The sequence below is a fragment of the Pyrus communis genome, chromosome 13 (assembly GCF_963583255.1).
Source record: "Pyrus communis chromosome 13, drPyrComm1.1, whole genome shotgun sequence".
In the NCBI taxonomy this organism is placed as follows: Eukaryota; Viridiplantae; Streptophyta; class Magnoliopsida; order Rosales; family Rosaceae; genus Pyrus; species Pyrus communis.
In genome coordinates, this window is record NC_084815.1 from 735110 (window position 1) to 806463 (window position 71354).

A 71354-nucleotide genomic window follows, 5' to 3' on the forward strand; every position below is an offset into this window, starting at 1 on the left:
TTATTTTTTATAAAATATACTCCAATTTTGATCTTCAGCTCAAAATGACAGTATTTAATTTATTTTCGACAGTAAAGTAAAAGTACAAAATATAGAAGGAAAATAGATCTATCACATACCCTATATTCTTGCCTTCTTTACACCACTTTTCACATTTGATTTGTCCAAATAAGAACATCCATAAACTATTCCTACCAAAAGGGTATAATTTCGTTGGGAAATCCCAAAACACAAGTAGAGATCTTATTTCCTAAATTTCAAACGCTAGCCATTTCTTAAAATATGGCTGGTTTAATATATTGAATTAGATCACTTTTATATTCAAAGACTATTGAATTGGATAACTTTCGGGCTTTGCCCACCTCTGTACCCCAAAAAAAAAAAAAAAAAAAAAGGATCACTTTCACCTCTTTTATTTTTTTTCATGTCTATATACACTCATAAACATATTTATGGTGTGTCGTTCTTTTTAATTGTTTTTCGAAATTTAAACTCATTTATCATTTTTGTGTCTAGTTAACAAGTTAGGTAAGAAATTAACATGCATAATGCCTAGACATAGTAAAAATGTCGTCTTACCTTAACGGATTCTTAATGTCTAGACATGACCCGACGATCCAATAACCACCCACTCGTTGAGATGTCCCCAAATCTTTCATTTTCTCATGTTGTTTTGTATCAATTTCATGCAAGAAATTGTCAAACCTACCTTAATGTATTTGAAATTGGAAAGAAATATCCATTCCAAAATAATCAAACACGACCCGTTTCAAACGAGTGTGGTTTGGATCCTCTACTTATTGGGTCGAGCTTGACCCAAAGAGCAACTCTTCTTGAACCGAAGCATGTAAACGTCACCCATCTACCACCTCAAGCCCAAAGAAAACCATTCGACGACACCAACAAACCAACAACTAATCTGAAGAGAGTTTCACAACCCAGTTCGTCGTCGTCGATTACACCGAAGTTTCTTCTTCTCACTCATTTAATTGTTACAAATTATTTTATTCTCTTCAGTCTTTCCCTCCCTGTAATTTCTATATGTGAAAGTTGATATCAAAGATTTCAAATTTGATCAAATGGGGTCTGCTTCTGCTGCTGCAAATACGGCGTCTTTGATTCCTGTCGTCCCTGTTTCTTCGACAAAGTTGGATATCCATGACAATTTTCATATGGGTTTCATCTCAGACGTGGTGGGTCGATCGCCAAATTTACTGCCGCCATCTCTCCCAACGGCTCTGTTTCTCCTTCTTCTTCACATGGGGTAGGCCTCTGTTTCTTCACCTCTCTCTCTTTTCCTGCGTATTATTTTATTTTTTTCCTGGAATTTATATCTTGAGCTGTTTATTTTTGTTTAATTTTCTTTTACCTTTTAGTTTGATACGCTGATTCTGTATCAATTTTTGTATTTGTATTTTGTGAGTTGGGAATTTTTTTAGTAAATAACCTCTGATGTTGGTTGAATTTTACTATTGATAAATGTGGTTCCACCAAATGACACTTACAAATTGTTGTTGATGGGAATGATGCTTCTTCAATTGTTACTTATCTTTTTTGCCTATTTGCTGCTAATGATTTGTAGCAAGAGTTGATTTTTAACTGTTTCTAATTGGTAATGGATTAAAGGAAGTTCATTTACTAATAGAGGTGCATGTTTTCATAAGTTTGATTCATAACCTCGTCGAGCATTTGGAGCTCGCTTTGGCTGAGGTTTTTCGATTCGATTTGATTTGATGGCGTATAAGCTTTTCTCAGTGTTTCGGTCATTTTTAGAGTGTGACCAAGATTATCTCTGTAAGGAATGTTGAGGTTAGGGATTGGAAGTAAATGAAAAGGGTTGTCTTTTTATCAAAAGCTGAGGCCAAGATTATCTTTTGAGAAAACTTCGAGGCCTTACCTAAATTGCAAGTCTCCGTTAAGTTCCAATTGATGAAGATGTTGTTTAAAACTGTTGAAATTATACTGCCTTAATTGAAAGGATAATATCTAGCTCATTCGGGGGTCTTTTTTTGTTCTTTAACTACATGAAATGTGCATTGAGATGAATTCTTATCCTGAATGAGTATATGTGAGAATGTCGTGTGCTTGACGGAAAATGATGAAATAAGATAATGAATTCCGAAGGGAAATAAAAATTTTCAATGAGTTAGATAGGTATGTATCTTATTCAGCGTTTATTTGATGTTGTAGGCTGGGTGCTCAGCTGGAGATGCGGATAAACAAAGAAGTAGTCTTGAATCTCTGTTTTGTTATGATAAGTCTGTACCGGAAGGGAGAATCGAGAAGCCTATTGGGATGTCTTTGACTGAGAAAATCATTGGAAACAATCCCCGATGCTTTGACTGTGAAGCTAAAGGCGCAGTCCTTTGCACCACTTGTTCTGGTTCAGGCCTGTACGGTGATTCAATACTGGAGAGCCAGGGTATTCTTGTCAGAGTTCGCTGCCTCGGTAATTAGCTCATCTTCTCATAACTGAGTACATTTGTTGATTTGAAAAAGAAAACTATATTTGCACTTGATTGTCAAATATTAAAGTTTTATAGTGTTCGTTTGAGTATATATGGCCAATGAGAATATGCTAACGCGATAGTTGCTCCATGTAGGTTGCGGGGGAAGTGGTAACATTATGTGTTCAGAATGTGGTGGCCGCGGGCATCTAGGATGACCATACCGGTTCGCTTATCTTCCTTGAATTTGCTGTATGTGCAAGTAACTTGTATTATAGCCATGACGCTTTCTCTAATTTTTTGTGGCTGATTGCACGATGAGTTTACATTAAGTGTAACAGTAATGCATCTGATTCATTTACTCTTTGAAATGGTGTTCTTCCTCAGATCTTATGGCCCTTTATCGTGTTGAATGTTCAGAACTACATATCATTTACTGAAAACTGTATGTTGTTACTAGTCGACTAGAAAACTGTATGTTCAGAAGTACATTTTTTTTTTTTTTTGAGAAGAAACTATAACAATTTACTAAAAATGAAAAGTGAAAGTGAAGGTACATACTTTTCCTTGTGGAAGATCTGGCTTATAAGGAAGAAGTGAAGTGGAGACAGAGAGGTAAAGTGGAATGGGCTAAAGAAGGGGACGGTAATACTAAATTTTTCCATAGAATAGCAAGTGGGAGAAGGAAGAGAAACTATATAGAAAGGTTGGAAGTGGATGACAGGGGAGTGGTAGAGGATGCAGAAGAGATAGAAAAACATATCGTTAACTTCTTCAAGTCCCTGTTTAGTAGCAACGAAGGGGCATGTTGGGGCTTGGAAGGCATCAATTGGGCCTCAATAAGTGAATCTGAGGCAGCTTGGCTTGAGAGGCCTTTTGAGGAATCGGAAGTACAAAGAGCAGTCTTTGATTGTGGAAGGGATAAATCGCCAGGACCAGATGGTTATTCCTTGCAAATGTTTCAACATTGTTGGGAATTCTTGAAAGTGGATATTTTGAAGGTCATGGAGGAGTTCTTTGAGACAGGGATAATAAATGCGGTGACAAATGAAACATTTATTTGTCTAATTCCAAAAAAGTCAGATTCTTTGAAAGTGACGTGCTCTTTTAACTTCCTCTTTTACTGTTGTACAAGCGAAAACAAGAGAGATTTAATGAGTGAGGGGATACTTTACTTCCTGAGATTGTTATAATCTAGGAAGGTTTCTTCTAAGGATCTTGGATTTCTTTATCAGTAAAGAAGTTGCGTTTTTGGTTGTTTAATTAATTTCTACCAGAATTGCAAGATAAAAAGGGATACAAGGGAGAAGACACACACATATATATATGTTTATTTTTTATTTTTAAGATGATAACATTTCCTGGGGAGAACTGAGAAGATATATAAACCGGCAAACAAGTTTATTTATCTTAGGAAAGTAATAGTATTTCCATATTCACTTTCAGGTTATTACAACTTTAACATCGAAAATTAGAAAATTTGAGGAAGGTGGTTTTCTTATCAATTAGGGTTCCTAAGTTTTTCTGTCAGATTAGTCACAAAGGCTCACTGTCAAATTAAATGAAAGGCATTGAAAGCAGAAAACAGAAAACAAAATATCGGAGTTGACTGCTGTTAGGATGAGTTTGCAGTTAAATTTCATTGGAAACATTAAACTTGACAAGGATTACCAGAACATACAATTACCACATAACAAGAACACAAAGGAAACGAAAAAACTTGAAACAAAAGTTGACAAACAAACACCAACGACATAAGAAAAAAGACTGCATACTTTTATTTAGACCATGTTTTAGTACCCTCAAAACTAGTTGGCAAGTTAGTTAATCCCCATAAGTGATAATGCTGTCCATTATCTTGGCCACTACCTCCTTAGAATCCCTCAGCTTTTTTATGCTTTTGTTAAGCTTCTCACGCTTCACTGCCACTGCCGGCGACTCCTCCAACATCCTCTCGATTCCCCCGCCGTAAGGTCCCATCAACTCATTCACAATCTCAGCTTCCATCTCTTTGTTCACAAGGTTAAAAACAGACAGCTGCAAGTGCAATGCCATGAAGTCCACAAACCTCCTCAAAACAACCTTCCAATAGGCAGTCATTCTCATTTTAAGGTCATAAGCTTGAGCTAAAACATGCGGATACTTCTTCAGAACACCGACTTCAACTTCCCCGATGCCTTCTATGGCTATGATAGAAGGTTTATTCTCATCAGTTAAGACTCCATGAACGAATGAATTTTGACTAGCCATCAACTTGTTCCATTCGGAAACATAATCAGCGTCGCATGTATAATCCGTCAGCTTTTCCATCTCTACAAGCTCCAGCATCCACTTGATTGACCTTTCCTTCATCTTGGCCATTAGATTATGGCCGGCACGCCTTGCTGACAGCTGCAGCTGATAATAGTTCTCCGAATTACGCATCAAGACAGAAATAACCGCCTCTTCAATGTAGCTCCACACTTGTTCCACAAATGCAATCGGAATACTTGAAATTCCATTCACTTTTCTCTGCAAGATAATGTGGAAAGCATTGCGCGGAAGAAAGTTCGGAAGTGAAATACCTTTGTTCTCCTCCAAGATCTTGATTTCCTCCATCAAGAAGTTGCTCTTTGCATCACTTTCAGGACATCTGTGAAGTTCATCCAAGTACTCGTTGAGCATCTCAACCAATCTAGCAGTGCAGTGCATGCGATTGTCTTCCGCGTACTCCTCAAATTCTCCTCTCAAAAGAATCTTCCTAAGCGATTCCTTAGCCAAGCCAATGATTTGCATAAAGGCCGTCATGGCCTCAGCAACAGACGAAAGACTCTTGGGCATTTTATTCAGTTCCATAATGCAAAAATTCAGCCTGTCATTGATCTTCTTCACTATATCGGGTAAATTTTTTGCTATGCTGTTTGCTTGAATATGGACTAGCTTGTGTGCTAAAACTGGAATACCGACAATGGATTTGTCAATTTTCGAAAGCAGCGGATGGGTTTGAAATAATTCATGAGCCATCGCCCCTGCCTCCTCATAAGTTTCGTCACCAATCCAGTTCCTTACACAGACATAACCAAGACCAATGTTAACGTCATCTCCAGTGACCTTCTCAATTAGTCCTTCTGGTGCCTTGTCCACTTTCGTAACCACAGCGAGCGTCCTCTCACCAGTTTTATCCACACTTTGTGACATCCGGATTGACTCACACGTCGTAAAATCCACCGTAGCAGACAATACATTCAGAATAATACTTTCTTCCGGCTTAATATACTCCATGATCATATCTTTGATCTGATCATAAATATTTTCAGGTTGACCATGGACCGGAACCCTAGTGATACCCGGAAGATCAACCATAGTCAGATCCGGAACCCCATTCTTCTTCACCAACAAAGTCAGTGGGGTGTTGGAAATTCCCTTACCCCCCCCTGCAATAGAACTTGTAGCTTTCACAATATCTTCGGCAATATTTTCTTCATCAGTACGATCAACTCTGCCACTGTACTCCAAGGAAAATTCAGGCTGAGGACTCGAGTGGTGTTGCAGCCTCATTATAAGAGGCACTCTCGTGCAGATGCCTTGGCCCCGAGGGAGGCTGATACCGGCCAAGGATTCAAGCACGCTTGACTTGCCGGATGACTGATCACCCACCACCACAATCGTTGGCAGCTGAATTCCTTCATCCATCACCATCAAGTTGCGTAACTTGTCTACTGCATCCAGAAGAGGACGGATCTTGTCATTGTAGGACGACACAATAGGTGCGGTGTTGAGAGGTATTACGTCTAGTTCTGCTTGAACCATTGCAAGGGAGCCTTCCCCAGTTTGAACTGTAGAACTCGATTTCTTGTGCCTTGCTCCTCTCATTTCTGAATTGTGGCAAGATGATTACTTGATAGAGAAGATATTAGTCAGGAAGAAGTAAGAAAGCTGGTTTTAGTAAGTGCCTTACGCAGAAGGGCTCCTAGTAGTATATATAATTGTTCAGCAAACCTATGGAATACTGCAACATTTAATTTGTGGAATTGGAATATGAATCGAAGTAAATGACAACCAACCGTTTCAAAACCGCATGCCGATAGAGTTGTGCTTTGGACTTCTAAACGTTCAGCAAACCACATCCCATGCGCTCCTTTGGAGTTTTAAACCCTAACGAGTATTAAATCAAATGATAATGGGTGCTATTGGGACTTCAAATAACCTTTACTATCCATTCAGATAACCGATGACAATAGCCAATATAATTTTTATGCTGAGATGAGCAGCGTGCCCCCACTGCCCTTAGGGTCTTTCAAAATTTACCAGACCAAAGGTGTTGCTTGATGAGTCATTATTATCCTATATATTACCCTATTTTTAGATTGTCAATGAACTGATGGGTCCTTGTGGTGGTGGGATTGAGAGGATGCTGGAGGAGTTACCGGCGATAGCCAGGAAGCGGGAGAAGCTGAATAAGCATAAAAATGCTCAAGGAATCTGAGGTTGTGGCCAAGATTATGTATAGCATAATTATTACTTATGGAGAATAACTAGCATATATATTTAATTACTTCTGATTCGGCTTAAAGCACGTTGTATGTATGTTTTTTATTTTTTTATTTTTTTTGAATGTTCTAAAAAACGTTAGGCGTTAGGCTGGCGGGTATGGGTCTAGCGCCTAGGCGAATTTATGTAAATTTATTATATATCTTGTAAATAAGTGCCTATTTACACTTAAATAAAAAAAATATAAATAAATAAATAAACTATACTTGTATGAATAATAAAAGAATGACAAAATGCAAAAATAGAAGTAGAAGAATATACAAAGTACATCATCCAACAAGTTCAATATTTAAAAAACAGTAAGCGTATAATCATAATGAGGAGTATTCTTTGATGCTAGACTAAATTCTTCTTGTTCATGATCCTTGCTTTGGATTGGACTTAGATTAAACTATTTAACGTTATTGTATCTAGTTTATTTCTTCTTCTTCTTTGTATGTATCCATTCAAAAGTTCTTCAATTCATTTCACAATTGGATGAACTTGTAGTCAATCCATCATTTGCAAATTAGGTACACTATTTCCATAAGTATACCACCATAAAACTAAAAAATAAAAAAGCATACAATTAATAAATAAATAAATAATCAAATCCGCCTAGGACCGCCCAGAAGCTGCACTGCTTAGGTGCCGCCTAGGACTGCCTAGCTCCAAGCCGATTTTTCAAAACAATTTTCCCTAAATTACAGCGGGTCTTCACTGCCTAACGCCTAAGCAGCCGTCTAGGCCGTTTTTAGAACACTACTTTTTGTTTGTTTCTTTTAATTTATTATTATCAGTTCATCTAATGGTTATTTTTAATGTTGATTTCATCCTTTTGGGCAAACCAGATCTCTTGCCTTACAGCTGATACTTAAAGAAACAAATAAAAAGAAAACAACATGTTACTGTCTCAATTTTATTTTTTGCGAGGGCAGGTCTTTAATAAAAAAAAACTAATTCAAAGCGTCATGCCTAATCACAATCACCACTTGAACTATTAGGGGTGTGCATGCACATATATCACACAAACTATAATTTTGTTAATTTACTAATCAGACTTTACTTTTTGTGTGTGAAGGTATCACGTGCTCCAAGACCTTCTATTACGATCTAGGATCAGAATTTCGTTGACTACAACTTGTTTTTTATGAAGCGGGGAGGACATGTTTTACAAGTTTTAATGAATTGAATTTTTACCATATCTCATCCAGAGTCAAGTGGGAAAATTATTCTTGTAAAAAAGCTCACATGTGTTGCTGTCATGTTTTGAGGTCAGAGTAATATTAGTAAGATCAAAATTTTAAACTAAATTTCACTATATTTTTAATGAGAAATAATTGTAGTATGTTCACTCTGTAACGTGATTTTGGACATGTTTCTTAATTTTAATGTTAGGGTAGTACTATCCACACACTCATTTTCTCACACACTTTTCTTAATTTTCGAAGATTTCAATGTTATTTGGGCACACCTTTAATAGTCCATATGTGATATCTGTGCAGTCCCATAAAATTACCAAATTTCTTTTCATTTTTTAAATCATCGCTTTAGAGACACAATTCGCCATGACTTTTAAAAACACTTTATAACCAAAATCAATAGTTAGCCTAAGATGTATACAAATATCATTTACATACAATTCAAAATTCTAGCAGAGACTGTTTCGCACTTATTTTTGGAGTGCCAATTTATTCAAGAAATTTGGAATTGGTTTGTCACTCATCGACCATATGTACAATGTGGTTCCTTGGATAATCTTTTTCAACCGCTTTCTTTGTTGCTTTGTCTTCCTCTTCTTGCCGTTTGTGGGTGCTTGTTGTTTGTAATGCTATTTGGAGCATATGGTCTCTACGAAACAAGATTCGTTTTGAGGGTGCTAAGTTATGTATGGTTCATGCCAAGGCTAGGATTCTTACGTGTTCTAAAGAATTTGCCTCTTTGGTTTTTTCTTCGGTTCCTTCTGCATCAAGTGCTCCTATTTTTCAGACTTTAGGCGTTTCTCCTTTGTTGTCTACTGCCATGTGTTTCATTCCTGTTGTATGGAAACCTCCTATGGTGGGGTGGATCAATGTAAATGCTGATAGGTCATTCAAGTCTACAGGCCGTACAGGTTATGGTGGTGTATTTCGGGATTCTCAAGGTATTGCTTTGGGTGCTTTTGCGTTGTCCACGAATTTTTGTAGTTCGATTGCAGCTGAGATTCTTGCTGTAATTAAGGCTATTCGAGTTGCCTGTGTGTGTGAATGGCATCACATTTGGTTGGAGACAGATTCAACTATGGTGATTCACTACTTAAACTCTCCTAGTTCTATTATTCCTTGGTATTTGCGTGTTGATTGGAGCAATTGCTTGTGGCAGATTAGGCATATGCATGTTTTTGTTTCCCATATTTTTCGCGAGGGCAACTGTATAGCCGATGCCTTAGCTAATTTTGGTGCAGATTACGAGTACCAGCTATCATTTCAGATGATTTTTATCATATCTTTTCATTGTAAGTGGGGTTCTCTTATCGTGTTGCTTGCTATGTTATTTTCATCAATGAGGTTTGGCTTTATGTCCTCCTCATTTGTATTTCTATTTTTGTCTTAATAAGATTATGGGGTTGACTAAAAAAAAAAAAAAATTACCGATGGATTTGAGAGCACCTAACAATTTAGGACTCATTCGGAATTAAAATGATTGAAAGCAGTTTAACAAAAATAAAAAAATAAAAAAAAGATTTTGAGCTCTAAAAATATTTGAAGTATTTCTACGAAAAACACATAATAAGTGCCTCATGCAAAAAGGCACGAATTATGTGCCTTTTTTTTTATGAAAACTTTAAGTACTTCTATGGAATTCACTAGTATTTTTTAGTAAGAAATTGATTTCAAAATTATTTTCATCAAAAATATTTTGCCCTTAATGTAATTAGACAAGGAAAGTTTATAGAGAGTCTTCGTAGCATTTCTTTTCCCCAAAAAAATTAGTCATGATTTTCTAGATCAAGTAATTATTAATGAATAAGGATACTCTCCGGATCCTCTTTGTGAGATCTCAGAGATCCTCTAATCACATCCATTTATCGTATATTGTGGGGTCAAAAATCATTGTAAATCTTTTTATTTAAAATTAAATATAAACAGTACCTGATGAAAACTGACTGCACGATGTACAATGAACGGATGTGATTAGAGGATTCCCGAAATCCTCACAAAGAGGATCTGGAGAGGATCCTCATTCATTATTAATCACAAGCTAGGCACGTGGCAAAGAAGAGTAAGGCCAAGTGTCTAAACTCGGAACCCTAGTCATATCAAACCATGCAAACAGATTCGCAAATCACCCCGTCCCAAATGATGAGAAATTTTTCATTGTGACGAGAATACGGTGGTACATCACGTGTTTTTATGTAAATGACGGGAAATTTTATTTTTTAAGTTATTAACTTTTTAACACACAAATCCCACCACTTGTATAATGATACGTGGTGTATCACCTAATGTACGGTCACACAAACAAAAACATGAGAAAAGTAGCCAAAAATACAAAACAAAAACAGAAAACTGCATTCTGCATTCTGCATAGGCAGTTTATTATATTTAATTAATCTTGTGTTAGTTCCATTTTCTATGCTAACATATTTATCTGTAAGCATCATCGTTTAATTTATTTTTTATAAAAAAATACTCCAATTTTGATATTCAGTTCAAAATGATAGTATTTAATTTATTTTGAACAGTAAAGTAAAAGTACAAAATATAGAAGGAAAATAGATCTATCACATACCCTATATTCTTGCCTTCTTTACACCACTTTTCACATTTGATTTGTCCAAATAAGAACATCCATAAACTATTCATACCAAAAGGGTATAATTTCGTTGGGAAATCCCAAAAACACAAGTAGAAATCTTATTTTGATCTTCAACTCAAAATGACAGTATTTAATTTATATTGAAGGAAAATACATCAATCACATACCCTATATTCTTGCCTTCTTTACACCACTTTTCACATTTGATTTGTCCAAATAAGAACATCCATAAACTATTCATACCAAAAGGGTTTAATTTCGTTGGGAAATCCCAAAAACACAAGTAGAGATCTTATTTCCTAAATTTGAAACGCTAGCCATTTCTTAACATATGGCTGGTTTAATATATTGAATTAGATAACTTTTATATTCAAAGACTATTGAATTGGATAACTTTCGGGTTTTGCCCTCCTCTGTACCAAAAAAAAGAATTGGATAACTTTCACCTCTTTTATTTTTTTTCATGTCTATATACACTCATAAACATATTTATGGTGTGTCGTTCTTATTAATTGTTTTTCGAAATTTAAACTCATTTATCATTTTCGTGTCTAGTTAACAGGTTATGTAAGAAATTAACATGCATAATACCTAGACATGGCAAAAATGTTGTCTTACCTTAACAGATTTTTAATGTCTAGACATGACCTGACAACCCAATAACCACCCACTCGTTGAGATGTCCCCAAATTTTTCATTTTCTCATGTTGTTTTGTATCGATTTCATGCAAAAAATTGTCAAGCCTACCTTAATATATTTGAAATTGGGAAGAAATATCCATTCCAAAATAATCAAACACGACCCGTTTCAAACGAGTGTGGTTTGGATCCTCTACTTATTGGGTCGAGCTTGACCCAAAGAGCAACTCTTCTTGAACCGAAGCATGTAAACCTCACCCATCTACCACCTCAAGCCCAAAGAAAACTATTCGACGACACTAACAAACCAACAACCTGAAGAGAGTTTCACAACACAGTTCGTCGTCGTCGTCGATTACACCGAAGTTTCTTCTTCTCACTCATTTAATTGTTACAAATTATTTTATTCTCTTCAGTCTTTCTCTCCCTGTAATTTCTATATGTGAAAGTTGATATCAAAGATTTCAAATTTGATCAAATGGGGTCTGCTTCTGCTGCTGCAAATACGGCGTCTTTGATTACTGTCGTCCCTGTTTCTTCGACAAAGTTGGATATCCATGACAATTTTCATATGGGTTTCATCTCAGACGTGGTGGGTCGATCGCCAAATTTACTGCCGCCATCTCTCCCAACGGCTCTGTTTCTCCTTCTTCTTCACATGGGGTAGGCCTCTGTTTCTTCACCTCTCTCTCTTTTCCTGCGTATTATTTTATTTTTGTCGTGGAATTTATATCTTGAGCTGTTTATTTATGTTTAATTTGCTTTTACCTTTTAGTTTGATGCGCTGATTCTGTATCAATTTTTGTATTTGTATTTGTGAGTTGGGAATTTTTTTAGTAAATAACCTCTGATGTTGGTTGAATTTTACTATTGATAAATGTGGTTCCACCAAATGACACTTACAAATTGTTGTTGATGGGAATGATGCTTCTTCAATTGTTACTTATCTTTTTTGCCTATTTGCTGCTAATGATTTGTAGCAAGTGTTGATTTTTAACTGTTTCTAATTGGTAATGGATTAAGGGAAGTTCATTTACTAATAGAGGCGCATGTTTTCATAAGTTTGATTCATAACCTCGTCGAGCATTTGGAGCTCGCTTTGACTGAGGTTTTTCGATTTGATTTGATGGCGTATAAGCTTTTCTCAGTTTTTCGGTCATTTTTAGAGTGTGACCAAGATTATCTCTGTGAGGAATGTTGAGGTTAGGGATTGGAAGTAAAGGAAAAGGAATGTTGAGGTTAGGGGTTGGAAGTAAATGAAAAGGGTTGTCTTTTTATCAAAAGCTGAGGCCAAGATTATCTTTTGAGAAAACTTCGAGGCCTTACCTAGATAGCAAGTCTCCCTTAAGTTCCAATTGAATGTTGTTTAAAACTGTTGAAATTATACTGCCTTAATTGAAAGGAGGCCTTACCTAGGATAATATCTAGCTCATTCGGGGGTCTTTTTTGGTTCTTTAACTACATGAAATGTGCAATGAGATGAATTCTTATCTTGAATGAGTAAATGTGAGAATGTCGTGTGATTGACGGAAAATGATGAAATAAGATAATGAATTCCGAAGGGAAATGAAAATTTTCAATGAGTTAGATAGGTCTGTATCTTATTCAGCGTTTATTTGATGTTGTAGGCTGGGTGCTCAGCTGGAGATGCGGATAAACAAAGAAGTATGTCTTGAATCTCTGTTTTGTTATGATAAGCTGTACCGGAAGGGAGAATTGAGAAGCCTATTAATTGGGATATCTTGACTGAGAAAATCATTGGAAACAATCCTCGATGCTTTGACTGTGAAGCTAAAGGCGTAGTCCTTTGCACCACTTGTTCTGGTTCAGGCCTGTACGTTGATTCAATACTGGAGAGACAGTATTATTGTCAAAGTTCGCTGCCTCGGTAATTAGCTCCTCTTCTCATAACTGAGCACATTTGTTGATTTGAAAAAGAAAACGATATTTGCACTTGATTGTCAAATATTAAAGTTTTATAGTGTTCATTTGAGTATGTATGGCCAATGAGAATATGCTAACGCGATAGTTGCTCCATGTAGGTTACGGGGGAAGTGGCAACATTATGTGTTCAGAATGTGGTGGCCGCGGGCATCTAGGATGACCATACCGGTTCGCTTATCTTCCGTGAATTTGCTGTATGTGCAAGTAACTTGTATTATAGCCATGACGCTTTCTCGAATGATTTGTGGCTGATTCCACGATGAGTTTACGTTAAGTGTAACAGTAATGCATCTGATTCATTTACTCCTCGAAATGGTGTTCTTCCGGAGATTTATGTGCCCTTTATCGTGTTGAATGTTCAGAACTACATATCATTTACAGAAAACTGTATTTTGTTACTAGTCGACTAGAAAACTGGATGCAGAGGATCCTGCTCGACCGCTCCTGCAATAGGCTTGATCACTTGTTGATAGCTTGCGGTTCTTATGCTTGGAATCTCTGGAGCTCTTCAATACGAGCAGGTATGGTCGAATCAAATCTAACGCTCTGTGGATCCTCTGAATACGCCACGTAGTAAGACGAAACACATGCTTGCGGCCATGCCATAGCAACCCGACACTGAATCACATACATCAAAGCCAAAGTTAGAACACATTAGTGTTTTGACATTGCCAAGTTTACTGAGGAAGGATAATTACAGCTGAGTTTTTACCATGAAATATCCGATGAAGAATGCGTATATCGAAACTTCTGTAGCATAGCTTTTGTGAATTATAAGAGCCCAGGTCCCGCTCACTAGGCTGCAGATTGCACCTACTGCCACCCCAGAAAGAAAACAGAACGATCCGGTGAGATCCGAGTCGATTAATTCTTTCAGTCCTTCGTTCTCGAACTTCTCCCAAGTATCTGATGATGCCTGCACAAACCCCTTATTATACGCTCCTACGTGCACAAAACCCCAGCGATTCCCGTACATCACCAGCGTCGAAGCCATTCCTGAATAGCAGTTGGCACACGAAAACAGAAACTCGTCGGTGTCCCCTGCAATCAGTTTCATGGCTCGGGCTGAGCCACGAACAACCCCAAGAACCGGAACCAAGATGGAGCCGATGCAAATACTCCCAGTAAAGTGCTTAATGGTGTCGCGGGAAGCCTCACGTGTGTCAATCTCTATTCCAAATGCGAAGTTCATATACTTGATTCGTGAGATGGTAACTAGCAGCGTGTTCTTGATTACCTGCATCGTCCATGCCATGCTTAGCAATATTACTGCGATGAACAGGGCCTTCCAACTACTTCTGATGGCAGTGGCTCTTCCAATGCCGGCAACCAAGAGACACAAGTAAAGAATGCTGACGAAAATTGATTGAATGACTAGTATTGTAGTTTTCGGAGGAGGAAAAGCAGTGGAAACTGATAAAACTCGAATGGCGTAGTTAAAACGGGGACTGACCCAACAGCCATACAGAGACTGAATGAGGGCACAAACGATGGCAATCACACCCGCTGCCAAACTTACACGAGAACTTATGTATATAAGTAGTACACCAACTGCGCATGTTAGCAGAGGGCTGAGCGAGAAGGCTACCTGGATGGCTTTTGAAGGGCTTGAGCTAGTGATCCACTGCCATATGAAAGCAACAGTTGCAGAACACCCAATTGCAGTGAGCAATGGAGGGTAATACTCGAGGGGTCGGAAATGGCGAGTGCGAGTGGTGAAGATAAGGCCATAGAGCGTAAGGAAGATTACGAAGATGGTGATGAAAATCAAGTGCAAGTAAAAAAGAAGTTTAAAGAACCTCCTGAGGAATTGTCCTGCCGTGGTTGTTTCGGTTGGAATGTCGATAGGTTCTTGCGTCTGCATCCACAGAAAACGAACTGGATATATCAATGAACAAGAAGATCAACGAAAACCGACAAAATCTATATTACAGAGAAAGATGCAGTGAGAAAGAAGAAAAATTGGTGACAGAGATGAAAGCCAGAGAAAGAAACAAGAATTGGGTTAGAGAGAGAACCTTGATTTGGTTTACGGATGAAGGTCTGACTTGAACTTGCATGTGGATGTTCGTGGTGGTCTCTAAACTTGCCATAACTCGATGCACGTATGCCTTAATCGCGTCGAAATTCCGAATTCAACTGTCCTTTCTCTTACAGAAATTCTGGGATGGTTTCTACCACTTCCTTTGCCTCCAAGTTTCAACAAAATCAGACGCACCAAAATTCCCGGCCTTCGAATTAAACTAATCCTAGGTTGTGTTCACAGAAATTCTCCGGCCGTGGTTGTTTCAGTTGGATTGTTGCTAAGTTCTTGCGTCTGCATCCACAGAAACCGAACCGGATATATCAAGACCAACGAAGACAGACGAAAATGATATCGGAAAGAGGTCAACTGCAAGGACTCTGTTTTTTCCTCTAATTATCTGAAGGGGGGGGGGAGAGAGAGAGAGAGAGAGAGAGAGAGAGAGAGAGAGAGAGAGTACAAGTACTTATGTATTTCAATGGCTCCCAATTCGACTGTCGCTTTCTTTATGTAGAAATCTATGATTTCCTTCGCTTTGTTTGCCTCCAAGATTCAACAAATCATCAAATGAATGGAAATTTCTGAGATTCGATTTAAAAAGACGACTGACCGAGTCTTACACTACGACATTTTTTCTTGAGTTCAGATTAACTTGTTGGTTACGTACTGTCACTGTTGGCATCATGTGCTGGTTAGCTGCCACGTGGGCATTTATGTTTTGCTAATTGAGTGAGGATCCTCGCCTGATACTTTTTGTGAGGATCCCGAGAATCCTCCAATCACATTCGTTAATCGTATATCGTGCGGTTAATTTTCGTCAGGTACTGTTTATATTCAATTTTAAATAAAATATTTACAATAATTTCTGATCGCACAATGTACGATGAATATATGTGATTGGAGGATCCCGAAATCCTCACAAAGAGGATCCGGCGAGGACCCTCACTATTGCTAATTAGGGTTATTAAGTAGGTCAGCAATAGTGACGTGCTGCGCAAGAATTAAAACAACTTCTGGCTGGCCCTGTGTTTTCTCTCGTGAAGGAGTTGGGCTACGTTTTTTTTGTTCCGGACGGATTTTCTATCTCTTTTTCTTTTGGGGAAAAAAAAGTTGTTTATTCTGTTAAAAAGAGAGAGAGAATTGTTTGGTTCAGCTGCTAACTGATTTGTAACCACTTTGGGGGCAAACATAATTACAGGGTTGCCCTTCAACAGTATTTGGGGGCAGTTCAATTTTAAGGTGCCAACTACAACTACTTGCCAAGAAATGCTATGGTGAAGTTGAGCTACTATATATTTTGTTGGTACATGGTTTTGGCCTTATTTTTGGGCCCCATTTTGGGCCTAATATAAAAATATGTAAAAAAGAAAAAATTTGAAAAAAGAAAACACTAAAGGAGGTTGAGTCCAAGTTTTGTTCTTTCAAAGGGCACCCTTAAAGGCTCTCATGATGAAAACCGAAGAAACAACTAAATGTGGATTACCCCAAATTCATGTGAACTATAAGTTGTTGTGTGTTTGTGTGGTTTCACTAGCCTCTATCTCGTTGGTCCATAATTTGGCATAAACAATAGGATAGAGGGAATTAGAAATGTCCGTCATGAGCATTTGCAAAGGCATGTGCAATGAATTTGTAAATGATTGACGTCAAGTAGTCATTTGCCAAATTTTCTCACTTGTTTTGTATTAATGTTTATGAAATGCATTTCTAATTTCTCATATATAATAGTGTGTAGTTCATCCCCATTAACTTGGCCTCAAATTCAATTATTATTATTTATTTTTTTAGAAAACCTTGATGGAAAGAGAGAAGTTTTATTGATATAAAAAAAAATAGTATACCTAGTCAAGGGGGACATAAATCTAACCCCTCATAATACAAGAAAAAAGGAATAAAAATACATGAAAAGAAAGGGTGACATAAACCTTACCCTTGTAGAAACAAAAGCAACAAAGATACAAGAAAAAGAGGGGAGGAGGACATGAAACCTAATCCCTCTAAATCTGAACCTAAAGGTCTAAATCTGCAAAATAGAACAAGGAAAAATTCAATCACTTGAAACTTGGAAATCTCTCACCAAAACATAACGTAAATATTATGAGTTACACAGTCAAACAAAACACATTTGTCAAACTTTTAGTGCTTTATCGAAAACAATAGCACAAATATATTGACTACACTATTAATATAATGTTCTGTTCTAATAATACAATGTTACGTGAAAACAAAACTTACATATATCATTGTATCATACCCACATAACACCATGATAATGGTGTACTCATGTCATAAATATCTTCATTTCATTAAGTTCTTGTCATTGCTAAAAAACTAAGCAATTAACCAACGCATCACCAGAAAACTAATTAAAACCTTAACGATCTCCCCCACCCAACAAGAAGTATACAGTGACTGACACATCTAAATCGCCTTCACTTTAAAGCAAGGAACCCAAACTTCACTTCCAACACATTTCCTAATCTCTCCTTCATTGGCTTTACAATTAGAACTCTCTCTGTCCTTAACCATTTTAACCACTCTCTTTCTCTCTCTCTCTCTCTCTCTCTCTCTGTAAACATTCTTCCATCACCAAAATCTTCAGCAATGGCCATAAAAGTTTATGTAATATCTTTCCTCCTAACTTCAGTTCTCTTCTCTCTCCTATACATCCCAACTAGGTTAAAAATCCCCATCCACAACTTCAAGCCAGTCATAAACTACTTCAACTTAACCACCGTTTCCAGCAACAGCACCACCAAGCCATATCCGGTGACATTTTCCTACCTAATCTCTGCATCCAAAGGCGATTCCATGAAGCTAAAGCGCATGCTGTATGCCCTATACCATCCTGGAAATTACTATCTAATCCATATGGATTACGCTGCACCAGAAGATGAGCACAGGGACATTGCTGACTTTGTGGCTGGAGATCCAGTTTTTGGGCAAGTTGGTAATGTTTGGGTTTTGGGAAAACCTAATTTGGTCACTTACAGGGGACCAACCATGCTTGCCACTACTCTTCATGCATTGTCTTTGCTCCTGAGGACTTGGGATTGGGATTGGTTTATCAATCTGAGTGCTTCTGATTATCCTTTAATCACTCAAGATGGTATGGTGAGTGCCTTTTTATTTTTGTTTAATTTTGTTTTTGCTGCAATTAAATCCATTTTTTGTGTTGGGTTTTTCTTACTTAAATTTCTTGCATTCTTACATAATTATTAAAATTTGTTTTCAGATCTGATACATACTTTTTCTGATTTACCAAGAGATCTCAATTTCATACATCACACTAGTCGCTTGGGTTGGAAGCTGTGAGTCTCTGTTTCTTTTTTTGTTAATTTATCATTTAGTTCTTGCGTTAATTAAGTTGATTAGAACAGTGCGTTTGCTTTCTCCTCTCCACTCTTCGCTTATTGCTCCTTATATTAAATTCGCATTTTAGCCAAAATGTTCTATGAGATTTGCATAACTTCTCATTTTGGTCCTTGAATTTGTTCACAATCAATCATTTTGATCATTATGTGAAAATTTTCTATAAAATAAAAATAAAATAACAAAAATACCTTCAATTTTGGCAACCTATTGTTTATTAAATTAAGGATAATTTTATTATTTTGATCCTTACTTAACATAATTTTTCATCCAATAACCAAAATGATTGATGGTGGACAATTTTAAAACCACTTCTATTGATTTCAAATCTTAAAAACCAAAATGAAAAGTTATGCAATTCTCATAGATTATTTTGATTAAAAAGTCTATTAAATTAGAATATCACTATGATGAAAATAATAATTAGCACCCTCTGTACCCCCATATTGTTAAAACTAATTAGTGATTTTGCAGGAATAAGAGAGGGAAGCCAATGGTAATAGACCCAGGACTGTACAGCCTGAATAAATCAGAGTTGTGGTGGGTTATCAAACAAAGGGCTCTCCCAACTGCTTTCAAGCTTTACACAGGTTCAACCCCAACTCCCCAATTTTTTTCTTATTAAAAAAAGAACTTTAAAGAAAAGCTTCAAGTATTATTTACTTTAACGAAAACCATATTTTTACACTAAAAAGTCAATCCTGGTATTATTTACTTTACCCTTTATTTTGTTTTTATCGTTAAAATTCAAGGTTTTCAAGTCTTTTTCATTAATTTTCCTTATTAAAAATGATTAATTTCATTAATTAAGTTAATAATTATAAATTAGAAAAGAAAATTAGCAAATAGATATATTTTCTTCTTTTATTTTGGATATTGCTATTGTAGTAGCACGCAAACTTCTAACCAACGAGCAATTTTTCATTGTGCTTAGAATATGGCACCAAACGTCATAATAAAATTAAAGGAAAATTAACGAAAAGTCTAAAAAAACTTCATTTTTAATGAAAAGCAATTTTTAAAGGTATAGTGAATAATACTGAGAAAATGTATAAATGTGGTTTTTCGTTAAAAATGAATAGTACCGGAAGTGTTTTATTAAACATCTCTAAAATTAATGGAAGTTTTTTTCAAGTTGTCAATTGTGTAATGGGCTGTGTCCTGACATGCTAAAAATCTCTTCCGTACAGCACAAGCATCCAAAGATAACACGTCTTGTTGTTGTGATAGTTTACTTTTGTGCTTCTTTTTCATTTTTCATTTTTCTTTGTCTGTATGAAATTGGTTCACGCATTCAGTTCTGTCGATAACATTTGTCTTCGTCCCCTGGTTCACATTTTCACATCTACTTGTAAATTATAAATCAAATTTTGAACTTGATCAGTACTTATAAGTACTTTTCAAGTTTAGGAAAAAGGAAGTCGACGTGTATAGTTTAGGTGTCAGAATCTTAAAACTAAATGAGCAAACTAGTCGTACTAATTGAGATTTAATTTCCTTAGCAAAGAAAAAAATTTGATATTTTTCAAGGTAACCATTTATCAAATTTTAATGAACTTGTTAATTTGTCATTGCTATATATATAAAGAAAGAAGGCAAAAATGATGAAACTTTCATATTACCCAAATTGTCTATTTTTTTTTTCTTTTCAAAAAGATGGAAAAAAAAAGGTTAAAAAAAGTCCACAACAATTAAGTTCATTATCCTTCAACATATATTTAATAAAAATAATAACAACAAAAATAAGTAAAACTAAAACAACGAAATAACAAATAATATATTATTAACCAGAAAAATAAATAATAAAATAAAAAATAGCTAATTGCCACACGCCGACACGCGTAAGCGTGTAAAAAGAGACTAGTTATTTTGAAAACCAATGGTGGAAGGGGTGGTGCTACCTCCTACACATCTCTCAACTTTTGTTGTCGAATTGGATGAATTAAAGAAGATCAAAAGAAAAAAATTAACAAGAATGTGTGTGAGGTAAAAAAAAAAGTGTATATAACACCATCCTTCAACTACTTATCTCAAATCTTTATCGTCCACATAAAATATTGTTATACAAAAATAAAATAAAAAAACCAGTTAGTCCACTACTTACCAAAAAGTCAACAGAAAAAACAAGGTGGAGAAAAATCCAGTTGGAAACCCAGGACAAGTCCATGACAAGATGAAACTGATGATCAAATTTACGGACGATATGTAAATTGCGGTCGTTTTCATTTGGGGAAACTTCGAATGTCCCTTTCACCGTTTCTTTATTTCCACTTCCTCTTGTAGGTTTAGTGGGCAGTTCGTATTTATCATGATGTTTATGCATCACTTAATAACATGCTTTGGCATTTTTCTCTCCGCTCCGCCTAACTATTGTTGGCTGAACCAAACTACTGACCAACACTACACGCATCTTAAACGCAACATGAAAAATTCAAGAAATTAAATTTTAATCGATAAATAACCATAACAAATTAATAATATAGTTGCCAGATTTTGGCAACGTACTTTAAAACTACACTTGGGAATTTGGAAGATGATCATTTTGGCGAGTTTGCCAAACTGGTTTATGGCACTTTCCTTATTTGGAGGGGTGAGGTGGGGGGTTTGTTAAATCTGGGTGAAACTTTTTACTGCATGCGGAAATATGGTGTAGATCGAGTAATAAGCATTGGTTAACTAAAAAGAGTATAAGCATTGGAAAGGGAGCAGAACTACGTCAAACAACAGACACCTGCAATCTGCATGCACCGCGTATCTAAATGATAAGGCCTCTCTTTTATAAACTGCTTTCGCTTGGGATGCACGTGTTCTCTTGCTTCTATAGACTCTTTGAAGTAGTATTTTCCAATATATACACTTGTTATTAAACACATAAATAAATCCATTGCTTGCAAATTTGCAAGTTTATATGAACGTAGTTTAAGTTCGCACGATTTTATTAGGTTCGCACTCTCAGTTTTTTATTGAACACTGCATGTTAGCTAATGTTTCAAAATTGTGAAATATTTGTTTGGAGGGTCACTAGGGTTAGGGACGAAGTTAGAAATTTAATTAAGAGGGGGGCACCTTAAAAAATTTGAGCTTCTTTTTTGGACAAATAAAGCTAGTTCTTTTAAAAATGCTGAAAAAATTAAATTCAAAATGCCTAATTTTATTACTCTATTGTCTAATTTTGTCTTTAATTGTTGACAATTTAATGCTCATTTGTACTAATAAACCAAATACATGCAACTCAACAAGGTTTAGACATTAGTGCGTGAGAAAAATATACAGGATAGAGGCGCATTTAAAAACTAGAAGATGATTTTCCCTATTTTAATATGATTAATTGAATAATCTGCAAAGTAAAAAAAATGAGAATGATTAATTGAATAATTTGTAATGCAAAAAAATGGGATGAGAGGGGGCATGTGCCCCCACTTGGGCCTTACCTCCCTCTGTCCATGACTAGGGTTATGGATTTGAGATTTCTTTTATTGAAGGAATAATGCTTTCTGTATTACAAGTACTAACCACATTATTAAAAGATGGTCGGTAATGTGGGTTGTTAATGTGGTCCGAATAGCAACACTTTTACTAAAATGACCATAAAAGTAACAAAAAGCAGTACACTTATTAATCTATATTGATCTCTTGCTTTCACTCCAGGTTCAGCTTGGACAATTTTATCAAGATCTTTTGCCGAGTATTGCGTCGTAGGGTGGGACAATCTGCCAAGGACTCTCCTCCTCTACTACACCAACTTTGTCTCGTCACCGGAAGGCTACTTCCAGACAGTAATATGCAACTCCGAAGACTACAAGAACACCACCGTCAATCACGACCTTCATTTCATTACATGGGATACACCTCCGAAGCAGCATCCGAGGTCTCTTGGACTGAGAGATTTCAGAAGAATGATTCTGAGCAACCGTCCATTTGCTAGAAAGTTCAAGAAAAATGCCCCTGTTCTAAACAAAATTGATCGCGACCTTCTTAAACGACATCGCGGACAATTTGCTTACGGGGGATGGTGTTCTGGGAGTAATGGGAAGACGCAAAAGGTATGCTCGAGTTTGCAGAGAGAAAACTATGGCGTTTTAAGACCGGGATCGGGGTCTAGGAGGTTGAAATCTTTGTTAATGAAACTCCTCTCCACAAGGAACTTCAAGAAACAACAATGCAGATGATTCTTTTTATAACCAAAATTAATGAATTGCATGCTTGTAATTGTGTGTTCTCTACATGATTTTTCGAAATTTGGGGTGTTTTTTTATTATTATTTTTTTTATATTTTTTTATATATCTTTATGATAATAGCTAGTTAGCTAGCAAGCTTCAGAGTCTTAAGGATTGAATCACTTCTATTGCCTAGTTTGAAGGGTACTCCTTCTATTTTGCCAAGGTAAACCCTAAAGCATGCCACATAAAGGGGCACTAAACAAGCAATTGAACACATTATATTGTTATCTGTTTACTTTGTTTTTTCTTTTCCAACACAATTCTTAACGTCTTATTGTTTGAGTTAAATCACATAGATGATATGCACTTGTGCTTGAATGACTCAAGACCAATTGCACGATAATTTTTAATTAAGGGTTTACGGTTTGGTAAGAGGTTAGCAACTTAGTTGGTTAAAATCATTCCCTCTTGCCTTGGGTTTTTTATTTGAATTCCGCCTATCTCATTATTGTTCATATCCAACAAAAGAAAAAGATATAGAGCTTTGGTGGGTTAGGCAACAATAAACAAGCAAGCAATAAAAATATTGATTATTACAAGAGTTTACTCGATACTTTTTGGTTGAATAATTTAACTTTGCCTGTTCAAAATTAGTTTAAATTAGAATTCAAATCTTTTTGCATTCATTTTGTGTGTTGTCATTCTGTAGATTTTAACATTGATTGACACGTGTTCATAAACTTAACCTTCGTTAACTCTGTTTTCATAAACTTAATACATATCAATCAATAATAGAAATCATACAGAGACCTCATACAAAATTAATGCAAAAAATTTAAACTCTTTAAATTAATGTTTTTCAATGCTTTAACCAGCTAAGTAGCCGAGCAGATGCAAAGTCTCTATAGTAGCCGAGCAGATGCAAAGTCTCTCTTTCTCGACGTGAGATTCATATTTGCAACATGTACTTGTAGTATTGTGAAGGCTGATTTATACTACGATCACTTCCTCGATCGTATACTTTTGAATTTAGATGAAATCGCCCACAGACAACAACGGTCACTTCACTATTCTTCCACCTTTTTGAGTGCATTATTTCAAGTTCCAATTGAGTAATTAAAAAAATAATATTCATATTAAATACCCCAATGAAAAACAAAAAAGAAAACAAAGAATCATCATCAGTTTGCAGCTAGCTACTTGACTAGCAGCTACGTACTTCACCAACAGAGTGGCCCATATCACCCTACATAATCTGGTCAGAGAGCGACGGAAATTGCCGGAAAAAGTTGGCGGGAACCGAAGGCATGTCGTCGCGGAACCGTGGGTGGCGCAAGTAGTAGAACCCTGACCCCAACACAAAGGCCTTGAATGGCACCATGTAAGACACCAAGGAAGCTACCACGCAAAACACCACAAATATTCCCGCGGCCCTTGGATCCCTCCAATTAAACAGGGCCTCCAAATGCTCCCCTTGGGCTGCCACGTCACCCAAAAGTGTTTGGGCCCTACCTCCGAGGGTCTGGAGTCGATCGTTTCGGATACGAATTATATCTGACGGTCGCGTGGATGGAAACCCGTCGAGCTCCTCGTCTAACTCTTCTGGGCTCACAGCATCGACGTAGGACATTCTCAGGTCCATATTATGTGGGCCCAATTGACGATACCGCGACTGTACCAATAGGATGAAGAAGGCATACATGAATACAGTGGGTAACACCAAATGCAGACAAATTACAACCGCCAAGGGTAGTACGTGCACTAAAACGGTGGTGGGAGGATGAAGCCACGTGCAGATTCCATCAAGCCAAAGGGCCAATGTAGCTGCACGTGATAGGCACCCCACCACGCGAAACCAGTTGGCCTTTCTTCTCCTCATGCTCTTGAGAAATTTTTTATTGTGAACAGAACACGAATGATGCATCATATGTTTTTATATAAATGGTAGGAAATTTTATGTTTTAAGTTGTTAACTTTTTAACACATATATCCCATCATTTATATAATGACACGTGGTGTACCATCTCATGTATCGGTCACATTGAAAAATCTCTTTATGCTCCAGTGCCAGAATCCAACATGAACTGAACCACCTCTTGTCCCAACGGCGGCTTGCACGCTGAGCCGTGACAATCCGCATAGCCGAGTTCCTCAGAATATCTTGTTGTGCTCTACCTAGTGGGCGTACGTAATGCACCCTAGGAAGCATTGGTGACGTGTAAGCTTGGATCAAACTAATCCACGATGAACATGAGAATCTAACGGCTATCTCAATCTCTCCCATTTTCTTGGCTCCACCAGGAAGCAACACCGTAAGGGAATATGAGCTCATGTACACCCGATTCATATACAAAGTGGATAGTCTCACACGGATCTTTCCGATCCGGATATCCTTCTCGAGTTTTCCCGCTTCATCGCGCTTGTACCTCTCGTTATAAAAAAAACTCCAATCGTGAGAACAGTACAAGGGTCGTACACGTCCCAAGTGTACTGCTTGTTCCAGCGTGGATTAAACCGATCAAGAATAGTTTGTGTCCGGACCCACTTCGGCCTGTATTTGGCAACCACGTATATATCAGTGGTCCCACACACACCATTTTTGGTCTTCACCAAAAGCAAATTCGTGGCCCCGTGAAACCCAACTTCCAACAATCCAATCGGTGATTTCGCCAGCTGCTTTGCCGCCGCTCTAACGTCGTTTATCACGTGGGCCACCTCATCCAGCACGTGATACCCGCCTTCTAAACAAACTCGTAGGTGTATTCTTCTTGCGTAAGGACACATCTCATCACCAACCAGATTGAACCACCTAGACTTTGGCATGGCCCAATCATCACTCCGCTTCTCAATACTCGGCACGTGTACCTTGGCATGGCCCACAGAATGCCCAATGGTTACGTCCTCAAGGATCAGGATCCTCTCCTGAGCTAAGGGTGAGGATCATTCTGATCAAGCCCATCTGGCCGTTAAAATTTTATCCAAGGGTTACAATTGTAGTCATTGGATAAAATTTCAATGTCCCAATAGGCTTGATTAGGAGGATCCTCACCCTTAGCTAGGGATGACAATTCTAACCGTTAAACTCATTAACCGTGGATAATCGCCCTAATGGATTGGATTTGGATATGCAAATTCTGGTATGGTTTGGATATGGGAAAAAACCGTTAACTTTATTCGGTTATGGTTTTGGATATGGTTATAGGGGTACCCAATCTATATCCGTACCCGAATCCGATCCGAATATTATATATATATATATATATATATATATATATATATATATATATATTTGATATATATATATATATATATTATATCTTATTCAATTATGCTTTTTGAAGTCTTCGAATCATGCCCACAATGTGTTCAATTATTCATATCCCTATAGTACTAATTCATTATGCATGCATTAAACCCTATACTATCTTTATTATGCACACATCAGACATACCAACAACCTCATCAATTCAATACTTTTATTGTTATACTCAACCAAATTAATTCATTGAATCATTTTATATATCAATTATCAAATGTTCTAAGTTTATCAGATTCATTTCTCTTCAAGAGTTTCACTATCAAGAAATTGGTGCATGTTGTAAGCTCAATGGTAATCTTTCATTCTTTTTCATGTTATTTGATTCAAGCAAATTATCAATTAGTGTCAGTTTTTCAGTTTATTACATATGTTATGAGCCCATAGAATTATGCAAAATTAAATCAATAATTGTCTTCTTATTTGTTGTCATATATTTAGTTTACATGCTTTATCTTCCTTTCGTATTTGTTTTTGTCCTCTTTTTCTTTTTTATTGGACCAATTTATTATATTGGCTTATCATGAACAACTTCAAATATATATTGTTATGTTTTTTGTAATTGGATGTGGCTATTTAATGGAAAAATTAGTATCTACTAAAATTTATACTGCGTCAATTGAATAAATATTTTTTTTTTTTTTTTGACGAAGATGGATATAACCGATAACCGATTGAAAATCCGTTACCCGGTGAATATGGTTATGGATAATCCCCGATGGTTATTTTGTGGTTATGAGTATGGTTAATTTTCATAATTATGAGGATAAATATAATATTTCTATCCCCAAACCGAACTGTTGTCATCCCTACCCTTAGCTCAAGAGAAGATCCTGATCCCATCCTCAACGATAAAAAAAACATAAACGGCTCGAACGGCTTGGCGACTACAAACACCAAGTCTTCGTTCCAAGTCGAGTTGCTGGAGCTTGATGACGTGGACCCTATGGCGGTCATACTGGTCTTAAAAAGCTGTGGGCCCAGTTGAACGGGTTGAACTTTCACGTAAAGTTCGGGATTTTGTGCATTTGCGGGTTTAGCTTCGGATCCCGAACCTAGCTGCAGAAACTGGGTTTGGATGACCGTTAATCTCAAATACCAAAGCCTTGGAGATAGATACACCTTAGCTCGAGTCTCGGGTATCAACCCGCCCGAATCCTACTGCCACGCCTCCTGAAACTCCTCGTCCGCCTGAGTCCCGATCCACACCGCCAGCATGACATCATTCCTCGCTGACTTCTCGGACTCCAGAGTGTACCATTGAGGAGCCAGGGGACTATCCGGGGGGACTCGCTTCGACACCTCCTGCAGATCAAACGACACTGTACCAAGGCAGCTCTCTGTTTTGACCGACGGTTCGTTTTCCTTCTTCTCCTCCGCCTCCGCCCACACAAAAACTTCCAGAGACGTCGAATTCAATCCTTCATTGTCGAACGCGAACACTTGTTCCCAGTCTTGCCGATCTGCATCTTGGTCTTCATGTTGTGCGTTCCGATTGCCAGCTTGGTGTAAACGGATTCCGTTGTAGTGGGGCCTGCATTTACTCTCTTGGATTTCACGGCCCGAACATAAAGGAACAGCGTACGATCGACGAGATCATACGCGCTCCGGTTCCGATTCCGAGCCAACGGCTGAAGCTCGAGCTCGTTGATTCCGCCGTTTATCACCTCCGCGTTCTTCTCTTTCTCCATTTGCTTTGTCTTCTCCACCACAGCGTAGGCGATTGGCGGATTATGAACCTCCGGCGGTGAAGTTGGTGACATGGTAGCAATTGAAGCCTCCTCCGCCTTTTCTGGTGGCTTCGGCTTCTCCTCCGATTTCGCCACCTCTTTAGGCTTTTCTTCTTGTTTATTATCAGTCTCCTCTTTCTTTTTCTCTGTTTTTACCGCCGCTGCCTTCGGATTTTGATCCTCTGCTTTTAGATTCTCAGGAGGCTTCTCCTCCGTCACGGGCGGAGTATCACTATATCAATGGAATATGTGATAGAATATTAAGGTTTGTGGACGTAGTGGTTTTATCCACTACGTAAACATAGGGTTATCTTTTGTAAGCAGGTTAACTGCATGGTTCAATAAATCCTAGTTTTTAGGAATCAGTTGTAGTTGTTTTCTTAGAGACTTAGTCATTTACCACGTTTAGGATTATGTTTAACGTGGGCTGCAGTTTTTCCGTTCCATTTGTTTGTAAGGCTTATTTATAGCCAGTTTCTTGTTTGTTGTTTAATAAGACAATCCTTCCAGTTCGCAGAGATCTTTTTCAGCATATACTTAGGTTTAACATTTGGTATCAGAGCCCCACCCTGGGGCTCTTGATCGAAGCTTGAGAGATCGTAATCTTTTGAGTGCAGAAGTACGTGAACATGGCAGGAGAAGGAAGTGGTTTTGTGCAAGCATCCATCCCGAAGCTGGAAGGGCATTACGATCATTGGGCAATGCTTATGGAAAATTTCCTACGTTCAAAGGAATATTGGAGTCTTGTGGAGCATGGAATTCCTGCAGTAGCAGAATGAGGTTCACTCTCAGAAGGGCAACGAAAAGTGTTCGAGGAGCACAAGTTGAAAGATTTAAAGGCTAAGAACTATCTGTTTCAAGCAATCGACCGAGCTGTTTTGGAAACAATCCTGAACAAGGACACGGCTAAAGAGATTTGGGATTCGTTGAAGCAGAAGTATCAAGGAACTGCTCGAGTCAAACGAGCACAGTTGCAGGCTCTTCGAAAGGAGTTTGAGATGCTACACATGAAGACAGGAGAGACTGTGAACGAATTCTTTGGTCGAACGTTAACCATAGCCAACAAAAGAAGGATCAATGGTGACAAACTGACAGATGTAGAAGTTATTGAGAAGATTTTGAGATCGATGACTCCTAAGTATGACTATGTGGTTTGTTCAATTGAGGAATCCAAAGACTTGGACATTCTTTCAATTGACGAACTGCAAAGTAGTTTGTTGGTTCATGAGCAGCGGATGATTGGACATGTCGTGGAAGAACAAGCACTAAAGGTGGTTCACGAAGAGAACTATGGTGGAAGAGGCCGTGGTCGCGGAAGCTATCGTGGAAGAGGTAGAGGAAGGGGCAGACAGATGTTTGACAAGTCAACAATTGAATGCTATAACTGTCATGAGCTAGGGCATTTTCAGTATGAATGCCCCAAGAGAGACAAGGAAGGAAAAGTCAACTATGCAGAAGCAAGTGAAGAGATGTTGCTCATGGCATACGTGGATACTCAGGAGATCAAAGAGGACATCTGGTTTCTGGATTCTGGTTGCAGTAACCATATGTGTGGAAAGAGAGCATTGTTCTCGGACTTTGATGGAAGTTTCAGAGAAACGGTGAAACTGGGAAACAATACTAGCATGGCTGTGATGGGGAAAGGGAACATTCGACTTCAAGTGCATGGAATAATTCAGGTGATCACGGGCGTGTTTTACATACCTGCCTTAAAGAACAATCTCCTGAGTATTGGTCAGCTTCAGGAGAGAGGTCTTGCTATTCTCATTAAACAAGGGAGGTGCAAGATCTACCATCCTGAACGAGGACTGATTATAGAGACGGTCATGGCTGCAAATCGCATGTTCATTCTTGTTGCTCAGCATCAATTCAATGAAAAGGCATGTTTCACAGCCATTACAGATGATCTAGTTCAATTGTGGCACTGTCGATATGGGCACTTGAATCTTGGCGGATTAAAGACGCTACAACAGAAGCAAATGGTGAGCGGACTACCAGAAATAAGGGACTCCTCAAGAGTGTGTGAGAACTGTCTGATAGGCAAGCAATCAAGAGATCCTTTTTCCAAAGCACAGTACGTGGAGGGCTGATCAAATCTTAGAACTTGTCCATGCAGACATATGTGGCCCGATACAACCTACATCTAACAGCAAGAAGAGGTATCTACTCACATTCATTGATGATTTTAGTCGTAAGACTTGGATCTATTTTCTAATTGAGAAGTCAGAAGCTTTTAAAACCTTTAAAGCATTCAAAAGCCTTGTGGAGAAAGAAACAGGTGCAAGTATCAAAAGTCTACGCACGGATCGTGGAGGGGAATTCACATCTCATGAATTTGCTGAATTCTGTGTTGAGAATGGGATTCAACGTCAACTCACAGCAGCCTACACCCCACAGCAGAATGGAGTGGCTGAACGCAAGAATAGGACCATCATGAACATGGTTCGAAGTCTATTGATCGAAAAGAAGATGCCAAAGACCTTTTGGCCAGAAGCAGCAAACTGGACCGTGCATGTGCTCAACAGAAGTCCCACGTTTGCAGTAAAAAATAAAACTCCCGAGGAGGCATGGAGTGGGACGATACCATCAGTAAGTTACTTCAGGATTTTTGGATGTATTTCATATGTACATGTTCCAGATAATAAAAGGACTAAGCTGGATGACAAAAGTCTGAAGTGCGTGCTGCTTGGAGTAAGCGAAGGGACGAAGGCTTATCGACTCTTTGATCCAGTCTCGCAAAAAATCATAATTAGTCGTGATGTTCGTTTTGATGAGAACAATAGCTGGGATTGGGAGGAACATTATCCTGAAGCTGTCTTAGCAGTGTTGGAGTGGGATGACGATGAAGATGAACCAACTGAAGATAATGATGTTGATAATCAGGGAGAAGATGGCAATGATTCTGGTGAGAATGACAATAACACAGGCAGCAACAGTGACTCGGATCAAGTCTCGGAAGTAAATGCATCCAGTCCAGAGGAAGGCAGAACTACGGCTCCGCCAATATGGATGAGAGATTACGTAACAGGAGAAGGATTATCTGAAGAAGAGGACATGGTGCATCTGGCATTTTTAGCTGACAGTGATCCGCTTCACTACAATGAAGCTGTGACAAGTTCTAAATGGAGGAAAGCTATGGATGTAGAAATTGCAGCCATTGAAAGGAATAACACCTGGGAATTAACGGATTTACCTAAAGGGGGAAAGAAGATTGGAGTCAAATGGGTTTACAAAACGAAGCTTAATGAGAATGGAGAGGTGGATAAGTACAAAGCTCGGCTGGTGGCTAAGGGGTATGCTCAGGAATATGGGATCGACTATGCTGAAGTATTCGCTCCTGTGGCCAGGTTAGAAACTGTTCGAATTGTGATTGCACTTGCTGCGCAAAAGGACTGGACAATTCATCAATTGGACGTGAAAAGTGCTTTTCTACATGGGGAGGTTAATGAAGAAGTATTTGTAGAACAACCACCTGGGTATGTACTGAAGGATAAAGAGCATAAAGTTTACAAGCTAAGAAAAGCTTTATATGGACTTAAACAAGCCCCTCGTGCTTGGTATAGTCGTATTGAAGTTTATTTCTTGAAGGAAGGGTTTGTGAAATGTCCATATGAGCACACCTTGTTTATCAAAACTGGCGATGGAGGTAAAATTCTCGTTGTTTGTCTATATGTTGACGATCTCATTTATACTGGCAATGATGAATACATGTTCACTGAGTTTAAGCAGTCAATGATGAATGAGTTTGAAATGACTGATCTTGGCAAGATGAGATACTTTCTTGGAATCGAAGTTTTGCAGCAGGAAGAAGGATTATTTATATGTCAAAAGAAGTATGCACAGGATGTGTTGAAAAGGTTCAATATAGAGAATTGCAACTCAGTACAGAATCCTATTGTTCCAGGTACCAAGTTGACAAAGGATGACACGGGTGAAAAGGTCAACAGCACTGTCTACAAACAAATCGTGGGGAGTCTCATGTATCTTACAGCCACTCGGCCTGACACTATGTTTGTGGTAAGTTTACTTAGCAGATTTATGGAGTGTCCAACAGAAATGCATTTGGCAGCAGCAAAAAGGGTTCTGAGGTATTTGAAAGGCACGATTGGTCTCGGGATTCAATACAGCAAGGGAGGACATGCTGAGCTCAGAGGTTTTTCAGATAGTGATTATGCAGGCGACTTAGATGACAGAAAGAGCACATCGGGGTATCTGTTTATGTTGAGTGCAGGAGCTGTGTGTTGGGCTTCGAAGAAGCAACCTATAGTTACATTATCAACAACTGAAGCTGAGTTTATAGCAGCAGCTTCATGTGCATGTCAAGCAATCTGGTTGAGAAGGATAATGCAAGAACTATGTCAAGTCCAGCGAGGTCCTACAACAATTTATTGTGACAATAGCTCAGCAATAAAGCTCTCTAGGAATCCTGTCATGCACGGTCGAAGCAAACACATAGATGTGCGCTTCCATTTTCTTCGTGAATTAACTAAAGATGAAACTGTGCAGCTGGTCCATTGCATCACTCAGGAGCAAATAGCAGATATATTCACTAAGCCTTTAAAGACTGATGCCTTTCTGAAGATGCGTGGGCTTATGGGGATGCGTTTGGAATCAGGTGTAAACTGATTGCAATGCAATTAGTTTAAGGGAGGATGATAGAATATTAAGGTTTGTGGACGTAGTGGTTTTATCCACTACGTAAACATAGGGTTATCTTTTGTAAGCAGGTTAACTGCATGGTTCAATAAATCCTAGTTTTTAGGAATCAGTTGTAGTTGTTTTCTTAGAGACTTAGTCATTTACCACGTTTAGGATTATGTTTAACGTGGGCTGCAGTTTTTCCGTTCCATTTGTTTGTAAGGCTTATTTATAGCCAGTTTCTTGTTTGTTGTTTAATAAGACAATCCTTCCAGTTCGCAGAGATCTTTTTCAGCATATACTTAGGTTTAACAATATGTGTGTTAAAGTAAGAGGGGATTATTTTGATCGGTTTTTAACCAAGTGGTAATTTTCTGATTATTTGTAAATTTTGCCATTTATTCAAAATTTAGCTACCAATTTTTCATTTTGCTTTCAATAATGCTATTCTTACCATATTTTTGTACCACAATTCTGTACAATCTTAGGTGGCATCTGATGTGGATAGCCACATCAACTAAATTTAACATTTAATTTTAAAATGTTAATCATAATTAATAAAAAGATTGTTAATTAAATGATGATTGTGGTATACGAGAAGTCTCATTCTTCCACCTAAGATTATTTAACTGTTTTAATTAATAAAAAGATTGAAATTAAATGATGTAACTTATCCAATTCATCTGCCACCTAAAATAGTAAAGAAATGTGGTATAAAATTGTGATAAGAATAGCATTACTCTTTTGTTTTTAATTTTAAAAGTGAAGTAAACTAAATTAATATCACGTCAGGCTTAAGAAGAATGGTACAATTTAAGTCACAACATTATAGACATTCATTATGTCACAAACGTTGGTATACGTAGTAGATAAGTTTTCCTCCTGTTCGATTACAAATCCTAAAATTTTTTTGAGCTATCAAATCCATCGTGGTTGATTTTTCCCAATATTTTCGCACTTGGTGGCATAGGACCAAGGAAGAAAGATAGAGAGAATAAAAACTATCTAATTTGATTCATTCACAATAATTAAGAGATGTTTATCTTTAGGGTGTTCCTTCTATCAACCGACCGATACTTTTCTTCACCTGTGGTTTCTCAAGGATGAGAACGTAATTAACTTTTTAGCATCTCCATCGAGAATTTAAGTATTATTACGTGTGTCAAGTAAAACTAATTGATATTAACATTTGGGAGGAAATATTTATTTTGTATTTTTTATATCAATATAATGATCAGGAATTAGATTCAAACTTGAAATCCCTTCAAGGATTAGTTCGCTGATACTCAAAACTAGAATCACACAAGTTTTTACCATTTTGTTTCTATGAATGCTTAGGCCATGCACGTTGGTACAATTACCGTAACTTGATTAATAATAAAGGTAACGTTAGGAAGACTAAATTTGCAAACTAAATAATATGTCACCAATAAGAATGAGCGCGCTTATCAACGCTCACATAATAATAAAATCATTAACTTCCATATCATTTAATTTACAAATTTAGTCTTTCTAATATTATCCTAATTATAATGTAGATATTAATAAGATTTTAGTTCATTTGGCTTATCTGCCGGTACGTACAAACCCCTTTTTTTCTTTTTTCTATTAGAGGCAGGTTAGGTAAGTGGGCACTTGCAGCCTTCTGCAAAAATGAACGTTGCTTTGTTCTTGTGCTCCATAATATATATACCTTGCTCGGTCCATAAGGAAAACAAATAAGCACTTGATTGGAAAAATCTCAAGCATCCAAAAACGGTGGTGTGCATGCAATTTGTCTGACACAAATATTCTCAGAATGCTTTTTTTTCTTCTTTTGCTAAGAAAAATATTTGAACTATAATAATTTATGGTGGAAAAAATATGTGCGTGTGCGTGTGCGTGTGTGTGAAAGACATGCAATCTGTATTAAACTATCTAGTGCTTAAGTAATTAAAAAAATAATAATACTTGACTACTCAAGTAAAAATTCTTATTTGAAATTTTTGGTGGTTGACTCAAAGAATTTTGTATTTATGATCAGAACTGGTTGTGATATAAATTAATATGTAAATATCATTTTGTAAAATATTAATTAAAACTAAGGTCGTTTGGTCAATCAACTATATAAAATAGATAGAAGGTTTGTAATAGTTGAATGATTAAACGAGCATTTATCTATTTGCTATAGTTGATTATCTATTAACTTAGTTTTATTTAATTTTTTTTGGAGAGACAATGTTAATAGAGTGATCTATAAAATCACCGGATTCAATCTTAGCATGAAGTTTCATGAATCGGCCACAAGAAGTTTTGAGTATGAATTCTTACTCATGTTTGAGCAGTCAAATATTGTTCATTAATAGACTATTAAATTTGGATGTGAAGGAAACGATCAAGGGTCGAGCTAACTAGTGGCTGCCCTGGATTCTAACACATCCTAAGTTTTAAAAGATGAAAATGCAGCAGTTTCAGAAGAAATGTTGTTTGTACCTTTGCTGAATATATATATATATTTGATGAGCTTTTACAATAACACAAACTCATGCCCTTTGTGGTGATCTTCGATGTGAAATGAAAGGTTCATTAGTGCCTAGGAAAAGGTATCAGGAGGGGGCAGTGGATATACATTTTGAATGACGCGTCTTTTCTGTGTGAGATATAGCTCCACAACGTGTAGATGTTGGTCGCACATAAATGGTGCGACCATCTCTCTTGTGCCTGCATGGTAGCTGATCCTTTTAGGTTTCTTGGGCATGTTGTGCTTATTTGCTTTTTTTGATTTAAACTCATCACCCTTTAGCCCGAGTGACTAATTGATCTAGTCACCAAAAAAACACATGGACTGACTAAAAATGCTTTAGTCACAACATATCTTGTTACTAAGGAATTGTCGAGTTGGTTACATGATTACTTTGTAATGTTTTACGATTTTTTTTGCTTCTTTTGACGCCCTTTAACCCGAGTGACTAATGTTTTATGATTTTATAAACTAATTTGCCATTTAGAAACTTATAAAACAGAAGTTAGAAGCTTAGAAAACCTTCAATGTTAGAGGGATAATCGTTAGTGCTTCCGGTTTATAATCTGATATACTCGCTCTAAAATCGGGTTGAAGAAGTATATGTGGATATATATAATGCATATGCTTGTAATTTTTGACAAAGAAAGTATTGCTGTCAATTTTAATTGTATCAGCAGATAGAACCCTTTAATTATCTCATTTCATGGTATAAAATCAACTGTTATTAGGGAAATAGGACAAATATGGTAGTTTTTCGTTGTCCATTTTGCTCTACAAGGTCAGCAAAATTTTGAGGTAAAAGTTTGACAAGATTGAAAGATTGATGCTATAACCATTAAGAAGTAGGCGCGTTTTATGTTTATGTTTTGTATTTACTTTTATTTGTTGTTCAGATTCATGGTATGGGAAGCCTTTGACATCCTATGCAATATTTTCTTGTGTTGTAGAGTTGATGTTTCCACTAGTTTCCAGCGTTCTTTCATGCAACTTCTTAATGGAGCTCAGTTTGAAGAACTATCCGATAGGGATTTAATCCTGACATCTGCATTGAACGCAGATTATCTCCTTATTACTTTGCCCATATATGTTGACTGGAAGAAGGCATCTCACTCGGGTTACTAGAAATGGCCGGGTACGCGCTTTGTAATGTTGCTTGTTCAGAGTTGGTCACACTTTGTTAATCAATATGGTCGAGTTAGTTACTCTTCTCTTTGGGCCTTTAGCCTCGAGAAGGTCCTCAGGCCATCTCCAACCGAAAAAGGGCCAAAGAGCCATGTTTAGCCTATAGCCCTGCAAGAAATTATATTTTAATAAACAATGTCAGACCATATTTTATACCATCTCCAACCAAGGCGGCCAAAGGGATATAGGTCAAACATAGCTTTTGACAAAACACCATCTCCAACCGAAGGGACCAAAAAGTCATAGGCCAAACATAATCTATTATTTTAATTGAATTAATATGGTTAATTGAATTCAACTACCATATTAAAATAAGGTTTTCGGACATATTCTAAATGCCACTTGTCGCTAAATTAATAAGCCTTCGGATTTCATCTTTATAGAATGAAAATGATGTGAAAAATTGGTGAAGAATTGAAATAAAATGAGGTAAGATAGTATCGAATGCTGAAAAGGATGTGAGAAATGAGATAGAAATGGCTTAGGTATTTATAAAAATAAAAAATTAGAATTTTTTTTTTATTTCGTCCAAAAAAAAAGAAGTCAAATAGTACCTTGAAGTAAGCATGACGTCAGGTAGCTGATGTCAACATGATGTCAGGTAACATGTGCTTGGGCTGGGCTATGGGGCTGGGCTATAGGGCTGGCGGGCTGGCTGCTCTTGACCAGCCCTTTGGTTGGTTCTCCCATTTTTGGCCGGGTGGGGCTCACGAGCCCTTTGGCTTAGCCATCGGTTGGAGACTGTTTTCATGTCAAAAGAGGTATTTTTAGCCCTATGGTCCTTTGGCCTGGTCGATTGGAGATAGTCTTAGGTTTAAGAGCAATGAATCCAATCCACCTCGGTTTATTTATTTATTTTGCCAAACGATAGAGTGTGTTATATTAGACGTTAGATTAACCCAAACAGGATTCTAACGATAAAATTTTTTTAGATATTAGGAGCAATGAATCCAATCCACCTTGGTTTATTTTGTTACATGTATTATTACTAGGGGAGTTGTAACATCTAACAAAAACAAAAGAGTGAGAAAACATGATATGAAGGTGGGAGTAGCAACAAATAATAAAGGAGAATTAATAAAATAATTAGAAGAAGATTACAACAACCAAAAACCAGAAAGATTGTATTCAACAAGCACGTTGTTCTTATCACCCAAAAAAATAATTCTTGTATATTAAATTATTACATGTATGGACATGGAGGACATACAACCGAAGAAAACCCCAACCAGATCAAAAGTTCAAAACCAAAACCCACCGTAAGGCTCAAATTCTTCCTGGGGGTTTTGGATCATGCACCGGATTTGCTCCTACCTCTGAATAATCATTGGTTTCCAGATCCATCCGCCCCTCCACAAATCCTTCTTCCAAATCAAGGACACCTTCATCCAACAAATTCTGACTCGGTAGGTCTTCCTTACTTATCTTCCGGCTTCCTATATTATCCAGAGCCAAGGAAAAGAGACATAAATATCATTCGTCGAGGATCTTGTAATTTTTTCAGTTATTTCAAAATTAAAATAAATAAATAAATAAAAGGCTTACTTGTCGTAGGAACTGCAGTAATTGATGAGAGGACATATGTAAAACATAGAAAGATAAGTAGTTGTGTCATAAAATTACACTTGTGCGCCATGCCTTTGCTTCTTATGAAGTATTCAATGGATCTACACAGCACTGCTTGAGAAAAAAAAAACAGGAGGGGAGAGAGGGTGGGCGATGATGGCAATGGGCATAAGGAAACATGTGGGAATGGCTGGCGTTTTATATTAATAAAGATAAGAAGGACAAGTTGAATATGCAAAAGCCAAAATGTAACTGATAAGAATATTTATCCTAAAGTCAACTTGGGTAATTATTTATTGTATTTCTGTGTGGGTTAGTTCCACTTCCATATATATCATCCCTTGTATTTACCCTTGTATATTTCACTTGTGTTAATCTTCAGCATATTCTTTTTTATAGAACATAATAGATGCAGAACTATTTAAATTTACATATAATTTACATTTTATGCGTTTATGGAATATATACTTGGGAGATTCCACATGTTAATATGAGTAAACAATAAGGTTCACACGGTCCACTTCTAAGGTATTTTAATAATTAAAAAAACAAGTACACGTGTTGAATGGAGTAGTATCACATGTGACAATGTTCTAGATCGAAAAATCTCTTAAATCAAAATGTAAAATTGGCGCAGCGTGACAAAGAGAAGATTAATCAATGTGAATGTTCAAAGAACAAGAAGTCTGGAATCAACCATAGAAAATCTCAATATTTTGAACCTTAACCGATTACATTACAAACATGCATAATGCCTTAAACCTCTTAAATGTCCTCAAAATAGGGTTAGAATTAAACAATTAACAAATTATCTTAAACTTCTTCAAAACTTAAAACGTTGAGTGATGTTACACTTATCACATTTTTTCATACCACATTAGAAATATAACTTACCAATACATATAAGTCTAATCTCTATTGAAGAAATGACACAAATATAATTTTAAAATGTTGTAAGAATAACATTTTTATAAAAAGCTATAAACGATGGAATGTGTTCTAGCTTTTTATATAAGTGCATGCCAGAGGTTCAAATCTCCTTCAATCCCTTTTGAGTTTTGGGTAAGATCTCATTTGATCTCATTAGGAAGACAGAGAAAAAGAAAAAGAAGTTGATAAGGTTTAGGTGGCTCTCCCTAGAAGTGGTAGGCGATGTCTGTAATTGTCTATAATTGTGACCATGCATGAATGTATGATCAGTCGATCTCCATCACTGGGGACAACCACCACAAACCCTAAGTCAGCGAGTGAGTGGGATCTTAACCCTAATGACAATCGAACTTGCCGACGTTGCCATATGCGACAATTGAACAAAGTCACGAGTCAGACGTCTTTCCACCGTCCAAGCCCTCCAAACTTCCCAAGATGTCCATCAATTGTAGTCACGGAGATTCCTTACGTTATTATGTGCTGTACCAATAATAGTACTTAAGACAAGAAGAAAAAAACAAACTTTCTCAAATAATTCACAAATGAACTTTTGTAAGAACAATATAATACACTTTTTCTTTAATTTATATGTCATGTCGATTAATAACATGACACCAAATTGTTAAATTTGGGAAGTTTTAACGAAACATTCTTGGTACTGTTCACTTTTAACAAAAATGATATTTTTACTCTAAAAAGTCACTTCTGGTACTATTCACTTACAACACTTTTTTATCATTTTAATTAAAACTCAAAGTTTTCAAACCATTTTCATTAGTTTTCTTTTAATTTTTTTTTTTTTTTTTTTTTTACAAGTGGTGGACATATTACAAGCAGTTAATATAGAAAATTTAATTTAGGTCATCAAATTAAGATTTGGATTCATCCGTATCTAAATTGTAGAGATCTTATGGATTATCACATCTTAACTTTTCATCGTACATCGTTCGGTCAGAAATCACTTGATTTTTTCATTTAAAATTAAATACGATGAATGACTAGGATATGAGGATTCCTAAAATCCCCACAAAGAGAATCCGGAGAGAATCCTAATCCATCAAATTATAATATACATGGCACCTGAATTTTAGGTCAAAAATTCTTTTTTTTTTTTTTTTTCAAACCAAAGGTCTATTCATTTATAAATTTTTTGAAGTGTCTAACATATCATTCGTGGAGATTTTCAATTTTTTTTTTAAATTTTGTCATACAATGAAATATTATATTAAAATTAAAGAATTTGAATTGAACCACATAATAAATTAATCATAAAAATTTGTATATATCGAACTCGCTAACTAACGAGTGAAGGAAAATATTACTCTTTAATACTAAATGGCTAAACGATATATACAATTATTAACTTTAATAACGTGACAAATATATGTCAACAATACATCATATGATATAAGAGTACGATTCAAATAAAATGACTTTTATAGCATTACTCTCTAGTTTAACTTCTAGCTCGACTTTTCAACCCTTCAACTTTGATTTTAAAACTAAATGCACAATTACTTTTACGGTGCGTTTGATTTGTGGAAAACTAAACTTGGTAATGGGAAATTGTTGCATTTTTCATGTTTGGTAAGGGTATGCTCGGGAAACGACTTTCCTTGACCATGGGAAAATAGAGGGGAAAGTGATGCCCTCCACCCACTTAGGAAATCATTTTTACTTCGGTTTCCCCTTCCTGTTCTTCAAAATTGTTGATTAATGTGTATGACCATTGAGGAACTGCTTTATTAATTTCTTTTATTCTAACAGTGTTATAGCCATAATTTACTGAACAATTATGAAGGCTATAGAGAGAGAGAAAGGTGCGGCAATAGTAGAGAAAATAGAGAGATATGTAATTGTGGGTGTGTTCTATTCCATTCCATTGTGCCTTTATTTATAATAGTAAGGAAGGTTAATTTCTTACCCTTTTAGGATTACAACTCTTAATAGGATATTAACTACTAAAGAGAATATAAAAAGATATCCCTAGATATGTTAGGATTTACACAATTACATATTCCAATAGGACTGCAACACTCCTCATTGAGTGTGTAAATACTCAAACAAATGACACATCAGGTCTTCAGCGATGAAGTACAGTTGATGAAGTCGTCGGCACAATGAGTAAATGCGAGTCTCAAATCAACGGAAGAATGCATAAAAAATAAAAATAAAAATAAACTCACAAAACCTCGCTATGGTAAAACCCAAGTTGGAAGAAAAACCCATAATCTAAGGAAAAAAGTGAGAAGTTGCATTAAGTCAAAACTATACGTCTTTTGGACGCAAGTAGAATAGCTCTCAAGGGTATGATCAGCCCAGGATGGTTGCCTCGTTAAAACCTAATTAGGGAGCATAAACCCAGTGGGAAAAATGCTCCTAATCGTAAGGAAAAAGAGTACATTAAGATCAAGTGAGTATACTTCTAGATACTCCCCCTGAGTTTGACATAACTTCCAAATGAGAACTACAAGCATTGTATATGAATAGTTAGGCATACCAATTCCTCAGACAAACTTCTAGAAGGTTGACTTCGACAGTGATATTGTGTAAAGGTCGGCAAGGTTATTTAGGATCGGCTTGCATGACTTCAATCTCCTGATACTTTGCTGATGTGATGTAGACGTAATATGTCTTGGGGTTAACTTCGTTGATGTATCATGGCTTGTCCGGGGCGGCATAGTCTTCATGGATCGTCGTCAGGACTCAACGATGGATGAAAACATAGCAAGTATTTCGAATATGCTCAACAAGAACTTCTAACCATATCTCACTTGTGGCATAGTAAAGTAAGGTGAGTCTTGGAACGATTCGAATATTTCGCAACTAAGTTCATATCGTGGACCTTCAAGATATTGCAATATCCTTAACGGTAAAGACATAACCATATGGGGATTTTGCCTTGTGTGGGTTTGATAAGTAACATGTGTCAGCATAATAACAAGGCAAGCATCATTTCGAGGATCAGGGGGTTGGATCCGCTGAGATGCATTGGGATTTGCCCAAATTTGTAATACCTTTAGGGAACGTCTTTAATACCAATTCAGGGTTGCGTGTAGGTGCGGTGTTGTATTTCAACAGCGAATGAGATGTCCTGTCTTAATACAATGAGCTAAGTACAACGAAGCGCAAAGTTGAACTTAGATATGGAATTTCGGATTCCATAACCTCTTCAAGGGTTTCATTTTCATATAATGTATGGACGATCAAAGGTATACTCAAATGTGACAGATTCGGGGTGTAGTTCGACTGGTAGACCAAAATACAGTCAGAATAATGCTTGAACTTCAGGTCAAAGTATAAACGAGTTTTCTTAAGATTCTTCATCTCAAATTTCATCTTCAGTTGCGAGGCAGTTTTCTCAAGCTCTTCCGGAGTCTTAGTGAGATTCATGTTAATGACATAAACTGTAACTCTAGCAATTCGAATAAGACTTCATAGTTTAACACGCAAGGGCATAATTCATCCTTGACTGATCAAATAATCACTTAGACGGGTATACCACATCCTTCAGATTGTTAGTGAACGCCTCAAACAAGTTAAGAGGGTGTTCCGTGGTTTTGGAACTGTTTGAACCAGTCCATGTAATTCTTCGGGAACTTCCATGTAAATCTCCATATTAATATCTCCATGGAGAAAACACTAACCACATTTCATAATGTTGCTATCAATCACATGACATTTTGAGAGAAACCTTGTGTCGTAAGACGTGCATCATATCACACTATTTCATTCATCTCATAACGCTACATTTCCCACTTGTAACATAACAGGGTTACCTTGGCAAGTGTAAGAACAACAGGTCCAAAACACACTTTGGTAAGGAATTTGACCTGGATTGTAATTTCGGTTGTCTAATCAGTTCTATGTTGCCACTTAATCAACGAAACACGGTTCGATATTGTCGCTTTTCATTTATGTCGGTAGCTACCATATAAGTGAAAACATCATTGATGGTAATCTCATTTCAATTCCATTTAGCTCACCTAAACTAGTATACTGGACCAAGAACTTCAAGTCTCGGGAGTAATCCGGATTAATCTCATGAGATGGAAATGATTTGAGATAGCGATCGAGTATGGATTCATTGTTGTGCCATGTCTTCCTTTTCTAAGGAAGTGAATCCTACAAACCGAGTGATCTGTCGTGCTCTAGGCCAAGACAGATTGATTGGCTATCCGGCGGTGTACCGAACCGTCTAACAAGAGTATCCAAACTGTCCAACGGGGGTGGCACACCCTTCGCGGATGTTGACTCGACTTCCGTTATGTATGTCTATCTTTGCAAGCATGTTTGCAGTTGGTATATGATCTCGTCACTTTAGCTAGATTAGAGGAATGCATCTGGAGCAATATTCTGAAATCTAGAATTCATCGTACTTGCTTATCATACTTGTGCGGTATGGGGATTGAGATGAGACATAGTGGGCATTGTCCACGCAAATTCGCGTGGTTCTACAGGAACGTTGACGTTCTTATCTCCCCCTAACGGCGGGAAAACTGTCTCATTAAAGTGACAACCCACAAATGAGCGGTAAAGAGATCGCATGCAAGGGCTCTAAGAAAGTTAATGTGAAGGAGAATCATCATCGACAAAGATTCACGTCCTTCTTTGAAGACCCATATTGGTACGTTGCGGTGGCGCAACTTGGCAAATGAAATGTACACCCAAATTTGTAAATAAAAAAAACGTCAGGTTCATACCCAGTAACCAACTGTAACGTCAAAATGGTTAGGTGGCAATGGGCCTTAAGGCAGACCAACATAACTGCGTATAAGATTGCATAGCCCTAGGCATAAACCGAAAACTTAGTATGTTTACCAAAATCCGGGCAATCATTTAAATTGCGCTTTATGATCACTAGGCGAGGCTATTTGGGGTGATCATGGGAATTCAATGTTCAATTAGAAACCCAAAACGACATGCAATACTTTATCAAAAAAAAGTCGATATAAACTCTCCGGCATTATCCAGTCTCCCAGACTTTATGGGATAAGTAGGGTGGTGAACCCTTAATCGGCCAGAAGGTTTAGCAGCAATGTATGTGAACAAACATGTGACCAGTTTGTTGATTTATCAACCAAAACCATAAGTATTTATATGGTCCTCATTTTGGTTGGATTAGTCCACATATATTCCTTTAAATCCACTGTGAAAAGAGAGTCGTTTCGTATCTTTGTGAGGGATAATTTAGAAAATCAAATTTCCCAAACGAGTGGGCTTTGGCAAGTGTGCTTGTAGGCACAAGATCCTTACTTCGGGTAAAGAGATGTGTCGTAGCATCATTGGTCGACCTAAGTGTCCCAAATGGTCATGCCAAAACAAGTAAACTGCTTAATTACCTAGCTCTAGGTCGGCCACATGCGGCGTGTACCCTAATTGGGGGACAGCCCATTAGCCCCAAATCAAATATTCAGGCTCAATTTTGGAGGTGGTGCAAATATATTTCACTCTTATTTTCTTCATTGGTTTCATTGATGATCATTGTTCTCTCGAATATCTTTAAACACTCAATGACAGGGAGAATTTAAGGTCCCTTAAATGGTGATACAATACCATTCATACAACGAGGAGCATGCCAATGCTCTTAATTAGGCTGGATAGACCTGAAATCATTGTTAAAGATATGATTTAGATGTAAAGTTAGTGTGCGTAGTATCGCATTCATCCAGACAACTAACTTCCCCACATTCCTACCTAATCACGTGGTTAATTGGATTGGTCACATGTATACAAGAAACATGATTCAATTAACTCATATTCGAGGAAAATTTCAATAAGATTATCCATAAGTAAAACATACACCAAACTTGAATCCAAGAACATGGGAAAATGTTCACAAAGTAAACCAAAGTTACTAGGGTGGATTTGGCCAACAAGGCCATTTATGTCAAAATTCTACGCTTCCAACGGTGTTCGGTGGAACAAAATTAGTCTCACATATTAACTATGAGAATGGTACTCCTTAACAACATTGGTAGGGGCACGAACAAGTGTATAACCAATGATCTATTCCATCGAGACAAAAGCAGATTCTGCAGGGTTAAGGTTTGGGAATACTATCCCTTATTCTTGAAGTTTTAGGTCTTAGTTGCCAAGGATCATGCTTTGGGCATGATGCCACACCTTGGCAGGCCCTGATTCTACCATATGTTGTAAAAACAAACTCGAAATTGGATTGTGAGAGAGTATGTTTTCGTTGTATCCCTGCCGAAGCAGTGCATCACCATTCGGTAGGCTTTGATTGAACTGGTTTAAGCCATTCGGTAGACTCTAACTGAACTGAATCTATACCTTTCTCTCATGTTTGTGGTAATAATCAAATCTGAGAATTTGGTAAACTTCTACTTTCTACACTGCTGATTCAGGGGCGAGTTAGAAACATGGCAGGACAAGAAAAGTATTTTCCAGTCAAAATTCAATCAGATTTATAAACTTTAGAATTATACTCATTAATGGATGTAATCATGGTTGGCTTCAGGCAATGTCTTGTACCCCACATAAAGTGGTTTCTATTAGAAAATGTCTAAATTAGGAAAATCGAACTTGTGATGGTTCGACAATCCACTGAATTTGAGGGAACAAGATTGTGATTGGTGCTATGGGAATGAATCATCCATAAGCATCAAAGTTAGAACATTCGAGTTCTAAGACATGGTTTCATGAAAAACGTCGGGTTTTCAAACGTCGGGTTTTCAAACGTCGGGTTTTCATGGGTGTATTGTTTTACAAAAACTAGGTTTTCATGGGTGTATTGTTTTACGAAAACTTCGAGTTTCAAAGGCACTAAATTTGAAACTATACGTTCAATTTTAGTTTATGAACATTTAGTTCATAAAAGAGAGGTTCCTGTAAGAACACAGAATGCATTATGCTAATTTAAGTGTAGTATTAATGAGTAATACTATAGCCCAAAATAATATGCAGAATGCAATATGCAATATGCTAATATAAGCAAAATAATATTAAAATAATATTATTGAGTTGAAAATACCATAGCCCAAAAAATAGGGTTGGGTGCCGTAAGCAAAAGAAGGGCTCGGGTTGGGTATGGCTGCAAAAGCAACCCACTGAATGGTCTTCAGGCCACGGGCCAAGTTTTTGAAGCCCAACAAGAAGTTCTAGCGTAATTGGGGCCAAGGGAGGGGCATGAGTTAGGGCCCAACGAAAGTTGGCCTTGGGTTCGCGTGGGAAAGCAAGCCCAACAAAAGCTGGCTTGCAATTTTGGGTCGCACAGGGCCCAGCCTAGGCTGGAACCGAGTCCAATAGGCTATGGCGTAGGTCCTGCAACCAAGAAGGCTGCGGCATGCAGGCCGAGATGCAAGGACAAAACCCAAGAAAGCTGCAGGCTTCCTTGGGAAGTAGACTGGGGCTGCAAGCCCATCTAGGTTAACTAGGCTAAAGGCATGGGGGTCCGTGTGGTGGTAGCAATGCTCAGAGGGCTGCTGCAGTGGTGATGCCACAGTGGTGCCAAAAAAAAAAGCCCAATTTTTCGAACCTAGGGTTTAAAATAAACCTAATTTGCTTCTAATTTATTTGATATACATTGACTCACACATTCCACATAGCAAATATAATTGCGTAATGCATGAAACAAATATATATATATATCGTAAGGAAAATATAAACATAGATGGGTTCATACATCATGGGGAATGTTTTCATGCTTCAAGGTCGTTTCAAATGTCTTATTTTATTTTAAGCGTACCTGATTGGTAGAAAACTACAGAAGCCTTTGAATTTGTAGAAGATCATTTTCATAAATCCGGAATTGCATTTCCAATGTGTTGTATCACATTCAACACAGAAAAATTAAATTGAATCAATAACATGTAGATCAATTCCAAATGATAAATTAATCACAAAAGAATGATTAAAAGTAATACTCCCCTGATTGAAGATCAAACTCTCTTGTTAGTGCAGCTTTAAGAGCGTGCTGATAACGTGTTATAAGCATAATTTACTGAACGATTATGGAGGCCATAGAGAGAGGGAAAGGTGCGGCAATAGTAGAGAGAAGAGAGAGATAAGTAATTATGGGTGTGTTCTATTCCACCCCATTGTGCCTTTATTTACAGTAGTAGGGAAGGTTAATTCCTTACCTTTTTAGGATTACAACTCTTAATAGGATATTAACTACGAAAGGGAATATAAAAGACATCCCTAGATATTTAGGATTTACACAATCACATTCCTATTCTAATAGGACTGCAACAAATGGATTTTTTTAGGGTAAATTACATAAAACTACCTCAACTATTGGGTCAGTCGCAGTTTCATACCCTATCTTTAAAAAATCTCAATGTCATATCTCATTTTACAAATTTGTAACAATTTCATACCTTCCGTCAGTTTGTCTGTAAATTCTTCCGTTAAATAGTGACGTGGCTTAAAAATATTAATAAAATATTAAAAACTCAAAAAATAAAATCATTTAATTTAATTATTTTTTTTTTTTGCATGGGGACCCACCCCTTATCCCTTCACCTTTTCTTCCCCCTCCCGTCTTCCCCCCAACCCAAAACTAGAACCACCCCAAACCCAGATCCCACCCGCCACATCTCCCTCCCCCCCACCACTTGCTGCAGCATCCAAACCTACCACCCCAACCCACCACCATCAACACCGCCACCAGTTCTGCCCTCTGTTTCTCCCGAGAACATCTCATATTCTCCTCGAATTTTCGTCCCCGTCAGTGAAAACAGTTATAGTTGGACGACCTGTGTCCAGGCAATCGACTAAGTTGCAGAGAAAGAGATGATGGTGGCCTCTAGAGCGTGGGTATATGAGAATTTGAGGAAAAAGGCACAAAATTGCAAGCTTTATTTCGGAGCTCCGAAAGTCTGCTTAGGCGAAGACTCGACTAACGACCGAGTCGTCGAGGATCGATAGAATCAGGTGCTGGAGCTCCACTTTAATGGTGGAGATCGAAGATTGCTGCGTTGGCTTGTGACCGTTTGATGGCGACCATGAGCGAGTTCGAAACGGGCGGGTCGTCAACGAGTTGGGTTGAGAAGACCCGATTGAGCGAGGCGCTGAGGCAGAGCTCCATAGTGAGAGCTTGGAGAAGTGGGTTTGTGGCTGGTGGCATTGGCGAGTAGGGGTGGTGGGTTTGGGTTTAGCAGCAGGTGTTGTAAGAGCTGGTGCAACAAATGGCAGTGGTTGGGGGGGAAGAGAGATGTGGGTGGGATATGGGTTTGGGGGGGTTTTGGTTTTGCGTTGGGGGAAGACGGAAGGGGGAAGAAAGGGTGAGGGGATAAAGGGTGGGTCCCCATGCAAAAATAAAAAATAAAAAGATTTTATTTTTTGATTTTTTAATATTTAATTAATTTATAATATTTTATTAATTTTTTTAAGCCACATCACTATTTAACAGAAGAATTGATAGACAAACTGACGGAAGGTATGAAATTGTCACAAATTCGTAAAATAAGGTATGACATTGACATTTTTTAAATATGGGTATGAAACTGTGACTGACTCAATAGTTAAGGTTGTTTTATGTAATTAACCCTTTTCTTTTTTTTTTTATCATTTTAATCATTGGGAATTTTCCTCACTCATGAGAAACTAACATAAAACATTATTACTTTCTTTTATGACAAACTTGAAGGAAAAATTAGAGATTTATGTTGAGATTTCACTAGATTAGCATGCATATACTTTAAAATAATGCATGACAATAGAATCAATAAACAAAAATTAATCAAAACTAAATACCCTTCAAGATTTATAGGCCTAATGATTGAGGTATCAAATTTAAAAAACATTTAACTACAGAGGAAGGGAGAGAGGATTGTATACCATTTGGAGCCAAGATTGGCCTCCCCAAGAAAGCTCCTATGCTCCTTAGAACCTTTTCTTCTCCTTTTTGAATCTCCATGAAATTTCTCTTGGCTTTCTCCATAGGTCCTCTCCGTCGATTTCTCCAAAAATTGACACATGAGACAACCTAAATGTCACACACCTCTAGTAGATAAAGACTAGTAATTTGTCCTTTAGGGGCCGGCCTCTAATGTTAGACAGGGAGAAACGTTCTCCTCTCTTGTTCTAGAAGTAAACCACCAAAAACCATAAAGAGAAATAAGCTAAGTGTTAGCTAATTTAGGGAGGTAAGTCAAGTGAACTGACCCTATCCTTGGGCATAAATAGAAGGATGGCCCTTTTGGATCTTATGTCAATTTCGTCTTTTCAAGTCCTTAAATGAAGCTTAATGTGTTTGGGCCTAGTGGGCCCCAAAAACCTGAAACTATTTTAAGACCTAAAATTAACATCTAATTGTTAATATGATAAATTAAGATTCTCTAATTAATTTCACCTCTATTTAATTACTGTAATTAATTGTTTCCATCACTTCGTACTTATCTCAATACACTAGCGTACCAATGTACGATCCTATAGATTTCAATTAGCGAGGCAGTGAGGTGATTAGTAATACTACAATCACTTAGCAAATTAAAACATTCTTTTAATTCTCCCAATCATCGAAGAGTATGTGGTTAGTCCTCGAGAAGACTCACAAGTCATGAGTGACATCTAGCCACAACCCAATCAAATATAGAATAATTTAGAGAGAGCCTATTTGGCTGCAACTACAATGCAATTCGATCATTCTCTAACTCAATACTCTTAATCAAATTATTAGAGTATGAATGTTTATGTAAACCCCTAATGTGATTTCCCCAAATATATATTATTCAATTGAAACATATAAAGAATGCCTTCTTTAATCACGCTGGATACTTTGACCAAAGATTTGCGAATTAGATCGTATAGTATTCTCCTTCTCTTACTGAAGGTTAGAAATTCCTTGTTACACTCATATGCCTCAATGAATATGTCAAACACACCCAAATTGGGGCATGGTCATGTTGCATCATCAATTAGCCAATGGCTTTTCCATAAGACCATGGTGTATCAGGTCAGAGGATTACTTGTTTTAACAATCATTAAATTGATGACATGATGAGCATGAGATCCTTGTATGGGCTATCGTGTAAGCCACCTTTGCACCACAACATTGAAGGAAAAAAACTCATCAATTCAATAGAGGATTAGATGTTTAAAAAGACAAAAGATATAAAATGATACAATTTTAAAACTTTAAGGCGTAATGTGAGAAAATTACAAGTACTTCATGATAATCTTCTTAAGTTTAAAGGTGTAAAATGTAATTAACCCTTATTACTATTATTATATCAAATTAAATTGGATGAGGAGAAATAATTTGAGCAGACTTTTGCGGTGGGATAAAGAATTCCATAAATATTCATGTGATAGCTCTTCCTATATAAGCAATCATACTACATGATTTTTCTTGCTATTCACCAACTCTTAGCCTCTTCCTCTTCTTCCTCCTCCTATTTGATCAACATGCTTCAAAATCCATCACTTAAACTACTGCTGGTACTCTTATTGGTTTTCTCGTATGATCGATCTTTATCTGCAGTTCCTGCAACCAGTAAGGCTCAAGAATTTCTCTTTTTCTTTCCTTTCACTTTTTAAATATTTTCTTTGGTCATTTGGATTCAGTAGAAGGGTCTAAAGCTGATGCAACATGATATACATATATGCAGTCTATCTGTTTACAAAAGTTTATTTGTGCAAAAATAGTGGTTTATTTCATTATTTTTTCTTATATAAAAGAAGTGGATTAATAGTTCGTTATTATGCCTGTTTTGTAGGGATCCTCAGGTCAGAGGAGAAAGACTTGTCGGTCCAAGAATCTCTGGTTCAGCTCTCTATCTCTTTCGCTTTCGCCTTCTCATTCATTCTTTTCTTCTTGTTCTTTCCTTAAAGTAGTGAAATATTGTACCAATGATAATTATTTTAGAGCGTTGTTACTATCACTCTAAAACGTTATCGTGTATTCGTAAAGCGGTAAGGCATTTTTAATGAAAATGCCATTGCGCACTTCTTCAAGGTGAAAAGAAGTATGAAGCAGTGTATGATGACTTTTTCAAAGTATTAATAACAATTCTCTCATTTTACCCGCTTTATTCTGCAATATATAGAGATTCATACATAAATTTATGTATGTGTTAATTATTTGCAATTTATCCCACAATAATGCTTTCTTAATTTATTCTTTCTGGCAGGGTCTAGTAGATGTGGGGAGAGGAGACGAGTTGTTTGATGCGGGCGAGGGAGAGAGTTTTATTGAAGGAAGGATGGCTATAGAAAGTGAGGACTATCCAGGAACAGGAGCAAACAACCATCATGACCCAAGAACCCCTGGAAAAGCTTAAAGATCCTGTTCCCTCTCAGGCTTTAGTTTTAGTATGTTTTACATATGTGTGTAAACTTTACAGTCACAATCCATATAGATTCTGGACGAACTTTTATTTGTGTTTTTGTCAAATATTCGTATGAAACTGCATGGAACTTTAGATGTATTAAACTTAAAACTTTTTATCTTATTAAATGATGTGGGAAATTCGAACTTGAGACATTTTCAATTTGAAAGAGAATTTGCCTTTCTGATATGCTCTACCAATTCTACGAGTGAGTTTACAACACCTAATTTTTATCAACAACGGAATCTAGTAACAGCAGGTGGGAATTTGATCCTTGTTTTATTTAAAGTTGGATGTGGATAAGTATGAGATCGGTAGGGGTGATTATCCTGCCGATGATTTCACCAAAAGCGTTTTCAACCATTTTAAAAGCACTTCTAAACTAGCCCATAGACTTCAAATCTTCATTTTAGAACTGGTGAAGTCCTCTTCTGAGTCAAATGCCGAGATTGAATGTTATGAGGATGGAAGTCCAGCTTTGATTACTTGACGCCCATGTCTGCGAATACTATAAACAGAGAACTCAGTACAACGAGCAGAGGATCTCATGCTCCAAGTGTTTTTCGAGTATCTGCCCTTCTGTGGCTTTACTAACCTTTTGCTAGCCAATGTAATCGACATGTTCGACAAAATTGATGAAGTTGTAATTGGCACCTGGTGAGACCTTCGACAAAATTGACAGCGCAGTAGCCGTGGTGTTGCACTTGAAGGGGTGCACCTCAGCTAAAATGGACGTAGTTGTGCCAAAGTTTATTGATTAGTCGGTTAGTGCCCCAGTCCTTACGAAGTTCCAACCTTGGTAGGTGGTACTTAGTAAGGGTCACTATCACATCCAAGATAACCTTCAAACCGAAGCAAGTTCACTATCACATCCAAGATAACCTTCAAACCGAAGCAAGTTCACTATCACATCCAAGATAACTTTCAAACACCTCTGCCCAATCAATCTGATACTGATCTGGTTACCTACGTTTTTTAGAACATTGTTACCGATAGAGAGCCCAGGACTGAGAATAATAGACATTGTTAAGGGCTTAAACCATATTAAGTTTTTATGTATAAATGTTTCTTAACTTTTAGTAGTTACTTCCAAAATATGAATTTGGTTTTTAATATCAGTTAACATACTGATCATTTACTGGAAAATGGTTTTGTTGAAGTGATTTACCTTATACTTTATCATCATGTCTTTAGGCATGGGCCCAAGTAACTGTGAAGATTAGATGGAGTACAATCATCAACCAGGTTAGAAACCACAGCTAGAGCTGGAACAGTATTAAAATTTGGTCCTCAAGAACTTCTTTGTGAATCTTTGGATACGGTTGTTAACTTAGAGACCCAAGGACATTTCTTAAGAAGGGCTCTGTCAGTTGTATTGAAAATCTAGAGGAGCCCTCCTCATGCGTGTCTTCAAAGACCGTACATAGTAACACATACTCCCTTTGAACTGTAATGAGCGTAATGTGTCAAATGCTTGAATTGTTACAAACTGTTCTTGTGCTCTCAGAATTTTCTTACAATTTCCTGGTATTTGTGCTCTAAGAATTTCCTTACAAAGTGTTCAAACGCCACATCGGGGTTGTATACTGCTATGGCCTCCTGCTGGACTGGGAAATGTATTGTTGTGAGGATCTAATGGCTGTTTATCTCCGTCTTCCTAGCTCTACTGGTAATAGTCGCTGCTCAGGTAATGGCTTGCCAACCCTAGGAAAGCACTCGAGGGTTTAAAATATTAAGGATGTGGAGAAATCAGAACTGTGTTTTGTTCCGAAAACATTTAGAGTTGATGACCCGGATGAGGCTTCAAAGAATCCTATATATATGGACCGATTTAGGCATTAAGCCTAACCAGATGGAATCCACATAAAAAATGTAATGTTTATCAGAACTTTAGAATCTAAAACAAAAGGCAAGAGCCATATCTTGAATTCATCCATGTTTATCACTAATTTCCCAGCCTCTGGTATATATAGGCAGGAAATTGTATGAACCGCAAGCATGCCACTACTAGGTAATGCTAGTAGACAGGATAGTGTGGAAACCCTCATTCTCGTCATTCCTAAAAAAGCACGTAAACCTTCACTGTGTTTTTGCTCGATGGTCTTGGGCACGTATTGCTGGTCTTGCTTCCTGGTCAGATGTGGTGATCAGCTTCTCACTTGGATCGGTACATTTTGCACTTCAAACTGAATCGTTGATTATTTCTAGAGTTTTGAGTTCTGACTTCAAAAAGAAGGGCAATTTTACGAAAGTTTAGATACTGCGATTGTATAAAGGTTGTTGAGCTATACATATGTTCTCTTTTTGTTTGCTCATTGTAAATATATATACAGCAGTGGAAAACCCTCTTGCTTACCTGTCTGCTTCATTGATTCCTCGATTAATCTTGAACTTTAGGCAACCATTTCGGTAAAGTTAAATTTGTATGAGTTGTTATGTTTCCGTGGAACAATATTAATGACTCTATCAGGATAGAAAAATGGTTGCAAGATAATAGCATGCAAGTCAATTGGCTTACAAGTTTCTGTTTATCTGAACTGAATTTTATCCGGTTTCAGTCATAATTCATGGCTTCTCTTCTATAACCGGTTCAGAATCTTCAGATACTAGAACTTGCTTAATAGTGTTAGGAATGTTAGCTATATTGCTATAGCCTACCAGAACCAACGCATCATGTAAAGAAAATAGAAGGTGCAATGGTTTTGAATGAATTTCTTCGATTCCCTAACTATTCCTCATACAGAGATTATATATAGCACTTTACAATTAATACATATCTACAATTTATGGCATGCAAGCCGTGATCCCTAGTTTGTGGGATTGGCCTAGGCTAGGAAAGGCATATAACTTTTCCCTGATCTGTGGGATTTCACCTAGGCTAATAAAGGCATAATACAATTATAATAATATTTCCTTAATACATCACACGAGCTTCACAGCTTATCCCGGATTTTTACTTTGTTCAGTGCACGATTTCCAGAGTGTAGGATTGTTTCTTGCAGAGTACAAGTAGCGGTCAAAGAAAGACGATTTCAAGAGGTGTAGCTAGTGCCTGCACTGCAGTACAGAGTAGAGTTGGTTACTTTTATTGTAATTTAGTTTCCGTTGATTCTTTGATTATTATGTATGAGTCTCAGCTGACTCTATGTTTTATTATATCTCTACTTCCAGCTACCATGTGTCGATCCTGGTGTATCTCGGGATCAGAGCATGACAACTTCTGCAGACCCAATGTCGATTTAGGCTAGAACTGCTTTCGTCTTCAGTTGTTTGGCATGATGCTCATCTCTTAGAGATTCTCCTGTTTATTCAGTCAGGTTTATTGGTCTCGAGCCACAAGTTTGTCTCCCCTTTGTGATGAATGATATTTTTTCCCCTAACAACTCATGTTTTTAATCCTTTTTAGTTTTTTTTTTTTTTTAATTCTTCTAATCAATAATATTTTCCTCTTACCGTGGAGGTTACTTGTCTTGTATGAGTAAATTATATAGCCTTGTATTTCATCATAAATTCATTCATTCATCGATCAGTAAAGATAATATACGCAATTCTAACATGGTATCATGACAATGAATTTTGATAGTGATAATCTAATCACTCATCCTAGAGGCAAAGGTGTCACAAGAGTCTCCAATCAAAAAGGCGTCGAATGTACAAATGATCCTTCGACGTATAGTTTTGGGCATTGGTCTGGTGGCAACACCCATCCAATCTAGTGAGGTAAATTTGATTGATGAAGTTACTAGCACCGTGTCAATGACGCAATACCTCTCGATCAATTCGATAGTTTGGTGGTACCAACTAGATGATTAGTGTGGTGAATATCAGTGGGAGGGGTAATATGTGAGGATTGTAAAAAATGTCTTAACATCAGAAAATTAATAAACCTCGTAACAACTAATAAGAGCATTTCCAATCATGCTCTTTATTTTTTTTAGTTGAATTTTAGCTAAAAATGCTAGAAAGCTATTTTAGGAGCTCTCTAAAAATATTATACTCCGGCCAATTAAGAGGAATAGAGTACTTTATGTATAAAATTATCAAAAATTGTATATTATGTTAGGAGCTCCTTTCTCACTCAGATTTTGAGTACTTAAAGCATCTCTAATGGAAGTCCCTATTTAGGGACTCCCACCACCACTTTTAAGTATTCGTTTAGGAACTTAAAAAAATCTTTATGTACCTAAAAGAATAAGGAATTGTTATTAGCACTTCAAAAATCTCATTCTACACTCCTCACAAGTGTATTTTTTTTTCTAATTATGGAAAGCTTGGAGTGTCAAATGAGATTTTTGGAGTACTAATAACAATTCCCAAAGAATATTGCATCTAATAGTGAATAAAGGGAGTCCTTACAATAGAATCCCTAAATTTGAAGTTTTTATGATTTTATATGATAATTTGATTACATGCACATTTTTGGTTTATGTTAACATTTTTTAATTAGTTAAAATCATTAAAAGCATTAAAATCTTCAATCAAGATTGTGGGCTCCGTTTTTCACTCAAGGTGCACATTTTTTTTGTTTATGTTAACCATTTTTTTTAACTAATTAAAAACATTAAAATTAAAAGTATTAAGAATATTAAGAGCTTCAATTAAGATTGTAGGACCCGTTTTCCACTCAAGATTGTTCATATATAGTCTCTATATGTGAAAACATACACTATGTATCCGGTGAGTATCTGTACTTTAGAGACTCACTTTCCGACCCATTAGAGATTCATTTTGTTCCTATATTTGTTTTATATTCATGTTATACGGTGGTTTTCCTTATTTAAAGACTCTACTGAAGATGCTCTTAGCAATTTCGTTATCATATGAGCATGTTAAATAGTGCAATAGAAAATGATAATTTCTAGATAATCTTTAATTTTTACTTAGGAGCAAAAGCGGATGCATGTATGGACCAGGTGATCCCAAGACCAATCAAAAGTTCAAAGAAGAGCCTATGAAAACATCTGAGAACCACTCAATGGTATGGGCAAGTGGTGGAAGAGAGAAGATCATGATGGTTGTGCAGATGTTGTGCAACATTAGCTCTAAACCAAGAAGAAATATCACCACGGCTCTACTATTCTTAGACCTTGGTTTCAACGAAGGAGAAAAACATGCTCTCTCAATTTCCCACGTATCAACTCCCCATTTTTCTTTTTTATTTTTATTTTTTTTAAATTTCAATTAGGTTGTGCCACCTAGCATTTATTTGAGATGGTGTATTACTCAACCATTTATACCATATGTTTGACATTGTTATTTCTTATAAAAATCACAATATATAAGTTCATATGATCTCCGAAAAATATTTTGTAACGTACTACGAACTCGTAGTTACTTGAACCTTCATCTCGTACCATCAAATTCACTAAAATACTAAAGCACAAATTATGACATTTTTATATGTTACATGTTAATAATAAACCTAATTAAAATAATAAACTGAAATTCTCAATACAAATATAGTTTTTTTAAGTATAAATAACACTTATTTATATGATTTTTAATAACTTTATTTAAACCCATGCGCTAGGTCTAGCTTGATGCCTAACTAGTGCCTTAGTGTACCTTGATTATGAGTCTATGACCACCCGATGTTAAATCCTGGATCCCCACTGGTTAGGAATTCATTGGAGATACTCTAAGGAGTTGGCCACTCACCTTAACTTCGAATCCTTATAATATTAGATTTGTTGATGTGTGAAATCATTATACGTACTCCACATTACTCAATATTTGTTGTTTACGTATTCAGCTTGACTACAGCCTTAATTTTACCAAAATACCGAAGGTTACAAAAACTTAAAAATAGAAAATTGTAAAATCCAAAAACACCGGCCTGATGGCGCTCTAAAGTTTTATATTGGGAGAATGGAACCTAGAAATATAAAATATTTAATAGTGGGATATATGAAATTAAAATTGTGATTCGAACAATTATTTCCATAAAAGCAGGGGAACACATTTGGGGCTTGCATCGAACGTGCAGGCCTTCATGACTTTTGATCAAAGTTACAATATTAAACACGAAACGGTTCATTCTCTTTTAATTATTCACAGATTATTTTTAGAAAATTAATCTTATTTGGATACCATGTAGACATCATTGTTATCGTAATCGTGAATTTGTTTGAAATGTATAAATAACTAAATAATCTTCAAATTGAATGAATTATTTTTTAAGATTGTTTTTAAATGATGATACAAAATCGATTATCATTTTGTATCACATCGAAGGAGGAATGGCTTCTTACCAAACATTATCATTGTAGAATTGAGAAACTCAAAATCCTTATATACGAATCTGACGATGAACAAGTATTGCCGTTCACTGTTCCGTCTTCGTATGACCAAATTCAAGAAAAAGGGCGATCTGCTAAACTATACATATTGCATTTCTAAATCAATTTTGGTCACGTCTCAACAAACATCACCATTATTGTTTTCAACACGATCAGCCATCCTTGTCTTTCATAATCATTATCCTCTCATGCTACTTCCATACCCCACATAAATTGATCCGGACGTTTTTATCTAACAAGAAAACGAATGTTATAAAGTCATACCACAATCATGGGCACGGTTGAAAATACTTTAATTCAAAATACTTGAAAATACTTTTGATGAAAATGTTTTTGGAATCAATCTTTAATAAAAATGCAAGTGAATTAAAAAACATTTTCTCTAAATATGCTTTCATTCATTTTAAAAGTAATTTCAAACAAACTCTACAATGCTTACTATAAAGCCAAATGCCCATCATTTCTAGACGAGAGGACTCTAACTAGGGAAATTTCCTGGATAGGAACTATAGAACCACGGGAGATAATTGCTCACTCGTTGTTTTTACATACCAACTTGGATACATACATGGGAACAAAACTTATTTCCTGACTTATACTGACCACGGGAGATAATTGCTCACTCGTTGTTTTTACATACCAACTTGGATACATACATGGGAACAAAACTTATTTCCTGACTTATACTAAGTCCTTATTTATGTGAGGACATGACATCATTTCATTGTGCATACATAATATAGAATTAAAATCGTTCATTCTTTTTATGATTATCAAAGATCGTCTATAGAAAAGTTCATTTATTTTGAAGACTGTTTACCTATCTATATTTGTCGGATAGTTCGACAATTATAGTAACAAATAATATCCTTATGATGAACCATCAATTTATTATATTTATATGAATTGACTAAATGTTCTCAGAATCGAATGAATAATTCTATAGATGATCTTTAGACGATAATACAGAGAATAAATTTCAATTATAACACATATACAGTAAAATTGTAACACATCATGTGAAAAAGAATATTTCTTACTTGTAAAAGAGCTAAATAGTGTCTATATACACATAATTTTTGTCACTTTTTGTAGCCTTTCTGTCAATTTTGCTATTTTATATTTAGCTTTGTCACCTATGTTTGTCCTTGTCCGGAAAATTGTGCTGTTTTCAACATATGTAGAAATAATTTTCTATGGGCATATCCATTTTGTATGCATCCAAATCATTCTTCAAAAACCTTGTTCTCTTACTTATGTATACCTCAACCGTTTGATCTTTCACGCACTCCAGCTAATGATCCCAGTTCATCACTCGTATTTTTCCCTCTATAAATATTCCTGTACATTCCCTAATGTTTTCATAAACTAATACTCCTCATCAGCATCAGATCCTTATCATTGTTCTCCTTTAGATTACTAATTTTGGAGAGAGAGAGAGAGAGAGAGAGAAAGAGAGAGAGACAAACATTTGAGATGAAGATCATTAAGAATTCGATCCTAGCACTTTTCTTTCTTCTTCCTTTTGTAGTGGCTGACCTTAGGGTTAATTTCTATACTGCTACCTGCCCCCGAGCTGAATCAATCATACGTCAACTTGTGCAGAAACGGTTTGCAACTGATTCATCTATCACTGGGGCCTTGCTTCGCATGCATTTCCATGACTGCTTTGTTCGGGTAAGCTACATTCTTACATTGAAACACATTTTTCTATTGTTAATATGTACTTCTACTTCGAGAAATTATTTTTCTTCTTAATTTAGGTGATATTTTATTAATTAACAGTCAGGATCAAACTGTAAGTGTAATACAATTTTTATTATGTGTTCGAATGTAGATTGATACTCGATATCAGTCAATATTTCGTTTCATCAACAATTAACCAATGCACTTTTATACATATTGCAGGGTTGTGATGCATCCATACTTATAGATTCAACCAAAAATAAGTCATCTGAAAAATCGGCAGCGCCAAACTTGACTGTACGAGGATACGAGCTTATTGACGAGATCAAGAAAAGCCTAGAGGCTGCATGCCCTTCAACTGTATCCTGTGCCGATATTGTAACCCTAGCAACCCGGGATTCAGTGGTTCTTGCAGGGGGGCCAAACTATGCTGCTCCAACAGGACGCCGTGACGGGCTCGTATCAAACCCTCACGACGTTAACTTGCCTGGTCCATCATTTTCAGTATCTCAGGCATTGCGATCTTTCACTGTCAAAGGGATGACCCTAAATGACATGGTGACCCTATTGGGTGCACACACGGTTGGTTTTGCCCACTGTAATTTTTTCCAAGATAGGCTTTCAAATTTTCAAGGGTCAAGATCTCCTGATCCGTCAATGGATCCAGCTTTGGTTTCAAAGTTGAGCACACTTTGTGCAGCCAGTAACAACCCCACTACATTTTTGGACCAAAACACATCTTCCACTTTTGATAACCAGTTCTACAACCAGATTCTTTTTAAAAGAGGTGTGTTGCAGATTGACCAAGAGCTTGCTTCGGATACATCTACGGCTGGTATTGTTTCTGGATTTGCATCAAACGGCGTGAGGTTCAGTCAGAGCTTTGCAACTGCTATGTTAAAGATGGGGAGTCTCCAGGTTCTGGTTGGAAATGCGGGTGAAATTAGGAAAAACTGTAGGGCTTTTAATCCTGCCAAGTCAAAGAACCAAATTATGTTAAGAGGGCTCTAATTAATTGTTAATTAGTTTCAGTATTCTTTGTTGTGGAGAATCTGAAGAAATAAGTCTTACTAAGTCGTTGTGCATGGTGTTAGAAAATCTGAATTTCATTGAATGAATAATAAAGTTACACCATTGTTGTTTATATACAACTCTTCACTCTCTCACATAACTCTAACCTTCTAACTAACTTGCCACCTATTACAACAAACTCAACAAGTTAACCAACTCTAAGTTTTATCACTAACTATGTAACAAACCGTCTCGGAATTTACAAAGCAAAAATGGTATTTTTGTATTTTCACTAAATTTGAGGATATTTTTCCTTTAAAAATGATTTTTGGGTCTTAAATGGTGTGCCCAAGGATGGCCCACCCCTGATTTGTCCCCCGGTTCCTTTCCCCTTTTCTTTCTTTCTCTGATTTTTTATAACTCTCTCTCTCCGCTCTTCTCTTCCTGTAACCTCATCTTTCTCTCCCTCCTCTTCTTCTCTCTTTCTTTCTCTCGTGTGACCCCCGGACCTCTCTCTCCCTCTGTGATCTCTCCCTCTTTCTCAAGTTTGTCACTCACATAAGCAACAACCCCAAACCAACACCACTGGACCTATGAACCTCGGGAAAACTCAAGCAAACCTTGATGACTGTTCATCATCTTCTCTGACGTGTTTCGTGTTTTTTCGACGTTGGTAAGCTTCTAGAAACCCTTGGCTTGTGTTTTAGGGTTAGATCGAAGGTTGTTTTAAGTGGTGTGTACGTGTTAATCGCAGAAAATGGCTCGGAGTAGTTTTTTCAAATTTTCCGGCAAGCACCGTCCCTTCCGAGGAAATTTCCGACCAAACCATGGCGAGTTGGCCGACGTGCAAGGTATCAATCTCTTCGTCTCGCTGAGTACTACAACTTTCCTTTTTGAATCACCCAATTTTGTTGAGTATCGAAGAAGTTTTGGGCGTTTTAAGTTTGCCCAGAAACCGGCCAAAACCTTGGCTTGAAAATGGGTCAAACCGACCCATTAACCCAAGGTCCAACCCAATTACCCAAGCCCAAGTCTAAAATCCAAACCCAGGCATTTAGGCCTGATCACTAAGCCCAAACCCTTGAACACCCAACCCAGTTTCCTTTTATTTAATTTTTGTTTATTTTTATTTTCAAAACCAAAACCCTTTTAGTTGGACCGGGCTTTCAAGCCCAATACCCTTTAAACCCTAAACCCTATTGGACCCAAACCTTTTAGGCCCAACCCGGTCCAACCCAAAACCCTTGCCCCTGTATCTGTTGACTTTGACCTGGTCAACGTTCAGCGTTTACTTTGACTTTGACCGTTGCCTTGTGATAGGAATACGAATAGTACATCACATGTTTTTATGTAAATGATGAAAAATTTTATTTTTTAAGTTATTAATTTTTTTAACACACATATCCTACCATTTATATAGTAACATATGATGTACTATTCTGTGTAACGGTCACAGTAAAAAATCTCTCTAGAAAAACCAGCAAACCTGTGCAAAGAAATGCAAATTTTCTCTTTCCTCATGCTCTAGCCTCTAGCCCTTATAAAAATAAAAATAAATAAAATAAAAATAAAAGCTTTCATTTCTTTATGCTTTGGGTTTTAAAAGAAAATAATGTATTCGTGCTTGTTTTGAGCATTGAAAATTTGAAAGGCCATAGATTTTTGTTCTTTGTGTTCTTCAAAATTAGGTGTTATTTTTATTTTTTTATAGAAGAAGGGCCTCAACTTATTTTCCCGCACAGGCCCTTCAAATCAACGGACCGGCCTTATTGACCAACCGAGCCCTATGCAAAAAAAGTGTCTTCGACGTACAAATTTCATAATAAGTGTTGTTCAATTTTTTAATATTCATTTGAATATCAATAATCGATCTTAAGTCGTCTCATTCATATTGCAAATCAAATTCTCAAGTTTCAAAACCCCAAATCAAATTTCAAACTGAAGTCTCAAACATGTGAGTTCTGGCTTAAAATAAATGTGAGTTGGCTAAGAAAGATGACGGAAAGGTGTCAAGCAAAAGGAGGAAGAAAGAACCTTCAAGGTGCCACCATTTCGTCTTGGAAAAAAAAAGGGTTCAAGTTGCGTAAAAAAATTTCTTTCTGAATTCATTTGTTCTAGTGTGCAACAAAAATATCCAAATAAATCTTATGAGTACAATAAAATTATCCAAATTTAAAACTATATCGTCCAAACGTTTAGGTCGACGTATATTGGGCTTTTTCCTTTTTAGCTTCCAGGGCTGTTGGACTAACATGACCTAGAGTGCCATCATTGAAAACTAATTTGAGCCTAATTCCTTTCTCCCGCACAACCCCCACCGGGTTATAGCAAAATTATCTTTCTAAATGAACGATACATAGGCAACCAAAGTAGGTTTAATTACTTCATGAAAAAAGTTTGCCCTTCTAAATGAACAATGCAAAACCAAGTGGGCAAATATGTTTTGATATTTTTCATCTTTAACATTCACTTTTATCTTTCTTTTTGTCATCACCCGTTTTGCGTACTCTTAGTGAAGTAGGCAGCACGCAGCAATGCCAACTCAATTGCCTATACCATGTTAGCTAATTTATGCCTAACTGGTTCATCAAAACATGTTTGCCTATACAATGGGAGATGATCTCACAATCAGCACACTATTCTAGCAAAAAAAGAAAAGAAAAAGTCCAAAATCATCATCATTTCGGATCTCAATTGTTAAAGTAATCAACTTTAATATGTTATCGATATTTGATCTTTATTTCGTTAATATTGATTATTATAGTGACAATATTGGATTTTAATGAGTAACAATTAAAAATTAATTTCTCACTATTGACAGTGCGACTACAAAAGCTACATTACTTGGAACGATAAAGGTACCCACAAGCACAGTGAAGATTCCTCGTGCTGTTACTGAAATTGGCAGTTTTCCATTTCTAGCTAAATTCCGAGAGCCTAGAAAACCTTGTAAACTTGACAGAAATGGAACCCTGCCAAACTCCCAATCCCATGCAACATAATTATTTAATAAACTTACTTGTAGGCTTCAGTTTTTCTTTCTTCTTTCTCATTAATTTCTTTATGTAGTGTAGAAAACACCGTTTATCTTCTGTTTTTTTTTTTTGTTTTTGGGATAAAATCTACGACTAAGATTGTAGAAAAGGTATTCCAAGAGACAACGACCACTACCAGCATCTGGTTCTGCTTTTAGGGCACATCCTTTGAGTTTTTCCAGTTTTGCATGCTCACCGTTGAATGAACTGAATATTAGACAAAGTGAACGTGTGTATTTGTACCAAACTATCAAAACTAGGCACTTTCGGTCCCAGTTTAATAAAGTTTTTGCGATATATTCGGTTTACACACATTTGATTAAAATTCTTCCTCAAAAGACCCATCCAAAGTTTATCCAAAAAAAAAAAATCCATCCAAATATATTAAAAATTAGGGTTTTGGATTTGAGCTTTCAGTGTAATATTTTGCATTCGAAATGACAAATTGAGCGTAATGAGATAAAATTAGGGTAATTTAACTGCAGTTACAAGAAAAATCAACAGTGTTTGTGGCACAAAATGGGGTGGGGCTATATTCGTGGCCTTAATTTGTTGATTTTTTTGGTAGTGTGCCAAAGCTCCAGCATCACCAACCCTTAAGGTTAATATGTGCCTCAACATAAACAGCAATAACCTCTCCCTTTAAAAATGTTAGTCATGTGACCTTGGAAGACAAATCATGTTTTGAGTTTTTCATATTGTAGGTGGAAGTCTTGCGTTTAAGGACGTCAAAATCTTGAAGCTATCAACATGTGTCAATTGGTTTTATGTTAGATACTCACATCATAACATGTTATATCATTGCCAAAAAATTTTTTGTTAGTATGTCTAATAGTTTCACATGCTTCTACGTTAGCTAATAAAAATTGTGCATAAATATAGACATAAAAACACCATACATGAAGAGGCGTGATAAGACATCTCATGTTGAAGATAGAAATCTTGCTTGGAAGGCTTAAAAGATCTTTTGGGTTGGACACCTTCATTTTAATAGATATCTTTTTTCTTTTTCTTTTTTTGTCAAACATTTTAATAGATATCTCATGTAACACAAAAAAATATGCATCCCTACATCATTAGTTTGTCGAACTAGTTATCAAATCCAGTAAATTAAATTAGTAACGTCCAAAATTTTTAATTAATTATATTCATGTTTTCAAAGAAGACTCTTTCTCATAAACTAAAATTTTTGCGACAAGTCATATAAGAAGTTCTAGTGTTCCTAGTTGAAGTAGATATTTTATTTTTTATTTATAAAGCTATATATGGAAAAGGGAATCAAACGTCAGCCTTCGAGTGACCAAAATACTAACTGAAGTACAAATTCATTATTGATTAAAGTAGAAAGTGTATGACCATTTGGGGTTCTAACTTCTTCTTTCTACTTTAGTAGAGTAATAAATAAAACTCTAAACTCGAAATACACGTGATCGATCTTGTATTACACCAAAAAATTTAGTTATATATTTTCTTCCAATTTGATTGATATATATGAAAAGATGTTCTCGTGTTCCTTGATGAATCATAATTTTTATATATACGAGCAATAAAGAAAAAAAAAATCAAACTCGAGACATTGAGTCCAGTAGTACTCTTAACCAACTAGCTTACAACGGCGTTTGCTGGTTAAAGCCAAAATTGGATGACCATTTAGACATTAAATTTTTTTTCTTCTTTTAGTAGAATAATTAATAGAACTCCGAACTCGGAATACATGTGATGTCACGTTATGCTGAATATTTCAGTTATATCTATAACATCATCGCTATAGTACTTCTTTTATTTAACTTCCTCCTAAGCATTTATACTATTGTTAAGGAAAGAGTGCTTCATATCTACTATAAAAAAGATATGAATAAAAATTTGTGCATAATGGTAACATCATGTGTATTTCAATGTTCAACTAAATGTCGAACTAAGCCACTTGGATTATCCTAGCGGTGAGGTTGTGTGATAATTGATGGGAGTAGGTTAGATTCAGGATTTCACTGTAACAAAAGAAAAAAATATCGAACTATGCACCTCAAACAATTTTCTTTCTTTCTATCATCATAATTAAGTGATAGTCTACCCTAAGTTAATCTAAATTATGGTGTGCAGACAAACATGGATGTATCTATATTGGTACTACAAATGTGCTCTCTTTACGCACCCAAATTTGAATTTCTGCTCATAATCCGTATGACATTAAACTAAAATATGATCCTTTCAAAAGATTACAAATAAAGAATTAAAACTTAAGTGCAAAATGAGACGTATGATACTCCTCGTATATAATCTTTAATTCGATGATATAAATATGTAATTTGCAGTAATATATGCACGCAGAAAGTAACTGTAAGTGTTTCATGATGAGTAGCTACTTTTTGTTTTGTTTTCTTATCAAATATTATTTATGCCTTTCTTCCTTTCTGAAAAACTAGCTAGATCCCCAAGCATTGTATATCAAACACGTTCTCAGAAAACAGCTAGATCCCCAAAATATTATGCCTTTCTTCCTTTCAAAAATAATATTAACCGATCCCTTTCTTTGTACAATTATCATTGTTAGTAGTTTATGTTTTGGCAAACAATATCGTGTGTAGCTCTTGGTTTTTTAAAGTTACAAACTATTCAAATACATGCATCTGACACTTAACCAAGAAATATATAATGATAAAAGGCAGTGACATCAAACTAAAAATAATGATTAAAGCAGCCTCCCTTATTGTATATCAGGAAATCTAGAAATAAAGGGATATCAGGAAGTGTGAAATGTAAAATGGACAGCACCATAATATTCATACATTGCAGCAATAAACCTTAGTCATGAAGCAAACACCGTATAACCTGCAGAGTGCAGAGTGCATGCAGATCCTGGAAAACAAAAAGTTAGAAAAACGCATAAAAGCCAGCACAGACACAAAACCGCGTCTGAAAAACAGAGTCGGTTCATGTTTTGTTCTCAAAACCCTAATATTATATTGCAACAAAGATAAACCAAAAGCGCTCGATTTTTAAGCCAACCTTTACGGCCTCATACCCTCCTCTCGTTTAATGTAAAATAAATAAAAAGATTTAAACTCTGCTAGGTTTGTCTAACGTCACAGAATAAATTATTGCCACCGTTTTTTGACCATCCATTTGGCCTGTTCCTCCCTCTCATCCTATTTTCTTTAATGGCTTCTTCTTCTACAGCTTTCCAGCTTGCGTTGCTTCCCTTCTCAGTCACATGCACTTGCTCCTGCTCTCTCAGACCTTAGTTTTCTTGTCCATCTTTCAAACTGCACACCTCTCACAATCATCAATCCTTTTGTTTTACTAATTTGACCTTTTCTTTTGGCTATTTTCCCATGCAAACCTTGTTCGTATATAGTACGTATACAATACAATGGCATATTATTTCTACATAGACTTTTACTCTCTCTTATATATTTATCGAGCTAATGAATTGTTGATGTACAAAATCAGTGAGACTTTGGAACAACGTAAAATGTCAAGTTTATGGCCTTTTCAAGGTTGTTTTGGTCACCTAGTGAAGATACTATGTAAGGAGATAAAAATGGGGAAGCAAACACAAGATGTACGTAATTCATCCTAAGTTAGGCTATGTCCACAAGGGTATAGGAGTTCTCATTAATATTGAAGAGTTTACACAACATATAGTTCTAACATAATCATCCTTAGTGAGTCCTAATGATAAGTTTAAGTACAATAACAACATTCGGGATTAATTGTAGGAGAATGGTCTTCTTTTATAGTTGAGGAGAGTCTCTGGCTTCCGCTGCGGTCAATGTAAGACTCTATGAGCTTTATTCTAATGTTGACACATGTCCTGTTATGACCGGCATCCTGGTTGGAGAAAAACTCTTGTGCTTCAATAAAGGTACCTCTACACGAATTCTTCAATAGGTCTTTAAAAGTATGAAGTTAAACGATGCTTGTTAATTTCGAGATTGGTCAAGTTTGATACTCACACGAATTTTCTTTTAAACTTCTCTCCTAATAAATGATGAATTTTTCCTTTCACTATTTCGAATCACTTATCATTTCTTTGATTGAATATTTATTTAGCCTGGCTATTATCTTTATTCACTATACATTCCCTAACATTATTATTGCTATCATGATAATGTTATCATTGACTAGGAATTGAAGCTTTTATACTGCACAGTGCTCTTTACATATTGTATGCAACAACAATTATAAAATCTTATCTCAATAAGCGGTGTTGACTATGAATTATAAAATGACAATATGCTTGGTTTTGCACTCAGTCTTCCGTTAGCTCCCCGTAGTCTGCGTATTTTCTTAAATTCTCTTTCCAAGTCTTCCTAGAACTTCCTATACCTTTTTTGCCTTAAGTTTCTGTCTCATAATTGCTTCTTCTAACCAAAACATTTATAGGTCTTCAATTCACATGTCCAAACCACCTTAACTGTTTTTCTCTCATCTTATCTTCAATTACGGCCACTCCTACTCTACATCAGATATCCTCGTTCTTAATCTTGTCATTTCTCATGTGCCTACACATCCAACGAAGCGTTCTCATCTCTACTATGCTCATTTTTTGCACGTTTGATGCTTGACCGCCAACATTCCATGCCATAGAGCATTGCGGGCCTTATTGCCGTCCTATAAAAAGATTTCATTGAGTTTTAGTAACGTACATTTGCCGCACAACACACCTAATGCACTATTATACTTCATTCATCCAACTTGTATTCTATAGTCGAGATCTCCATCCAATTCTCTGTTATTTTTCAACATAGACCCAAAATAATGAAAGGGCTCACTCTTTTGTATATCATGACCTTCAATCCTCACCTCTATCTCATTTGGACCCACATTTCCACTGAACTTGCATTCCATATACTTTGTCTTTAACCTACTTAAGCAAAGACCTTTAGATACCAACCCTTCCCACCAAAGGTTAAGCTTCGCATTTACTCCCTCCTATGTTTCATCTATCAACATTATATCATTTGCGAAAAGCATACACTAAGAAATATCATCTTGAATATGTCTCGTTAACTCATCTATTACCAATACAAAAAGGTAAAGACTTAAAGTTGAGCCTTGGTGCAACCTATGGTTAGCTTTTAGTTTGTCCTTCATGAGTTCTTACTACAGTCCTTGCTCCATATCCTTTATTAATTACTTAGATATATGTTACACATACTTCTTTCTCCTCTAGAATCCTCCAAAGAATTTCTCTTGGGACCTTAACATACACTCTTTTCAAATCTATAAACACCATTTGCAAAGCCTTTTGCATATCTCTGTATCGTTCCATTGATCTCCATAAAGAGATAGATTGTCTCTATAGTCGAACACCCTAGCATGAACCTGAATTGATTGTTTGAGACCCGTGTCTCTTACCTCAATTTGTGCTCAATCACTCTCTCTTAAAGCTTCATTACATGACTAATTAACTTAATACCCCTATAGTTCACACAACTATTTTATGTAATGAACAGTAGAACTATAACCATAAACCATGTCTCTTTGTCTTTGTGGGAAACGTATCAATGAATATTTCCACTCTCTTGGATGATTATTATTATCAACATCAATACAATTCAAGAAGGAATATGCTAGGGAGATCTTTTTTTAGATCATATTTTTTTAAATTATATTATGTGACAATTGATAGTTGGATATCATCATTAATCATATAAAGAAGAAATTCAACCATCAACCGTAATGTCACGTGGTCTACAAATATGGTCTAATTAAAAGGTGGTCTCGAGAGCATCAACCCTACAAGAACAAGGGGAAATACTCACAATTGTATGGGACTACTATTTTATTGGTTTCCATCGTTTCTTAAGAACGTCAAATTTACTGTTCAATGCATAAACCTTTCATCAATGCGCGTGCTCTATGGCAACTCTTGATTGATAAATGATGGAAGCTGAACATAAGGCAAAATCCTTCGCCACCTCAAATAGGAGTACCGAATATCAAGACCAATCGAGGGGCTCTAATACAAGATAAAAATCAACGAGCCACATATACTAGAAGAGTGCTATCATTATCACAAATTTGAGCACATTTCGGTAGAACCATCTTCAACCGATGATAAAGAAATATTGACGGTATAAATTTCACATAAACAAATAAAACCTTTGTGGAGCCGAGTGGAAGGATGTAAAAGCTTTGTACTTTCTTTTGGTGAATTGCATGCATGCATATACGACAAAGAGGCCATCCCATTGAAATATAACATTCAGAGATCAATGGAGAAGAGTTGATTGATAGATATAATGTATAGCTGAGATTATGCCACTTCTCAAAAGATTAGAGAGTTAGTTGGAGTTTGTAGAATGTGCACTGTTGAGGTTCTTGTATAAATACTCGTTGTAATAACTGTCCCATTGAGAAAAGTAATACAAAAAGCACTTCAGCTTCTCTTTGCTTTTTCTTGACTTCTCAATCTTCTTCTTCCTCTGAGTTCTTGCTTTCTCCTTCTTGATTTACATTGATCACGTTGTTCTCTTTAAAGAATTTTGAAAGGTTGCCTCCGTTTTGGGGTCGGTGAACAATTTGATGAAGGCTTGTATTGTATCTATTTAGCTCGATCCTCAATGAATGTGTGCAACTAGTGGAGGAGTTCGTGTCTAACTCCCAAGTTTGTGTTTATCAGACTTAGGGTTTCTTGCAAAAGATCATTTTCTATTGTAATTGGAGTTCTCTATTTAGAAAAGTTGGGATACGAGATGTGAGTGGTTAAGTCTATTTTTCTTATATTTTCCTCTCTTTTTACAGTACCAGACGATCAAGGTCGACCCTTTTGAGCGTATCTAAATTTTGGTTGAACTACTCAAATCATATAAGTAATCCTAGGGTTATTATATATTTGTGTCATATTTACAAGTGATATTCTACATTATTCTATATATTAAGAAGAATCAAAGAATTTGCACGTGAGACGATATTTGTGTTACATTTATAGTACAATGACTATTTTTAAGTGTCAATAATTAAGATCTTTTTTAAATTAAAAAAAATTATAAAATTTCATGTTTTGCTAATGTAAATTTAATTAAATTTCAAATACAGAACTAAATGTGTACCTAGAATCGTCAATCCAATTGAGCCATGATACGTGCAAATGAGGCGGTGAGTCATGGTGATAATGGTAGTGGTCATGGGCATGTAGTGGTGGTGATGGTGCATATAAATGGTTGTTTTTTTTAAGCTCTCACTTTCATATAATTTTAGAAATGACAACTAGTTTGATGAAATTTAAAACTCCGATTTATGCTCCAAATTTCTTTTGTTCACATAAAATTTCTAAATTTTTTATGTTTATATATCCAAACAAAGGATTTGATTTATGTCATTTTAGAAATCATGTTTTCTTCAAATTCCAAGATTATTTTCCTCACCCAAATTAAGGTCACTTACATTTGTAATTTACTTCATTTTCTATTATATCTCTCGCACACCCTTCATCTCTCCTTCTTCAGTAACACACTGCCAACTTCCATCACATGCCCCCGCATGTTTGATGCTCTAGTTTCCTATTAAAAAAATTGTGAAGGGTAATAATGTAATTTCCTTTGTGGTAATATAATCAATCAAATGCTCTTTCAGCCCTATATATCGCCTCAAACGTCCCTGGGGTTTACTATGTATTCATATGTACTTCATGTTTCTCTTTGTAACTTTTTTTAGTTTTCCCATTCAACCTAGGTTTCAGCAGCTTCAAAGACCAAGACCTAACGGAATATATGGAAGATCATCATCAACATCAAGGCCAAGACCCTGACGGTAGTAGTCCAAGCAACGGCTCGACCGAGAGAAGCCCTGAGCCGGTGAGGTCAAGATGGATACCGAAGCCAGAGCAAATCCTAATTCTGGAGTCAATTTTCAACAGTGGAATGGTGAATCCTCCAAAAGAAGAAACTGTGAGAATAAGGAAACTGCTTGAGAAGTTTGGCTCTGTTGGGGATGCCAACGTTTTCTACTGGTTCCAAAACCGCCGGTCGAGATCTCGCCGCCGACAACGGCAGTTGCAGGCAAGCCTTGAACAAAGGACCAATAATAATATAAACAGTAATCCAATGGCTTCTCTTTCTCATCACCAATTGCGTGGTGAAATTCAGTACGGAATAAGCTGCAGTGTTCCTGCTGCTGCTCCTCCCTTGGCTTTCGGAGCTTCTCCTAATAATTTCCTTATGGGTTCTTCATCTTCTTCGTCTTGTGGCCATCATCTGATAACAGATCATGATGTTCATCATAGTACTGCTTGCGTTGATGATCAGTTCTTTCCAGTTTCTAG

General features: G+C 36.5%; 6 protein-coding genes, 3 long non-coding RNA genes and 1 pseudogene across 11 annotated transcripts in view; 6 read left to right on the forward strand and 4 right to left on the reverse strand.

Moving 5' to 3' along the window:
• The first annotated feature begins 884 nt into the window (after positions 1-884).
• Positions 885-3583, forward strand: LOC137711855 (uncharacterized). The gene is made up of 3 exons (XR_011065162.1): positions 885-1264; positions 2191-2449; positions 2604-3583. It is a non-coding gene; the product is annotated as an uncharacterized lncRNA (long non-coding RNA).
• A 662-nt stretch (positions 3584-4245) lies between these two features.
• On the reverse strand, positions 4246-6319 carry LOC137711920 (dynamin-related protein 4C-like). 3 transcript variants are annotated; one of them, XM_068451074.1, is made up of 3 exons: positions 5118-6319; positions 4691-5030; positions 4246-4624 (listed from the first exon to the last, which is right to left on the reverse strand). In XM_068451074.1, exons 1-3 carry the CDS (start codon positions 6297-6299, stop codon positions 4272-4274), a joined length of 1875 nt encoding a protein of 624 aa, XP_068307175.1. In that variant the 5' UTR covers positions 6300-6319; the 3' UTR covers positions 4246-4271. The 3 variants fall into 3 exon arrangements, with proteins under 3 accessions (XP_068307175.1, XP_068307174.1, XP_068307172.1); XM_068451073.1 differs by having other exon boundaries at positions 4246-4657; positions 4781-6319; XM_068451071.1 differs by having other exon boundaries at positions 4246-6319.
• Positions 6320-11714: 5395 nt separating this feature from the next.
• Positions 11715-13632, forward strand: LOC137713705 (uncharacterized). The gene is made up of 3 exons (XR_011065327.1): positions 11715-12056; positions 13022-13281; positions 13436-13632. It is a non-coding gene; the product is annotated as an uncharacterized lncRNA (long non-coding RNA).
• Positions 13633-13768: 136 nt separating this feature from the next.
• LOC137713704 (protein PNS1-like) lies at positions 13769-15763 on the reverse strand. The gene is made up of 3 exons (XM_068453045.1): positions 15356-15763; positions 14050-15195; positions 13769-13955 (listed from the first exon to the last, which is right to left on the reverse strand). The coding sequence occupies exons 1-3, from the start codon at positions 15428-15430 to the stop codon at positions 13821-13823; spliced, it is 1356 nt and encodes a 451-aa protein (XP_068309146.1). The 5' UTR covers positions 15431-15763; the 3' UTR covers positions 13769-13820.
• A 2100-nt stretch (positions 15764-17863) lies between these two features.
• Positions 17864-22970, forward strand: LOC137713574 (beta-glucuronosyltransferase GlcAT14A-like). Its single transcript, XM_068452889.1, has 4 exons — positions 17864-18469; positions 18596-18671; positions 19207-19322; positions 22381-22970. The coding sequence occupies exons 1-4, from the start codon at positions 17965-17967 to the stop codon at positions 22899-22901; spliced, it is 1218 nt and encodes a 405-aa protein (XP_068308990.1). The 5' UTR covers positions 17864-17964; the 3' UTR covers positions 22902-22970.
• Positions 22971-24139: 1169 nt separating this feature from the next.
• LOC137713295 (multiple C2 domain and transmembrane region protein 14-like) lies at positions 24140-28274 on the reverse strand (annotated as a pseudogene).
• Positions 28275-37359: 9085 nt separating this feature from the next.
• On the reverse strand, positions 37360-37948 carry LOC137713777 (uncharacterized). Its single transcript, XR_011065335.1, has 2 exons — positions 37808-37948; positions 37360-37698 (listed from the first exon to the last, which is right to left on the reverse strand). It is a non-coding gene; the product is annotated as an uncharacterized lncRNA (long non-coding RNA).
• Positions 37949-50050: 12102 nt separating this feature from the next.
• Positions 50051-51241, forward strand: LOC137713813 (uncharacterized). The gene is made up of 3 exons (XM_068453169.1): positions 50051-50219; positions 50443-50489; positions 50857-51241. The coding sequence occupies exons 1-3, from the start codon at positions 50066-50068 to the stop codon at positions 51004-51006; spliced, it is 351 nt and encodes a 116-aa protein (XP_068309270.1). The 5' UTR covers positions 50051-50065; the 3' UTR covers positions 51007-51241.
• Positions 51242-58776: 7535 nt separating this feature from the next.
• LOC137711942 (peroxidase 44-like) lies at positions 58777-60108 on the forward strand. The gene is made up of 2 exons (XM_068451095.1): positions 58777-59030; positions 59262-60108. Exons 1-2 carry the CDS (start codon positions 58830-58832, stop codon positions 60048-60050), a joined length of 990 nt encoding a protein of 329 aa, XP_068307196.1. The 5' UTR covers positions 58777-58829; the 3' UTR covers positions 60051-60108.
• Positions 60109-70803: 10695 nt separating this feature from the next.
• The window catches only part of LOC137712067 (WUSCHEL-related homeobox 11-like), a 1936-nt gene continuing 1385 nt past the window's right edge, over positions 70804-71354 (forward strand). The window contains exon 1 of the mRNA XM_068451213.1: positions 70804-71354. This exon is cut by the window's right edge and continues 95 nt beyond it. Within this exon, the coding sequence (XP_068307314.1) occupies positions 70804-71354 (551 nt within the window).

Excerpts from the sequence above, each read along its gene's own strand:
- LOC137711920 (XM_068451071.1), bottom strand. The coding sequence starts at position 6,299 with ATGAGAGGAGCAAGGCACAAGAAATCGAGTTCTACAGTTCAAACTGGG.
- LOC137713704 (XM_068453045.1), bottom strand. The coding sequence starts at position 15,430 with ATGGCAAGTTTAGAGACCACCACGAACATCCACATGCAAGTTCAAGTC. Across the intron at positions 15,196-15,355 it reads CATCCGTAAACCAAATCAAG|ACGCAAGAACCTATCGACAT; the intron begins GTTCTCTCTCTA and ends CTGTGGATGCAG. Across the intron at positions 13,956-14,049 it reads TCTTCATCGGATATTTCATG|TGTCGGGTTGCTATGGCATG; the intron begins GTAAAAACTCAG and ends TATGTGATTCAG.
- LOC137713574 (XM_068452889.1), top strand. The coding sequence starts at position 17,965 with ATGGCCATAAAAGTTTATGTAATATCTTTCCTCCTAACTTCAGTTCTC. Across the intron at positions 18,672-19,206 it reads AGTCGCTTGGGTTGGAAGCT|GAATAAGAGAGGGAAGCCAA; the intron begins GTGAGTCTCTGT and ends GTGATTTTGCAG. Across the intron at positions 19,323-22,380 it reads TGCTTTCAAGCTTTACACAG|GTTCAGCTTGGACAATTTTA; the intron begins GTTCAACCCCAA and ends CTTTCACTCCAG.
- LOC137713813 (XM_068453169.1), top strand. The coding sequence starts at position 50,066 with ATGATTTTTCTTGCTATTCACCAACTCTTAGCCTCTTCCTCTTCTTCC. Across the intron at positions 50,220-50,442 it reads ATCTGCAGTTCCTGCAACCA|GGATCCTCAGGTCAGAGGAG; the intron begins GTAAGGCTCAAG and ends CCTGTTTTGTAG. Across the intron at positions 50,490-50,856 it reads TGTCGGTCCAAGAATCTCTG|GGTCTAGTAGATGTGGGGAG; the intron begins GTTCAGCTCTCT and ends TCTTTCTGGCAG.
- LOC137711942 (XM_068451095.1), top strand. The coding sequence starts at position 58,830 with ATGAAGATCATTAAGAATTCGATCCTAGCACTTTTCTTTCTTCTTCCT. Across the intron at positions 59,031-59,261 it reads TCCATGACTGCTTTGTTCGG|GGTTGTGATGCATCCATACT; the intron begins GTAAGCTACATT and ends TACATATTGCAG.